General features: G+C 47.7%; 2 protein-coding genes and 2 non-coding genes across 5 annotated transcripts; all 4 read right to left on the bottom strand.

Moving 5' to 3' along the window:
• Positions 1-10,244: 10,244 nt before the first annotated feature.
• LOC126525316 (venom allergen 5-like) lies at positions 10,245-20,752 on the bottom strand. The gene is made up of 2 exons (XM_050173329.3): positions 19,904-20,752; positions 10,245-12,008 (listed from the first exon to the last, which is right to left on the bottom strand). Exon 2 carries the CDS (start codon positions 11,937-11,939, stop codon positions 10,677-10,679), a length of 1,263 nt encoding a protein of 420 aa, XP_050029286.2. The 5' UTR covers positions 11,940-12,008; positions 19,904-20,752; the 3' UTR covers positions 10,245-10,676.
• Positions 20,753-21,711: 959 nt separating this feature from the next.
• On the bottom strand, positions 21,712-46,613 carry LOC126525315 (CRISP/Allergen/PR-1-like). 2 transcript variants are annotated; one of them, XM_072286779.1, is made up of 4 exons: positions 46,432-46,613; positions 35,231-35,543; positions 34,280-34,530; positions 21,712-21,925 (listed from the first exon to the last, which is right to left on the bottom strand). In XM_072286779.1, exons 1-4 carry the CDS (start codon positions 46,597-46,599, stop codon positions 21,800-21,802), a joined length of 858 nt encoding a protein of 285 aa, XP_072142880.1. In that variant the 5' UTR covers positions 46,600-46,613; the 3' UTR covers positions 21,712-21,799. The 2 variants fall into 2 exon arrangements, with proteins under 2 accessions (XP_072142880.1, XP_054923438.1); XM_055067463.2 differs by lacking the exon at positions 46,432-46,613 and having other exon boundaries at positions 35,231-35,573.
• A 4,157-nt stretch (positions 46,614-50,770) lies between these two features.
• Positions 50,771-50,844, bottom strand: TRNAP-GGG (transfer RNA proline (anticodon GGG)). The gene has a single exon. It is a non-coding gene; the product is annotated as a tRNA-Pro (tRNA).
• Positions 50,845-54,309: 3,465 nt separating this feature from the next.
• Positions 54,310-54,384, bottom strand: TRNAS-GGA (transfer RNA serine (anticodon GGA)). Its single transcript has one exon. It is a non-coding gene; the product is annotated as a tRNA-Ser (tRNA).
• Positions 54,385-71,647: the final 17,263 nt, after the last annotated feature.

The following is a 71,647-nucleotide window of genomic DNA, read 5'->3' on the forward strand; positions in this document are numbered from 1 at the left end:
ATTTAGTCGGGACGTAGAACACGCCGCCAACAGAAATTTCGGAGACATAACCTAAGGGAAGCCTGGTTACCTAAAGGCCACCTGTTGAAGGAACGATTAATGGCAAGCGCCGGGTCGCTTCCGCATCATTAGGCGTATAAAGCTTCAGATGTCATGCCAGCCGTCGCCAATTTGTTATTGCGAAGACGCGGAATGTCTAGCTTAAAAGAAATAAAAACACGTACACACTTTACGTGTCGCTGCTCGAACGGAGCGGCCGTTTCGGCGCAGCTCGACGTTTGTCGGTTTCCTCGAGTTCACAACCAGAGCGTAACAGAGCACTGCTCTGCGAACAATTGGTGGTTTACCAGTGAAAGCGGAACAAGAGAATGGAGCTCGAAATACGCCCGTGGGATAGCTACTTCCGGTTATGACACGAATCGATCTGCGGACAACGACGAAAAAAATCACCAGTGTTGTATCCCTGAAGTGAATTTTAAAACAGTTTTTTGTATGCACTCGTATAGTTTTCGACAGGTGAGCTGATTGTCGATCGTCGTTATGAGCACAGTATTATAGAGAGCTCCCTTTCACTGTTTTAGTATAGGATGGTCTGATTTCTCGGTCTTTGGAGAGATTTGCGCAACCTATTTGCACATGAAGCAATGTCAGGGAGAGGTGTTGCCATTGTATAGCAAGATGGCTGATGCGCATTCTAGTAGGTCTTTGGTTGGTACCGCTGGTTCCCTGGTCAGTCATTGGTTCCGCAATGAACATTGCTTAATTATATAAATGTGATGGAGGCATGAGCTGTAAAGAAACGATATATGTAGTTTTTACAATTTGAACCTACGGGAAAGCGTAATGCTGCTTTGTATGGCCAATTTTACTTTATAAACTCCAGTGGCACTGCGTATACGTGCTGTCAAAAATTGTCCTATAATGTTTGAACGTTTCTGGCATCCGGTTTGGTGGAACCAGGTGCCGCTTGGGTTGCACCGCGGGCCGTGCTTCATTATCTTGCTCTTTCGATATGATCATCCTTTGGCATTAACGCGATAACGTTAAGGACCCCACGTCGCAGAATATCATTCCGAATCATCATTGTGAATAACGCACACCCAACCACGCAAGCCCTCCATGTTACTAATTGAATTTATCAAAGTAAAATGCGTCAGAAAAATCGCAATGTGCGATTTACACGCGACCTGGAGACGACAGGATCAGATTGCAATTTGAATACGCGATAAAACATTGTTCTGTTGTGCGAAAACTCAAACACAAACCCCTTTTCCAGCGTTTGTACCACTCATAAAGGGGCGCACCCGGTTGCTCACAACACCATACAGATGGCGCTCGCCTCCACGTATCCGCGGCGCACGCAAGAGGCCGCGTTTCTACCTGAAAACTCGCCTTCGTGCACAGCGTTCGTAGCCAGCGTTTCCCGGTAAAACATTACGGTTACGTAAGCTGCAGTGGCCGGGAAGCGTGAGAAGCTGTCCGGGATCTTTGAGTGCTATCGAGTTCCACTCTTAACGGTGAAGCTTCAGCGTCCTGAAAATTTTTCGATCACATGGTCGAAAAGGAAATGTAGTCGGTTGTAAGGATTAGGGGCTCTTAGAGATCGTGAGCTAAGTCACTAACGAGTACAAGCAGAAGCAGCGCTCTCTAATGACGTTTCTCGAATGCGCGGACCAGGTGGAGGGTGCAGCCACGATCGCAGCTCGATGGACACTAGTGTCTCCCGCTGCTGCGCCGACAAGCTGCCGGGTATCGGCGTCCGCCGAAGGCTTCCGAAGCCGGCGTTCGAGAGCGAGCATTCTCGGAAGCCGAGCGCCCGTGCCGTGTTCCGGGCGCCCGCCGCCATTATTCTTCCGCGTCGATCAGCTGTTCGCCGGGGCGAGACCGCGATTTCGGCGAACGCCTCTCGGCCCGGTCGCCATTCACTGCGGCGGCGGGCGTTCTTTGCCGCGTAGCTCGGACGGCGGAATGAACCGCTTATTAGTGCCTGTCGGGACAAGGGCGACCCGCGCCCGCCCGCCGCCGACGCGGGTTGTCGCGCGGCGCCGAAGCGCGGGTCGCGCGAGCGCATTGTAAAGAAATAGGACAGCGTCGCCCTTGAAGAAAAAAAAAATCTCGCGGCGGACCACGTTGCGAAACGACGATGAACAAAACGAACACGGACACGCACAACGATGCAGGACAAAGTGAAAGCGAGTCTAAGCTATACCGCTGCGAAAGCAGAAGCAAACGGAGTAAAGATAAAGTCGAGACAATGGCTCTCACGGTGAGCAAAACGGCCTGCAGAAGTCCTTCTGCGCGTTAGTTGTGCTTATTTTGTTTTTGCGCTGGTAATCGCGCAGAGCTGCGGTTTGTTCCGGCGGGGCTTCTAACTTCGAGCTCGGTAGATGGTCGTTTGTTGCTAGGTGGCGACGTCGGGCCGACGTGCACGCAAATACCGAGCAGAAGATGCATAACCTAGGAAGAACAAGCAATAGAGCAGTGCTACGTACATATAGCGCCTTGAATGATTGGATACACGTTTTATTTGCTTCGGAGAGGAATTTGGCCTAACACATAGAATGCGAAAGAGAAAAAAGTCTATCGGTAACACGTGTTCTTTAAAGACGACGCGTTGAGGCGAGTCATTTTGTCACATGAAATAACCGATCAATGGAGGTTATCGTTTTTAGTGTAACCTATCGTAACATTTCAGGTAATAAACCCTATTCGAAATCAGTAGGGACGCTGTAGCAGAACGAAGTCATTCAATAGGGGCATATTTCACCCACAGAATCAGTCAGCCACATTTTACACTATGCATATTCGTTCACTCGACCGGTCTTTGACGTAGATCTTGAGCGACTTATCTGTGTTTTTTTTTTCAGGTCGCATTCACACGAGTTCACACCTTTTGAGTAAAGTGGTAGCCGTTTTTCAAATGATAATAATAATAATAATAATAATAATAATAATAATAATAATAATAATAATAATAATAATAATAATAATAATAATAATAATAATAATAAAGGTCACGTCGTCGCAACGTTTCCATGTTCCACGGTCGCCGGAAAAAAGTGATGGACGTGCTTTGGTTATTGTCTGAAATAATGTAAATGCGTTGAAGATAGTCCTATTCAACAGAGTGCATTTAAAACGCACAGGATAATTAAGTGCCTAAATGATCCATGGTTGGTAATTCATGTCAGGCGTGAACACGTCATCGTCCTCACCTTCTTCCCTGGAGTCGCTGGGCGATCAATGCATCTAATTATGTGGATTTTGGGTATTTAGACATGTTTTTTTCGGCCTTGTATGTTTCACGCTGTTGAAATTTTTCACAACGTTGATATCGATGAGATTCCGTGTCACAGTGCGAAGTCGAACCTCATGAAATATAATTGCGAACGCCTCAGTTTAGACATCTTGTACCCACGGGTTGCGAACACATTCCAATTGAAGAATCCTGGTTAAGGTACATTGGCAGGCTAGTTCTTTTTTTAGTTCTTTCTTTAGTTCCTTTTTAGTTTTTTTAGTTCTGTTTCTTTCTACGTCCTCCTTCAGTCGCACTTGCACATTCTACAATGAAGAATCCTGCAGGGGCGGAATAGATTATCTTACGAAGCTTTTGCTTTTCAAGCATCATCATTGCTTTGAGCGGGGCAGCGCCTACGTTATAGCCGGAATCGGTTATTCACGGCAGCTGGATAATACGAAAGGAATAAGATCGAGGACAAGTAATGCTTACACTATACCGCCCTCGGACACGACGGTGTCACTGCTATAGCAGTAACCTAAATTGAGAAAACATGGAGAATTACTTTTAATCTTGGGCGTGTGATGCTGTAGGAAGGCTGAATGCGCCTGCCTAAGTAGTCTGTCCCTATTATCATGTTCTTTTCACCTACATTTGATTCTGGTTTGTGCACGTCGCGACCATGCAGCGTTTCGCTTCAGCCTCGGCTGAACCGCAGCAGGCGTCCGTGTTGATGCCTCAGAAATAAATAACAATACGTGAATACACACGAAAAAAGAATAAAAACGAACAAAAAGAGAAAAAACAAAGCAATGAACACGAACGCAAAAACCGAAGGATTTTGATGTGCTTTGAGATTAAATCCGAAGAGAACAAGCGCGAATTAACTGTAGGTCCATTAGCATGGAAGGATCGGATAGTTGGCTATCCATATTCAAGCAGGAATAGCGCTAAGGACAAATGTAATGTTTGACCACATAGAAAACGGCACAACGTGTCTTTTTCTATGTGGCCTCACTTTGTTCTTGCCCTTAGCGCTAAATTCCGGACTCAGTAACAACTAGAGGACCGATTTGCACGTTGCTTTATGTCAGTGTTTCGAATACGTCTTTACCGTTGGGGAGACGATATGCTGGATCGATCACATTTCATTCCCTTTACCCCTTTCCCCAACACAGAGTAGCCAAGTGGTCCTTACACTGGCTAACCTCCCTGTCTTTCCTTCCCTTTTATCTCTCTCTCTCTCTCTTAGAAAGCAGTTTTGCTTCGCCTGACGTAAAGTTCAGTGCGATGCCTTGCTGGAGCGAAACACATTCTGCCATGCAGTGCTTTGAAAGCAGCTGTCACGGGGGCACTGCCTCAGCTGGGAAGCTAGGCTTTCTTGCTTTGTTCTCGCTCACCATGGAAGTCACCATGGAAGCTCGGCTTAGGTGATTCATCCCTTACTTCACTCTGACGGCCTTGAGAAATAGCGCACGCACCATCGTGGATACAAGAAGGTATGTCTCTAAACAGTGTTCAGACTTTATTGTAAGGGTCGTCCAAACATTTGTCAGGGTTCTTGTACACGCTTTTCTTCAATTCAATCAACAATTCTATCTCGCTACAATGATTGACGCAGCCCATAACAGCGAGGGCTTAATGAGAACGAAGGCCAGTACGCAGCGGCGTAGTCGGTACAGCAGGCGGTTAGACGCAGGCATCATCAAACGAGCCCTAAATTTACGTAGGCGCACTGAACACCATACGAAGTGGCTTAAAGGACAAGTGACGCATGAAACGCGTGTAATAAACACTCAAAATTTGGCTCCCAGTGGTGCAACTCTAGTGGAGAGCAATCATGTTTTATTACTACATCTCTTGTGATCGGGCAAAATTACTTGTGCTCATTTCCCTGACCGATGTGTAGTGTTAGATACAGGCTGGTCAGAGCGTACTGTTCATACATGTATTTACAGCAGCAAGAAAGCTGCTGCGAATGAACACATAAACGCGCGGGCACTGCCTCAGCTGGGAAAAGTTTGTAGCAGCTGTCATCGATAAAACTGACAAAAGAGATGGCCCTTCAATTTGCCAGCGTCCTTGATAACGGCGGTGCGCCCTCATTTTTTTTTCGGACGTGGCCATGAAGCGACGGCGTCGTTAAGCCGGGACTCGGGCCCATGTCATCACTCTTGTCATCTGCCAACGTCCCCGTGCGAGCTCTGAAGAGACAGGCGCACTCCGCCCCTTTCTTCACATGACCTCACCCCGTACACAGAGGACGATACATAGTGCAATAAGGGTGCCGTAAAGTCGAGCTGCGACACTGTAGCAAACAGAAAAACAAATTTAGCCTACACGACAGGATCGGCGCCTTTAATTTCTTTCGGCGATCGTATTCTCGGCCAGCGTGTGTTGCCAGACAGTGGCGCGCTTAAGTGAACAAGTGTGCGTGCTCCATCGAGAGAACGCTTTCCCCTAATCCTCATTGCGGGCAAATGACGTGAGTAAAAGTTTGAAGCAGTCAACGGCGCGCAGTACTTGCTGAAACAGGGACCTTCATCTGTAAACCGACGAGCGCACGTTGACCAGGAAAGCAAGTCCGATCACAGGTCAGGGTGTCTGTCATTCAAGCTTCGACGACCGCACCAGCACCAGCCTGGCGTTCTTGAAGAATACATATGCGCTCCCTAACTGCACGGCAGCCGCCGTACTGGAGTGCTTTCTCTCACAGCCAAGAAGGAGGACAATATTATTTTGTGGATGCAGTATCGCTATACGGAAGCGCGTCTGTCAAAGCCAAACGAGGGCTTGAGGCAGTACTCTTCAGCTTTGGGCAGGTTATTAGAATTGCGCGCATGGTGCCAAAACAAGAGCCGATAAGGACGCCGACCCCGACACCGTTACTAACTTCGACTCCATGCTTGTGTATTGTTGAATAAGTAAACAGACCATCTACGTCTTACGTGTACAGATAATTCCCCCTCTTTTTACCATTAATAAAGCTAGCTTTTCCGTTAAGCAGTTTTCCGACCTAATTGTGGCGTAATCACTTTTGAAGTACGCGCGTATGAGCCCAGTTTGCGTTTCCTAGGATAAAGAAAGTGTGCATGTTATAATGAAACCATTTGCAAGAGAGGAACCTCAGCATGCGTAGCCTTCGCCTTCGTTTTTTTTATTTGTTTCTTCTTTCTCCTTTTATTCCATTTAACTTTTCCCCAGCACAGGGTAGTCAGCTGGTACTTACGCTGGCTAACCTCCCTGTGTTTCCTTTCCTTTTGTCTCTCTCTTTCATTTGGAACACGAATGGTGCCCTAATTAGTTGAGCAAATGTGCGATGAAGGGAAGCACAAAAATGATTTGTTGTGCCCGAAAATTCCCCTTAGACTCCGACAGGTACGCCTCTGGCCTCACGAGTTTCGGCACAGGTGGATTGCTGTGAAGGGACAGTCAAACGGAGAAACTTCGCTCCTTCCCTGGCCAATAATTAAGAGTGCGACATAATTTGGGTTCCCAATCTTGCTTCGCTTTACGTCTTCACGGCATTGCTTATCATCATGCAGCGAAGGCACGGTACAAAGCTACGCGTGAGGAGACACGGAGCGATTACTCGACGGCCGCGACACACTACTTTAGAGGAGCACTCACATGAAAGTCCTTTTTTTTTCGCGATAAGAAAACGTCGTAGACCTAGTATAAATACCTAAAAGTCTCAAGGCGCCCTTGGTAATTTACGCTAATCGCTTTCTACGCACCTCTTTCAGTTTACTTTCCCTGCAAGTGCAAGTGTCATGAGGCAAAATGTGGTCATGTGGGAGCAGAACGTCGTGACGTTTTGACACTCACTCAAGTTCGCTCAGTCGTCTGCGATGCTGCTAGTCGTTGTCCGACCCGATATAGCAGCGTAGTAGGTGAACGAGCGACCTCGCAGTCTCTTTCAATACACTACGCAGATTTCACTAATAACAGCCAGAATGCCAGGATGCCGTTCCAGAATGCCACACGTGGCGTTGTCTTAACGAGGAACTTCAATGCTGACGTTTCTCGGGAAAACAACGCGTCGTTTGTTCATGCGACGAGCACGCTCGAGTGTCGGTTTGCCAATGTCACCACGAGGCACAGTACGAGCTTTTATTCTCTTCCTCGCGCCGAACGTCAGCAGCTGCAAATTGCGCGATGGGGCACTCCTCGTTGTAGAAATAAGCAAGGAGGGCTATTGGAGGGCAGTGTCTTCATTGGTCCAGGTGAGGCACAGAGTTCTACTCGATGAAGAGGAAGAAGAGTTTTGAGTCAACTGCTGTTTGTGAATACGGAAGCTAGTAATGGCGCTCATTAGAGCTCTGCTTAAGAAGCTGCGCATGACTGAAGTTCGCGCGCACATACGTTGTCTCCAGACGGACAGCCTAGTCATTCTTAGAACTAACGGTATCTAGCAAAAAAAGGAAACCGTGTTAGTTTTCTCTTTTCTTTTGCGTTTGCAGGAGCATCGCATATAAGGTATATAGCCGTCATCGCCAAGCCTCATAAATACGAGCACATGGGTTCCCAATAAAAAGCACAGACAACCTACAGCCGTGACTGCCGTCAAGTAGGCAAGCCCAAGAAACAGGCAGAGAGTGAAGAAAATAAGGGCAGCAAGGTAACTAGACTTCGCCCGGTTTGTTATCCTGCATGTGGGAAGAAGGATAGGTTGGCAAAAGAAAGAAAGAGGGATAAAGAGAGACAGAAAACAGGAGTTAGATTAGTCGCGCGGACCAGAAAATGAGCAGGATTTCTTCAGCCGGGCGCTCAAATCTGTCGCCTTCAGGTACTGTAAAAGAGAGCTCGTGTGGTTTTCTGGCCCCACGAGCTGTGAGGCCAGACTCCAGGGCCCAAGAAAGCTGCGAGAATGATGTAGGGTGACAAGCACATTACTAGCTTTCGTTTGATGGTGGGACACTGACAACATGACAAATGCAAAAATAAAATGTAAATAAAACAAGTGGCGGTGAAGTATACACGTTAGTGGCGTCGCTTCTCCCTCCCCTTCCCCCTCGAGCACGTTTCCCGCTTACAATACCTGTGAGCCGAGCTCTCCATGATCAGCTGGCGACGACAGCGATTGTGTTCGCGCCCGTACAACGCCTGGAGCGTCAACAGAAAAGGCCGCGGTGACTGGGACTGCAAGAGCGTCGGGTGCGCTTTCCCGTTTTGTCACTAAGCGCCGTGGGCAAGTACGAGCCTTAATTGAAACAGCGGGTACACCAATGTTGCCTTTCGCACTGCTCTGGCGCGAATGAATTCATCCATGAATGAAGGCAAATCTCTGCGGTATGGTATTGAGAATGAAAACAAATAAACACTGAAAGTTACTGGCGCGAGCGCGAAATCAGTTTCGCTGCTTGCTTATAGTGCGCGTGTCGGCGGAAAATGCGCGTATTCGCGGCACCAGTGTCACACTGGCGGGCTCCGAACGTTTGTTTAAGTGTAGGAACACACTTCACTGGCCACAGTTTCTGCTCACGGACTGTTTGTAAAAATTCAAAGAAACAAAGCTAAAACTCAGTGCCCTTCCACTGTGTGAAGAAGGACGACCGGCGAAGCTGTCTATGTGGGCCCCTTAATGGTGAAATGCGCCTCCGCCGCGGGTCGGCCCGTCATTGCACTATCTTCGGGATCGGCTGACGTATGGGGAGTGCTTCACGCCTGCTTCACCTAAGCCGCGGGTGCGCCCGGCATTGCATTATCTGCGGGATCGGCCCACGTATGGGGAGATTTGTGTCTACACACGGACACGATCCTGGGGGAACTATCCCTTTACAGCTTCTCTGTAAGAAAGGACAGTCCGCTTGACGGGCTTCTTGTACCAAGAGCAATATAGCCCAGTGTTCGACGAAAACCCGTCTGATCCCTTGTTCCAACTGAAGCAAGGATCTTGTAACGATGTCTAAATGCCAGAATCAGTTGTTTATTTTACTTTATTTTGTTTTATTTGGCGAGTGTATATTTCTAGTTATCTTACGTTCTTTCCCATCCAGATGTGTTTTTGTCGAACACTGAACTAAGACAACCGGTTTTTCTAAACCATCAGGCGAGCTTTCCAGCAAGACAGGGTGCCAAAGAAAAAGCCGATAGCCCCTGCATAGACCAGCGGGTGCGTGAGCACTTGCTGTACTTGATCAGGTTGAGTATGTTGAATGCAATGTCGTGAAATTAAACAGAGGTCTAAAGTACTAGTAGCTGTAGTTGCCGTTCCGATGATGGTCCTGATTGGTTGAGCAAAGGTTTGTTGCGGGGAAGCGAAATTAAAAATTACGACATGCGTCCTTTAGTGTACGCGAAGCGTCTGAGCGACGAAAAGCAAGCAGCACTTAGTGAGTTGAATAGAGGAAACCCGAACCCACTGTCGCACTACCGAACCATAGGAACAGAAAAGTAAACGAAGGAGTACAGAGTGGTAAGCATGCGAACTCCACCTTCAGAGATTACGCAAGAAAGATCAATTGTGAGAAATGAAGTTTAACGAAAGAAAAGACAAAGTTGGCAGTGCATAAACAACGTAACTCTAACCTTGTTCCCAAGGCGTGATTGAACGTGCAGGTGAGCACAAATTAACGTAGAGGAGGAAGGAGAGCGCAAGGATGAAGTATTGTGGATTATTACGATGATCTAAACAGTTTTGGGTCGACGCAGAGCTGTGTGTCTTGAGAAAGTTTACTTGTTGAGAATATATATCATAGAAACAGTGCTCCCAGTTGCTACAGAGCGCGGAAATATGCAAGACTACTCGGAACTAATGCACGTGCATGTGATTTGCCATGACATGAAACGATATGTCTCGTGGCTGTGGGCGTCAGCCCGCATTAGGTTTAATTGCTTGCTTCGCCCTTCACTCGGCTATTTACCTTGGGTGTAGGGAGAAGATGTGTTACCATTAGCATTCATGGTACCGCTATGTCTCTTAAACAAACAGACAGACACAAGATAATTTGGTAGACATGGGTGTTGGGCTTCCCGCTTTCTTAAGTAATCAATGACAACCACATAATCGTAGATGCACGCTGGTGCGTGTGATTTATTGGTAAGAATAACCGTGAAGTAATCTTATGTTTGTGCTACGCGTATTGGACGGAGTATTGATGGGAAAACATATACCGTAAGAGCGCAAATTTAAGCGCTCACTTTTCTTTAGATTGCCGACAATTTGAACAGGAGAAACAACATAGAATTACGAAGTGTTTAAAAGCATAAATTTAAGTACCGTTCAAAATTGATAGCCGTGTGTTGCGAATTTGCATTCGTGCAGGCTTTCATGATGTCATATTCTGAATTTGTGCGTGCATAATGAACTGCAAAGCTTCTGAGGTTTGCAAGCAGTGGAACCACTTATATTTGCAGCGCCGTATGTGACCCCACGCATGCTTTATCGTCTGCCTTCATCAGTATCGCCCGCCCGTCCTCGGAACACAAGATGACGCTAGCGGTCGTATCCTCGAAATACCGTCACACTTACACGTTCAGGTCTGTTAATGTACACGTCGTGCACGTCATCGATCCCAAACCTCAGTTGTGCGAAATCACCGCCACTGTTGTCCAGGTGGTACTTCACCTCCCTCAGTATGTTGAAAGATTGTTCTCTCGTCTTCCAGAACCCGAGTGGCCATTTATGTGCCCAGCTATCGCTTTCGTAAGGAGGCTTCCACGTCACCATTTTGTTCGTCTGGATCGAATACACTGGAGGGCGTGTCAGCTTTCCAGCCCATGGTCGTTGTGCATCGTAATGACGCATCCACGCCCTGTTTCTCCTCGTTGCGCCTGAAGATACGCTATAAGGGTACCACGACCCGTTCCAGAACCGCCGTGTTCCAGAATGGGGTCTCCAAGTCCCTATTTTCGCTGTTGAACTCGGATACATCGCTGCGGGAACTGATGTGCCAGCCGAGGACCGCGCCGTTTGGTAGGCCGCCGTGAAGCTGCTGCCGGTGCAGAGCCCCGCCGGCCACTCGCACGCCATACCCCGCGGGCAATGGCTGCACGCTCTACCAGGCAGGTACACGGGCTTTCCCACGTGGTTGCCGGCGTCCGCGTAGTTGCACACGTAGAAGTTGGTAGCACCTCCACGCCCGCCGTGCTTCCTGAAACGGACTGCTCCACAGCCCACGAACTGGGTGCTCGCCCAGATGACCTGCGCGAAGTGTCCCACGGGTCCCACCGCGTTCTCGCTGAAGTGACTCAAACCCGACGGCGAGTAGCGGTGATTCTCCTTGAACCACGACCTGACGGCCCTCTCGATGTCGTTGCCGACCCAAGACGAGGAACCATTGGTAGCGCCGTTGCTCTTCCAATAGGCGGCCAGGTTCTGTCCCGTGCGCGGGAACTTCACCGTCGACCGGTGACGTCCGGCGTCGTGCCGAACGTTGCACTGCTTGGCGTGCGCCTCCGCGACTTCCGCCAGGCCGTCATCCCAGCGCAGTTTCCGCATGTCTGAGGCGGGAGGAAAGCGTGGTAGTCTACCGCGGGCAACCATGCTCCGGTACTTGTTGTGGACGTCGACGAATGACTTCTGCTCAGCCGGCGTCAATCCTGAAGACACGATGTCGCATTCGTAGTTGCGTGGAAGGCAAGCGGTGTGACCTTCTGTTTTCCTGTACTCTGGGAGGCACCGCTGGAGGGTCAGTCGAAACAAGCAGACGGACAGTGCAGAGCGGAGCAGCAGACCAACGCGTGGCCAGAACAGCATCGTGACCGGTCTTCTGAAGTCTTTGGCATCGAAGCGAGTGGGTGCGGGTGGACGCCTGGCCGTCTCCTTCTGGGGAAGCAAGGACAAACGAAAAGCGCATGTACACATCCAGGGGAAACACATGCCTGCCTCGGCAACACTTGTGTCAAAATTATATCAAGTTCTTGTTGGCTAATTAAGTGCAACAACTTTCCTGTTGCCTAGCCGTCCAGATTTTTGTCTGCCAGGAAGAGCCTCCTATATGACACCCTTTAAAGTGGGCGTAACGGCACACGCAGTCATTTATTAGCTTGACCTGGATATTAGACGTGCTACACGCCACCATTTACGGATTATCGAACGCATATCTAGATCCTTCCGTTAACAGCAGCATATGCTCAGCGTGCACAATTGCGAGATGATAAAGAGGAGAAAGAAGAAGCATTAAGGCTCAAATTGTAATAAACAGTGCAGGACACGCGACAGAAGGAAGCCACAGACAAAGCGCCTATTAGTTTAGTTACGTGTGCAAACGAGCCGTATGGTCAGTAATATTGTGCATTGTAGAGCATTGTGCTTGGACAGTTTCTGGGCGCTTTACCCCCCCCCCCCCCCCAACTAGGTATAACCTCTGCAAAATATGCGGTACATGACATTCATGTCTTATTCAACCTGCGTTGCCCCACCTTTCAGTACCTCAAGTAAGCCACTTGACAATGCCTCGGTCAGTGAGGTGCAACAGTGTCTGCTCAGCACTTGAAAAAGAAAGAAAGAAAGAAAGCAAGAAAGCAAGAAAGAAAGAAAGAAAGCAAGAAAGAAAGAAAGCAGGAAAGAAAGCAAGCAAGAAAGCAAGAAAACAAGCAAGCAAGCAAGCAAGCAAGCAAGCAAGCAAGCAAGCAGGAAAGCAAGCAAGCAAGCAAGCAAGCAAGCAAGCAGGAAATCAAGCAAGCAAGCAAGCAAGCAAGCAAGCAAGCAAGCAAGCAAGCAAGCAAGCAAGCAAGCAAGCAGGAAAGCAAGCAAGAAAACAAGAAAGCAAGAAAGAAAGCAAGAAAGCAAGAAAGCAAGTAAGAAATGATTGTGTTATCCAGAATGTACATACTCCCCTAAGAATCCAATATTGACAAACTCTATTTGGTAAGCTAAAAGAAACACTAAAGTTTATTATCGACAAATCATAAAGTGACTAATAACAAGGGTGTGTCTGTGTTATCGCAAAAGCACTACCATATAGGCGTCATTTCTGCTGATTATATGCTTCTTAAGAGTTGAAGAAAAGGAGTCAATTGCAAAATGACGAAAATACGATCTATGGATACCGGGTATTTCTACGAAGACTTTAAATACTACTTAAAGATAGCCATTTTGACAAAGAAGAGAGACGTGCCATCGCGGAGACACGCCATAAGTGACAGCGACCATGGGGTGACGGGTGATGCGTGGTAATCAATCGCTAACTATAAAAAAATCATTAATTCACTTTCTAACTTTTCTTTAGCGGGCTCATCGTAATTTGGAAGTTGGAGCGAACTCTCCGTACAAGCCAGATCAACTTTTGGATCGGGAAAAATGCGATTAACCACGGAACTGCGGTACGTCGAAATTCGACTATCATAGCGCGCGAAACCGAAATTGGGAGGCGGCAGCAAGCGCAAAGCCGCGCCCCTCGAGGTGACGTTCTGCTTACGTCATCCATCAGAGGGCAGCCAGCGCGCAGCGGGTCCCTGCTACTCGCAATCGGGAAGGAAGGAAAATACTCTAAAGTGTAAATAAATCCCTCTGCTATATCCACAAACCAGACCTGTACACGTTACATACAAGATAACTTATTACAATTACAAGTCATGCGAAAATGTAATTCATTACAGTAACGAATTAGTGATCCACGATAGTAACTGAGCAAGTATTCAAAAGTAATCAATTACATTTATGTATACTTTCCTCCAAACCTTTAGTGACATTGCAAAAATACACTAAATAGAAGGAGCTGGAACGGCTCTTTCAGATGTAGTAAGCTGCTGGGCCAGTTGGTTCGACATGTCTTGTAAACTGGAGCGCACCTTCAGCAGACCTCCGCATGATGCGTGCCTTCACAGATAACGGTTTTTCAACATTAAGTCCGCCATCGTCCCTCGTTTACGTGAGAGGAGATCAGGTGTGATAACGAAAACTTGCTCGATGCGAGCGCTGCAGGGAAGGGTGGTGTTGCCACGTGCGGACACGGGACGGGGAATGCAGTGAACAAATAGCGGGAACTACCCAATGACAATGGAAAAAGCGATGTCTAAACCCACTCAGCATAAGCGTTCGGGTGGGGTGGTGTCCCTGCCGCCTACAAACGCAAACCCAAAGTGAGATGAAAATGTGAAGCGGACAACAGAGGCCGCGCAACCTAAAAAACAAAAAAAGAACAAAAAGAAAATGCAGTCGTCTATCGTTAATTCGACCTCCGGTAATTCGACGTCTCGCTTAATTTTTGGGGCACTTGAAAGCCTCGGCGAGAAATTATACACTGCTATGAATGGAAAATTAATTTATTCAAACGCGAAAGCATGTCGATTCATTTAATTCGTTCCCCACTGCCTCCCAATCATACGTGCACCGGAACACCCAAGAAACTCAGCACACGGTGCTACTACTCCATGAAGATGTTTTATTTTCGTTTTTTTTTTGTTAACTACGCTCCTTTTACTCGTGAAGCCGTTCGTTTCTGCTTGTTTAATGGTCTAGTTTCATCCGTTTACCATGGTCCCGTATGAAAGTTACGCAGCGTTTTCCATCGAGGTAAACAAAGGAATTCTTTAAGATGTTAAGAAAGTCGTATTCAGCAGAAAAGAGATTAGTGTGAAATACGGCGTGTAAGAAAAGTACACTTGCAATGTCCAGAGCGAAAGAATAAATTGATTGAGTTTGCTGCTGTTCGTCAATGAGAGCGTTCGGATAATTCGTGCGCCTGAAGGATCAATTCGACCTCAAGGATTGAATTGACGGTATAAAGCTGCCTGTACAGAGCACCGGGTTTGCCTGTCTGAGCATGATCGTTCGCGAGGCTGTTGCTTCGCCAGATTGTAGGCGTTCTACTGTACTTCAGGCGAAATTCTTGCCCTCAAAGGTGCGTCACCCATTATAGATTGTCTCGCCAATAAAGTGAATGGTGCAGAGATGACAGGCACACGGCAGCGAGAAGGCTGAGAGAGACGACGAAGAAAAGGAACAAGTAAACAAGGCTTTCGCAGGGACGGCCTCTTGTCTCGTTCTCATCACTACAATGGCGCAGTCTAGAAAACGAATTTCTAGGACGGAAGTCACGCGCTCTCGTGTGTCCTCGGTGTTGCGGGTACCTCCAACCACGCTTCCTCGTCATGAATCCCACTACTCCAGCACCACCGCAAGTACTCACCGCAACATCTGTAGACGGTGACCAGGCCTCCTCGGCGGCTTCAGGGCAGCACTACACCGGTGATATTGCTTAAGCCACGCTGTCCTTCATGGTATCGCATTCCCTTCCGTTACCGTGTGCTCCGCGTTTCCACCTGACTCTGCGCTTCGGTCCTTCCTGCCTGGTATTCGCACCTTCTCCTGCCATGGATAGCGACTACTTCCAGCCACCAAGGGATGGCGGGTCCCGCTGCCGCGAGCAGGACGACTGTCGGCGGACGCCACCTCTGCGTTCTCAGTTCAACCAGCCAGCGGAGATCCCGCGCTGCGGCCTGTAGCACCCGTCTGCCGTGGAACTACTGACGTTTCGCGACTTACAGGCTCACGGGGCTCTTTAGGTGTGGTCTTCCTAAACGCAGCCTCCGCAGAAGTCGCCATCCCCGGCAGAGGCACGGGGACGTCAACGTGCATCCGCACCACGAACCATGCCGGCTCTCCAAAGATTTACGCAGAAATAAGGAGAAAACAGCTTAGCTAGAGAAATAGCGTCCTGGCTCGCAGACACTTCATCTTCGTCCTCTAGACCGGCCTCCAGAGCGTCATCGACGGCGATGACACCAGTGTCTACTCGCTCAGCAGTGAGGACTTCTCCGATGACGCCTTCGAGCTTGTGCGGAGCCGCAAGGCGAAACGGAGACACACCACCAGGGAATACATGTCTCCGAGCACGCCAACGGTAGGACCAACTCAGAATACCGCAGTCAGTACGATTCTGTTTGTACCAGAACTCACTACCGATAACCTGAGGCGAATCAACAGACAGTCTGTATCGGTGCAAATTGAACCGGTGGCGCCAAATCAGGTCACAGACGTTTGAGTGAACACACGGAAAAAATGTGCTGGCTATTGACGTCACACATGAGACTGCGCTGAGAAATTTGACTAAAGTTACTGAACTAGGTGGGGTCAAGCTCCGCTAGTACGTCCCCCTGAACAGTGGTTCCACTACTGATGTCATCTACGACGTGGACGTCTCCATCTTCAGCGCAGACTTGCCGATTTTAGTGAAGCCTGTCGTTGATGGCGTCGCCATAACCTATGTGTATCGCCTCGGCACATCCCGCTGTGTTAAAATAATTTTCAAGGGCGAGACTCTCCCTTCGCACGTAAAGGTGGGCCACTTTAGGCACCCTGTGCGACCATTCATCCCAAGGTCACTCCAATGCCGCAATCGTATGAGGCTGGGACACGCGAGCGCCGTATGCGAGAACACGAGAGTTTGTTCACGCTGCAGACTCTTGTGCAACCACGGTTCTCAAATGCACCAATTGCCTTGGGTCCCATGATCCTTCCTCGAAGGACTGTCCCAAAATGAAGAAGGAAAACGAGATCTTGAAACATATGGCGATAGACCATTCGTTTATCGGGAAGCTGTTGCGGCCGTTAGAAAGCGACGCTCCCGACGCCGTCGCACTTCAAAGTACGCTGATGCCTCTGTCAAGAGTACAGCCCATCCGACAGCACCTCCTCCTCTGCCCCCTAGGCCTGGCGCAATTCATTCTAAATCTTACAAGGTCATGGTGGTGAACAATATAATTTGGTCAACACTACTAAAAAAACAGCCAAAGCCAGAACCGCAAAAGTCGCAACCGAAAGCACAACCGAAGCCGGAGCCGATGCCACGGCCGATACCACGGCTGATGCCACAGCCGATGCCACAGCCAGAGCTGATGCCACAGCCGGAGCCGGAGCCACGTCAAGTGATACAGCTGCGCACCGCTGCAGAGTGCACAGCGCGGGTTCCTGACAAATTGCCCGAAGAAAACCAGCAAGTTATTATGATACTCCGGTCTCTCACGAATACTTTACGAATGCTCTCGAATAACCTGCACATTCTGCCAGCGCGAAGTACAATGCAGGTACTGGATGCTCTCAGTTCAGTGTTTGCAAGTCTTGAGTAAGCATCATGGCTCAGCCGCAGCATTCTATTCGCACTGAAAAGGCTGGGGTTTACCAAAACACTATACTGCCACGTACTGCAACGTACTGCTGACGCCCACCGACTCCTTGGTCTTCACTGGTGACTTCAACGTGCATCACCAGCTATGGGGAATCACCAAAGTTTGCTTCAGACAGCAGAATGACGGCAGCCTAACGTATCGGCGGAGCACTTGCTTGGACTTGACTGATTTCGAATCGCTCTGCTGCGCGCACACACAGTGTTCCCTCTATCCCGCTTTCTCTCTTTCTGTTCCCCTTTCCCTTCCCCCAGTGTAGGGTAGCAAACCGGACGCTCGTCTGGCAGACCTCCCTGCTTTTCCTCTCTTTGCTATCCCTCTCTTGGGTGTGGGCACTCAATACATTGCACATGGTGTAATCGCCATGTCTGGAGTGACGACAAAGGAGGGGTGATTACCTCAAAAGGACTTCCCGGAGCCAACAAAGCATGGGACGACTATGAAGGTCACGCCAACCGAACCTAGGTAGAATGGAGTGGAGCTTTAATAACAATTTCAGGCTGCACCGGCGACGCAATCTCTGTACCAGCCGCCATTTCAACACCTACCAGCGCACGCTGAAACAGCGCTATCGGCTGCACCCGACCCACAAACGCGCTGCAGACCACCGCTGGTACTTTGCCAGCGGAGCTGCTACGACGACAACCCAGCTAAGCTCGGGAGCAGTACCATCGCGCCGTTGCAGCTGCACCTGACAAGGTTTCGGCAGATGGGCTCGCAGCCTGCCCGCTGTAGACCCAGGATTTGGGCTGTAGAGAGAGAACTGGTTCTTGTGGGGAAAGGAGGAAAGGCTAGCACTATCTTCTGCAACCCATGCGGGAGCACGGCTCAGCGCCAACAGGGTGGGGGAGGTGGGAGTAAAGGAGAGAGAGGGTAGGAGGGACAAAGGTAGATGGTCGTCCTAGAAGCATCAGAGCAGCCCGGCCGGGAGGGCCCAGTGGCTTCGACCGGTTATCGGACCCTGCGTCGGTATTCGACACTGCACCGTCTTCGCTACCAGAGCCCGAGACCCCTTCTGAACCACAGCAGTCGGTGACGCGGCCATCGCGTTCATCATCGCTTGTGTACATGGATTTATTCGGGTGACGGCAACTGGTCAATAAACCTACACATGCTACCTGAAGGCATCGATATATCCCTATTCGAGACCCTCGTAATGTAATGAACAAGAAGAAAGGAAACCGAGGGGTCCGATTTTTATTAATCGTACAATAAGAAGCTAACAAACAAATACAACAAGGACAACATAGAGGGATTACTTGTACTTACTAAGTGAATTAAAGAAATTGTAAACTCATGGAAATGAAAGTGGACCCCCCCCCCCCCCCCAAAAAAAAAAGAATAAACAGCGGGCCGCATGTAAGATACGAACCCGTGTCTTCGAATTAGGCGTGCGATGCTCCTGCCAAATGAGCTACCGCGGCGCCGTTTCCCCATCCACTTTTTATGGTTCAGAACAACATTCATTTGGGCTAGATGGTGCATACTTGAACTTCGGCTCCTCGGAAACAAGCACAGCTCTGCGCCCACGTCGTCAGCGAGGGTTCGAGGAGCAGCTGCACCAACAAGCACGGCAAGCAGTTTGTAAAGGGCTGCACCGGTGTGGTATATGAAATACCCTTGAACTGCGGGAAAACCTATGCGGGCCAAGCGGGTAGATGCGTGAATGAACTTGCAGCTGAACATGTGCGGTCGCTGAAAGGAGGGGCGCGTCTTTCGGAACATTGCGCAACTTGCACTGCGTGTGATCGGGCGGCACAACATTCGCCACGGAAACAATGCCTGTACTGCAAGAAGTGTGAACCACAGTTCCGAGGGATAAAGATTCTTGGCAAAAGCAGAGATACAAAGGTACGTAAGGTTTTGGAGGCATTCCATATAAAGAAGGGAGGAAAAAACTGTGTTATTGATATTTCCGTGACCCTCTTTGAAAGCGAAATGTCATATCTTGAACAGTTTGGCAGATGATGCATATTGGTCCTTGTGCACATGTCTGTGATTTTCCTCATATTTGCTGATATTTCGGTGAATAAAGCTAGATGAAGTTGGCGCTTGTCCTGTGTCGTTCTCCCTCTCGTGATCGTTTTAGTTGGCCGCTTTTCCTTCCTAGTTCAACTTTTTAGGGTATTCTTGTTTTAATACTAGAGGTAACCATGGGAACGTTAGCCAAATAGATAACGTAGTCGTGGCGCTGGCGGCAGAAAGAATATGCCACATCCGCCTCCTACATTTGTGACTGTGGTGGCGCTGGATTAATAGAAAAATCAGGCCCCTCGGTTTCCTTTCTTCTCGTTCATGTATATATATATGGAGTGCAAGTGTGCAATAAAAACCTAAGCCCACGCTGTAACTTAAACAAGTGAGGCTCTCTACAACCCTGTCTAATAATATAGCGAGTCTATCTAGGGATTTGTACTTCGACGAAGCAGAGGTGCATATTTTACATTCAACGTGAAAACGGCTGGGAACCCACCTGATTTACGGCGTCGTGATTAGAAATACATCGCCACGTAAAGGGGAAAATTACGAAGCAACATCATATAGTGAGTTTTAAAGATATTGTTTTAAAATTTGTGGCTTTCAAGCACTAACCTGCAGATACGCTCCGGGGTCCAACGCCGCGAAAGAGCCCGATTTCGCCTCCGTCTAGCAAAAGAAACCATCAAATGCCTGCGAGCCGTCACCACGCTCGACATTACGATGGTTGGGGCGTGTTGTCAAGCCTGGAACTAGCTCGTTATCTTGCCCTTATTATTGTTTTTTTTTCTTGTCCTCGCGTATATACGCCACTTCGGCTCCTTCCTGAGTAGTTCCGGGGTGCGTTTAATACACGTTGACGTCGCAAGATGCAAGCGGGAAGAGAAATAATGACGGCACGCAAACAAGGGAAGCTTGATTATGCCCACCGAGCCTTCGAACACAAAAAAAAAGAAAAGAAAAAGAAAACCCTTAAACAAGGAATCAAAACAGGGCTATCCTAACACCTGCCATGAGAGCCCGTACACCCTACGCCGCCCTCTCGTAGTAGTCAGCATTGCCGCGATACCGCTCTCTTTCCAGGCATCGTGTGCGCGCTGTGTCTCATTTATAGCTCGGAAGGCCCCAAAACGAGGAGCTCTAAACGTACAACTGCAACTGAGGAGTCGGAAGGTTCTGCTTCGCGTACGACTTCGGCGTAGAGTGCGCGGCGTTCGGGTGGTCCAGGTTTTTTGCCGAACCATACCCCCCTAACCCGCCTGTCCAGTTATTCTTCGAATATCAGCGGCGTATACTCGAGCATCAAACGCGCAACCGTTGCAGCTGTTTCTTTGAAGCAGTCCCGCGCGCGTCGCGTTTGTTTCGCTATCCCCGCGGGCGTGTACGGCAACCACACAGGACGTGTAAAGCATGATTTGCGCGCTAACGCCATCGCTTCGACATGCCGCGAGCTGTGAGCTGATCGTGTCACATTGTTCTCCCATTAGGCGCAGTTTGTCGCGCGCTATTGTTTCCCGTAAGCGCCAAGGAAATCCCGTGCGGGGCTCGTTAATGTCATCAGCAATTAGCAAAAGCGACAGCAGGGTAATCACGGCAGGTGCTGTAAGCAAATGCATAAAACACGCGAAAGCGCGTCGCCTCTGTTCCATGGGCGTTTCCCCTTGCGTACCGCGGACACTCATTCCCACATATACTCAACAGAACAGTTGAACAACACGGGTTCACGTGACAGTTATCTGTTCAATGTAAACCCTGGTAATACTTCAAGCGCAGAGTGGGAAATGCTGCATACGTGTCTTCTATGTCTAAAATTTCACGCTCTGAAAGATTTGTGCCACACGTGCTGACATATGTGCCCTGGCTGTATCACGTATACGCTACACGTAATCGACGTGTTTTCGAGCGTTCTCTTGTGTGCCGTCCGTGTTTTAATAACCAAGAGCTTTCCTAGTGTCATCGCGTTCTCTGTGTGCTCTCTGGGTTTCCGTGGAGAAAACGGGTCATTAAGCTTTTCCGCCGAAGCTGACCACCCATGATGCCCCAAGCTTTCGCAATTGATCGCACAGGGGTGGGCCTCGTGCAATATGCGAGAAATCGTAATGCCCAACTAATCGTGCAGCAGCATGCACGTACAGTGATAGCTGTTACCTCCTTTGCCGTAACATAAGCTGCGTGCGCACAGCCCAGACCACGACAACCGCACTGCTTAGGAGGCTGTAGATAACACGCTTGCCCTGTGCGCGCCGGATGTTCTTGCTAGAGACACAGCTCATGACTGGACCATTTCGATGCACCGTCAACCGGCCACTTTCTGCAAGTCTTCCTTCAGGTCCGTAGCCGAGATACTCTGCGTGTCCGGCCGTGAAGGCCATTGTGGCTTTTTTGAGGGAAAGTGAACTGCATGGATATGTGATAAGTTCTTCCAGATTTTTTATTAATGCGTTCCAAATTCTTTCTTATCATTGTTATCGTCACTTCTTGGTTTCCTGTTGTTCCTCTTCACCGTTAGCCCTACGCTGACTGGCAGGCTAGGACACAGTAGGTCAGGCCGACATCTCCAACTTTTCCTGGTAATAAATATGTTTCACTCCCTTCTGTTGGCTCCAATTGGTCTGTGGTGTGTAACGTGGGCAATATCTGTCGAGGCAGGTAAAAAGGAAAAAAGACAGAAAGAGAGAGAGATAAATATCAGTAGACTACGGCGATTCTTTCCGGCTCAGAAACCATCTAGCGCCACAGCGGCTACTATACACCGCTGCTCCGGCTCATCTTCCGCAACTTCTGCACGAAACTCGTTATCTCCCGTACACACTATACTCCAACTGTATGAAACGACGGCAAGTCGATGGCGGCATAATGACGGCACGACAACGGCAATGATGGCACAGTAACGTCGACGGCTTGATGACGATACTTCTTTTCCTTACGAGCATTTAAAATAGCGAAGAGTCATATCTGCATGATGAACGTAGAAGAAAATAACGGGTGCGCGACACGCTGGCTAAACTGTGTGAGCGTATACATTGCTGATATCTATACGTCAACCTTCCGCAAAATGTATCTATGTTCTACTCGTTTGCGCTCACTTATCGTAATTAGAGATTTTAAAATTTATACCTGTAGGGCATTTCTGAAGCCCACCAGATTCATGGTCAATCTCCCTGAGTATTGCCCGAGTCCACTACCTTTAAGACAAGAATAATAATAATGATCATAATAATAATCACTGAATATCTGAATCACGGGAGGAGAACCTCGGTGCTGCAAGAACGTGCTGAACTCAAGTAAAATGAGTTCTTAGGCGAGTTGCTCACTTATTGCAGGCATAACAGCAGCACCAAAAAAAAACACACAAGAGAAAGGAACACTGCCAGGCACAATATCCGTGTCTGTCAGTGTTCCTTTCTTTTGTGTGTGTTGTTTGTCGCTGCTGTTATGCCTGCAAAGTGCTGAACTCACTTCTCCAATTTCTCGGCGAAGACGAGCTAATGGTGCAATATTCTCTGACACCCCAAGCCCCGTAATCCTACACCCTTTTATCCCTTTTACGCCATTAAGAACTCCGCACGGCCTGCCTTTTCCCCACACCTGCATGCCCTCCCGAACTCTTTGTAAAGTGTACGAATTCTGTCCCGTTGTAGAATTTTACGAATGTGTCATCAAGGTGTACTAAAAATATGGAACTATAACCTAAAGCTATGCGCATCATGTGTGCGTGTTTCTTTTTTTTTTCCTTTTTTTTGTCGTTTTCCTCTCTGTTATCTTTCTAACCCCTATCCCCCATCCCCAGTGCAGGGTAGCAAACCGGAGACTCATATCTGGTTAACCTCCCTGCCTTTCCTATTCATTCTCTCTATCTCTTCTGTTCCATGTCTTTCTTAGCCCTCCGCCATTGGTCAAACATTATTGGGGTCCCGCGCACTTCGTCTTTATGCAACTAGAGGTCAAGAAAGCCGCGAAGACTCCCAATCTCAAGGTGACGTCTGCACAGTCAAAATAAAAAAAAAGCACAGTGTTTACGAATCTACGCCATTGTCACCAGCAGCCTTCCGCGAAAGGAGAAGATGTTACCGGGCCACAGTACGCTTGTCACGCTTGTCACAAATCCGCGGAAACTGACAACGTCAGAGTAATGTATACGCATTGAAGATGCATTAATAGGGCGAGCAAAAATGAACTTTATTTAAGAGCACCCGGAGAGTTGGTCCCGTTCGAAAGGAACAGAAGAAGATGGTCGCCCGCTGATCGCTCCGGCGCTGTGTGCTCGGAGCTATTGGCGAGAATTGACCTATTGGCATATAATATTTTTTTTTAGCGTGGTAGTGTAACGTTGCCGAGCTATTTCGGCTCGTATACGAGGTCGCTCTGCGAACTCTTCTTCGTTGCAGATCCGTTTTAGCGGTATTTATAACCTTCCAGTTGCGTGCCACCGCGATTTCCGTACAGCCACCGCAAGCTAAGCAAGGGGAAGCGGACCAATCGAAGACGCCGGAACTACTTTCCTTATTTGGTTGTCTACTTTCACTGCGCTTGCTTGGCCCCACCGAAACACTCTCCTCTTTCGAGCACTCCACACCTCTCGTCAGCCAATTAAATAAGAAAAAAAGAACTGCCTCGGTATGGACGCCCTGAAAAAATATAATAAATAACGTGCTTTAAACGAGGGGAGTGTTTGATTGGACACTTGGAACAACCTTGTGGGTGACCGCTCCTGCTTGCATCAGCGGTCACGTGAATTTGACGTCAGGAAATTGGAATAAAATAAGAATGGAATAACTACGTTTTGCCCCCATTTATTCTGCTCGCGACATTGATTTTAGGAATGAACGAATTCTGGGGTTTTACGTGCCATAACCAGGATTCCATTATGAGGCACGCCGTTAGTGGGGGACTCCGGATTAATTATGACCATCAGAGGATCTTTAACGTGCCCACAATGTGCGGGACACGGGCCTTCTTGCATTTCGTCCCCACCTAAATGCGGCCGCCGCAGCCGGTATTTGATCTCGCGACCTTGAGTTTAGAAGTGTAACACCATAGCCGCTAAGCTGCCGCGGCGGGTAATTATTTTAAGATGTTAAAGGATGCGGTGGCACAAGATTGCAACATGTGAATAAAAATAATGTGATGATACCTATGTCGTCCTTGTTGCCTCCGAAAATGGACGCCCCCCGCCGCCAAATTTAGGAGTATATGTTTTCTGCAAACTTTCCTGAAAGTGGCGGAATCGGCAACCGCAATGTCGCTGAGTAAATATTATCTAAATAGAATGCATTACTTTTCAGTATCTGCTGTTCCTAGTTTTCCGCTAAATAAAGAACGTGTATGCATCCTAGAGCAGGCGTGTGCTCAAGGTAAAGTTAGGACATGCGTGCTACACGCCCTCCCTGTCATGGCGTTCCCAGGGTGGCGGGTAGCTTTTTTTTTTCTGACGAACTCGTTTCTTAGCGGCGACGTCAGCGGCCCTATGATGATGGCGATTTAGTGGCAGCCCCTTTGAAACGGGGCGCTGACCAATGGTCATCTAGCCTGCTTGAGATAATCAGGTATGCTATACAAGTTTTTCAGTCTGGCATTTTGTCTATTTCTCCCAAACCTTTCTTCTGTTCCAAAAAACTTCTATATCTACTTTGTACAGTTACGTATGCCTGTAACGGATCGGGTCCTGTCGATCTCTTCCTTGCTTTTTTCCCACCAATACTCTAAACGTCTCTTGCTTATCTCGACTGATGACCGGTTAATGCTTCCGTCCCCTTCAGATCACAGCGCTTCTGAAAGGTGTACATTACGTACAGGTCTCGCTGCGCGAATACCTTCGTATTCCTTTAAGATGTACTGAGTTGGCTTTTGATCTGCGCTGCAGCATGCGCATGCCTCCTCCTGTTGCGAATAATTGCTGAGGTATAATTTTCAGCTTAGACAAACGGCTCGAGCCTCAAAGAACAAGGCACTGCCCTTTGTACTATCGCACAGATGTTACCTTCTTATTCCTTTCTTCCCATTCTGGTAATATCCATGTTGTCTTTTTCCCCATTCTTTGCATCCAATTTACTGTACCTCTCACTTTCTTTTTGATGACTCCCGGTTGGGTATTTACGCTTCAAATTACGCTGCATTTGGGGCCCTGTAACGTAAAACTAATAAAATATGTTTTTATTCCAATCTCCTGAAGTCAGATTTGCGCAACCGCCGACGCAAGCATCCGGCGGTCACCCACAGGGTTGTCTCAACAGACCAATCAAACGCTCTCCTCGTTCATAGGTCACTTTTGTTTGATTGAAAAACGAATAAGATTGCCTGCACTGAGCGGCTTGTCTTATCTAATTGGCTCACACGAGGCGGGGAGCACGCTCAAGTGGAGAGGGATTCGATGGGGCCGAGCCACTGCACTGAAAATTGATAACCGGATGAAGAGGGTGGTGCCGGCGTCTGTACGCGTTCCCTTACTTAGCTTACGGTGGTTCGTCGACAATCGCGGTGGCGTGCAACGGAAGCTTAAGAATTACGCTAAAACAGATCCTCAGCAAAGATGAGTTGGCATAACGAGGTCGTAAACGTGCCGAAAGTGCTCTAAAATGCTACACGGCCACGCAAAAAGTTTTATTACACGCAAATAAACCCAGGCTCTCCGACAGGTGCGAGTAGCCAGTGCCTGAGCGATCGGCGGCACTCGTCTTTTATTCCTTTCGGAACGGGGCAGCCTGCGGCTATTCAGAAGAGAATTCAGTTTTCTTCGGCATATTAATGCTTCTTTAACGCGTACACGTCAATTTGACGCGGTGAGTTCTCGCGGCTTTGTGACGTCGCGTGACAGACAGGTGAAGTGGGTGCAGCCCGAAAACTTCTGATCAATGGCCGAGGGTTATTGGCGAAAAGGCGTCGAATCAGAAACAACTATTTTTCTTTTGTTCGGTCAAATCATGCATAATCAGTGTGCACACGTCATATCAAATGGTGAGCTATCGCGGTTTTCGTGACTTCGCGTGACAGACAGGCGAAGTGGGCGTGGCCCCAAAAAAGTTTTTCACCAATCGCGTAGGGCTGATCGCAGAATCGGAATAGAAAAATTTGGAATAGTGTGATGTTATCGCGCCCTGGTTGCCAACTTTCTTGATCTCTTCCTCGGTTCTGCGTCCGCGCTTTTCAGGCGCAGATATTTGTGCACTTTAGCTGCCCATTTATTTTCATCCATGCTCCCAAGCCTTCCTTCAAAAGCAATTTTGCTGTGCGCTTCTCTGACATAAAAAAAAAAGGTCATGCCCATGTCACCCTGCACTGCCTCATTTGTGGTTTTAGCTTGGGTTCTCGAATTCTACCGATCTACATTCATCTGGCACTAGTGACATCTAGTGGAGGCACCACCCGCCCGAGATCAGAGAGTTTGGACGAATAGGCACCGCGAGTATAGGTTGACGCCCCAACCCTGTGTCGCCCATTTGTTGAAGTGCACATTGTATGCGTGAATTCCGGTGAGTACATTCCTTTCTCCTCGCCTCGCTTCAACCAAGGGCTTCGCCGATGGGCGTCTATTCCCCATGAATTACAACTGAAACACTGCAGAATTTGTTTGGGGCTGGTGTGGTTGCCGCCAGAACTATATATAATACGAGGACACCATGGAGCCAACGGCTGCCAAATTTACTGGTACATCCTGTCCCACAAGCACAAATTGAAACTGTAACAGGAAGAAAGCCGATCAGAACACGTGTTATGAGTAAATTACATGAGCTCGATGCACAGCTAGTTTCTAACCGTGGGCCAGTTACAAATGAGTAATTTAAAGCCTCAATGAAGCCAATGGTACGTTTGTAGTGCAGGCGAAGCTTGAAGCACGACAAAGCATTCAAGTGATTTTCACCTTGTTCGTACTCGAATTTATGCTTATAGGCTCTGATAATGCATCGCATCTGGAGCCGTGGTGCCTCGTTTTCCGCCTAGACACACACTCCGCGGCCTCTTTGATGTCGGATTCCTCCTTTGATGATTCTTCCTTTGATGTCGGATGATGTCGGATTCCTGCGTCGATTCGGCCATAGCGCTGGTGACTAAATGCGCGTCGAAGCTCGCGTTGTTGTGCGCAGTCAGAAGTCGCCGTCACACTTACTGTGCTGTTCGACGATAAGTGCTGTTTCCGTGACGGTATCCACCTGGCCGATCACTCCAGCTGTTCTGTTTGTGCTTAAGAAATACAGGGTATTTAAGCTAACTTGTGTCAAACCTTAGCGACATCAAGTACAGGCTACGCAAATTTCAGCAACGCAGGAAAACAAGAACAAAAACAGAACCGTGCTCGTTACACAGTGTTGTAATGTCGCTTACAGTCTATAGGTTCAGCCTGAAAGTAATGATAAGGCATGTAAGTGCCCACTGCTGCTATATTTTTGTTCAGGAATTGTGAGCTACCTAGACTTACATTGTCGCTTCGAACTCCTCACCGGAACAACGGCACATTCGTTACCACTTGTGCTTCAAGCTTAATTGGTTCTGCCAACAATCGTGAAGGGCACGAAAAAAGTCAGCGCCATGTCGTTTTGACACAAACACGTTAGGCCTGTCAACGTTACTCGCTTGGTCGCACAGAATTGACAGCACCTTGGCGACCGTTAAGAAGGGAGGATGCCGAAGGCCGTTCCCATGTCCGCCTCTTCAGGATCTTCGCTTGACTAGGTAATTGTTCAACCCATCAAGGGAGGCGCCACGTCAGCGAGTACGAAATAACCTGTGCCGCTGGAAAACAAAGCTTTCTTCTTTGCTTCGGTGAAAGTGAGGTCACTTTCTAAACACCTTTGTGACTACACTGGGCTTGTGGAAACCTGTTACCTCCTGGCCAACTATCTGCTTATACGCGAAAAAAAGAACAATACTTAATTTAGATTTCTTGCTTGAATTCTTGGTATCACTGAGATATTGCATGTCTGCACTGCCGAATATGGTTTGTTTTGAGAAGAGAATTGAAAAAAAAGAAGAAAAATTTTCTGGTCCGCGATAAACAAAAATGCTTCGTCGTCAAACAACGCAGATTCAACCGTATTAAATGATTTGCGTAATTGGTATGCAGTACCACACAAGCACGCAGAGTTAGGCGGTGGCCAGCACGTACGCAAGGTGGATCATTTGTAAAAATGCACAGCATCGCGAAGCCTTGGATCCTTGTTTTGCGGTAACAAAGTATCTAAGTAAAATGTCAGTTGGCTTAGGGATACCCTTAAAAGGAAAAAAGCGTACCATAAGTACGCTCTACAAATACCAGCCAAATGGGCCGAAATTCGATGAATAACAAATAAACTTGCAAAGAGGAAGGACCGCGAGCTGGTACGCTCGCACGCACGCGCGCACGCACAAATTGTGGGCCTTACGTTAACAGAGAAAGGGAATAAGCGTTTATTAGTGCTCCGATTATTCGGGCGTCGCAGTGCTTCCAACTGCAGAAACATTTCCCTAGCTCTGGGGATGTTAAGCCTTGTAAGAAAATATGAATGAAATATGAAAATATATATGAAATATGAAATGAAAATAATATGAAAATGAAAATGAATATGAAATTATCTGGCAACTTTTCGCACTATAGGATATTGAAACGGGGAAACTGCTCACGTGACGGCGTGTTTTCATTTCAGTCGCTTCAAACTAGCTTCGCATTAGCATGCGAAGTATGACTTGACCGTGCAGCAGCGCAGTAGTACATCTCGCCAAGTAAATGGCAGGGTGTGGATGCTCCGTTTCATTTGATGACGTGCTGCTACTTTGCATCTTTGCGGTTCAGATCTCTAGCTCTGCTGTCGACGTCTGCGCGTTCTGAATGAAATATTTATCTGTAAATGGACGAACTAAACCAATGCGGGAGCATTCCACAAAGCAGCATGGGCACATCTGTGCGTAAGCAGACGCATAAACCTAATACCAAGCACGACAATGCGGTCGTGGCGCTGAACAGCCCACTATGTACGCGTAAACTAAAATTTACCGCCAACCGCCCATAGCCAGAGCAAAGTTGGACAGAGTCCTAGCGGTGATGTGTTTGGACAAATTTTCCTTTGGAAGAAAGATAAATATTAGATGAGTATTTTTGTGCGTTGCTGCAAATTAAGTATAAGTGAGTCTAGGTGGTGGTGCCACCTCAGTACATGGCAAGAAAAAAAAAGAAGGATGCGCTATTCACATCTTTTACATTGTTGTCGTGAAGTGGCGCACTGTTTTGACACTGTTACATTCCGTAAGGGAGGTCTGGCGTAAATTTTACTTGCAATTCGAATAAGGTTCCGTGTAATCTTGGCAATGCTGTATGCATGTTGCTGTATGCGCCAGGTGCAAAGCAATTTTCAAAGTATAGACGCGCTAACGCCGTCTGTCGATGGCTTCAAGCAAGAGGTCGTGATTTCAGGTTGAGTCCGGTAACTTCATTAATTAAAATTTTGAGACAATCTTAGAAATAACTTAAACAATATCATTTGCACAAGACTAACAATAATAATTGCTGAAATAATATTCACGAGCTGAAGGACCACACCACATTTCACACAAATCTGGGAAAATCTACGGAAATTTACCACTCGAGTTCGGGGAAAATTGGCTTCAGAGTCTGGCCGCACTGAGGCCTCGACTCCATGGTCTTCGTCGTCAAGTATTTCTTTGACTACGATGGCCAAGAATTTCTGACCTCTTGTCTCGACAGACCGTTGGGGTGCGATCCATCCTTCCCAAGAGTTTAATTGGAGGATCGGTGTGGACATCTTGTTTATGGCTTTCGCATTTGTGTATTGTGCGGCTGAAAATTCCCAGAAAGTTAGAGGAAGACGTCGATATACGGAATAAAAGATGAACGGGCTTAGCTCACCTTCTATGTTGGAGAACAATATACTAAAGCAGCGCGCACGCACGTAATGTGCAAAAAGCAGACAGCCGGCGAGTCTATTGGAAATACAGGATGGGCGACAAAGGAAGGGAACGCAGTCGAGAAATTTAAAGGATTTGGTGGTGGAGGAGGGGGAGAGTCAGCTGATGGAAGGCATAGTTAAATGGAGATCCCCGAGAAAGAGAGAGAAAGAGAGAGAGAGAAAGAGAGAGAAAAGCTTTATTTGGTTCTTTCAAGGATTTAGCGTCTCGAAGTCCCCGTCGTCTTCTTGGGCGCCGGCGACTTGGAGCCTCTTCCGGCAAGGGTGCGCCCCTATTCCAGGGCTCCACTGAGCCTAGCTACCTCACTAGCGTGCTGCACTAAGGCCCTTTGGGCTATGAGCTCGCAGCTGGTAAGCCGACTCTCCCATTGCTCCGCACTCGGGTTATTTATTGGTGGAATGATTGATTGTGTTTATATTCCCATGTGATATGATAGAGTGTGGGTGTGGCCCCGCAACATGGGCAGGTGCCTCTGTATTGTGTTGGGTACATTTTGTTTAGGATGTATAAATTTGGGAAGGAGTTTGTCTGCAATCTGCGCCAACTCGTTCCTTCCTCCTTCGTTAGAGCTTTGTGCGGTGGGGGATATTTGGCTCTCGTCCCTCTGTGTAAGTTTCAGATTTCTGTCTGTCCTCCTTCACAAGCGTCTGGGTGATATTCCGGGGCGTGCAACTGCTCTGCTAGGAACGTGGTCTCTCGAGCTAGGCTGTCTGCCCTTTCGTTACCCTCTATGCTTGCGTGGGCCGGAATCCAGATTAACTTGTGCGTAACGTTCCTCTCGGCGATGTAGGCTCCGCCAAGAATTCTGAGGGCGGCTTTGCTAATCCTGCCCCTCGTGTAATTTCTGCACGCTTCCTTCGAGTCTGTTAAGATGTTTAGAGGCCTGCCTGTCCTACATCCTTCTACTGCCGCCAGCGCCACGGCGATTTCTTCGGCCTCCGCTGTGCCGGCTGCCTTTGCCGTCGCACATGTGATCAGATTCCCGTCGCCGTCCACCACCACCGCCGTGGCCGTGCGCTTCCCTTCTCGCGGGTACGTGGCAGCATCCGTGCATACCTAGTCGTCTAGTCGCGCTAGTGTCTTTTCCACGTATTCGGCTCTCACCTGCCTTCTGCTCTCGTGGATGTTGGGCTCCATGTTCTTAGGTACTGGCCTAACGCTTATTGTTTTTCTTAGGCAGTCGGGCACGTCTGCGTATGTATCTACGTGTCCGCTCGTGTCCCGTTCCAGCCTAGTCAGGAGCACTCTCCCTGCAGGGGTGCTTTCGCCCTGCTGCGACATTGGTAATGATGGTACTCGCGCTGATGATGATGATGTATTAACAGATTCAGTTCGGCACGAGTTCACAGACGTCTGCTTCTGGCATGCGCGGAGGAAAACTGTGCTCTCCATCTTAGCGAACTTGTTTCGTTACAAGAACGCGACTGCACAGGACGCCAGTTCAGTGAAGCGCTATTATTCGCGGAACGAACGGCGCTGCGAGCCGCCTCGATGATGTTCTATCACTAGGCGCCCTCCGCAGTGGCAACTACACACTAAAGAAGGCTGCACCCTTAAGAGTGTTTTCTCGTGTATATAACTCACCCTCTTACACCCATAGTAAGCTGACTAATGCACCGGTTTTAAAGGGTGTTTTTTTTTCCTTCTTTTTTTTTTGGAATGGCGCTTTTTTCTAAACGTACGCTTCACCGAAATGCACATTAAGTTTTATTTTTACAGCAATATATTTTATTCTATCATTGTCCTAGAGCGTCAACCGAAGCAATAGTGTCACTTTCCCGAGCGGTTTACAAAAAAAAAAAAACAAAAAAAAAACAAGGCAAGGAAAAGAACGTCGAACACCGAGCAACGTAGATTCACAAGACCAACTTTGGGCCGTCCAACTAGCCAATCGCCGGATTCCAAATAAAGTTATCCCATCACACAGACACCTAGATTCAAACTGTGGGCCTTATAATCACGTCGGAAGTGTTACTTCCTTTTGTATTGTTTTTTTTCTTTTTGTTCCCCTAGACAAAACCTTTAAAATGTATTCGTAGGTGATACTTTCCCATCATTCTTCCGACGCAACAACCCTTAGTAACACAGCACCTAAGGGTGCAGTAGCGCCTCTAGCTGCTCCGATAGGCTGATACCACTTTCCTCGACGCAATTCAGTTCATCTATCAATCAGCGCTAAGGCGGAACAATTTAGGCGACGCTAGCAGAGAGTTTGAAAGGCCGGAGAGAGAGGAGAGAAGAAAGTAGTTGTGTCTTTCCATTTTACGACTGGGGTGCGCCGCTTCACCTCTCTTATCGGTATCAGATTACTCCGCATGCTCCTGCGAATGTTTATTCCACCCGATACTGCATGTAACAGCGCAAGACATGTGGCGCATAATATTGCGCCGGCCCCAAAGTTACGTCAGAAGGAACATGCGCCTGCAGAACCATGTTTGGCCTATGCGGCAAGATTCGCTGACGATTGTCAGCTGATCTATAAAACAGCACTGGCCTGAAGCAACTTAACTGAAGCCAGTGGCAAATAGAGAAAGACAGGGTAAGAAATAAAAGAATGGTGTTCTGCTAAGAATGCACCGATTTTCAAAATTTTTCAGAGAAGGTAAGGATGGAAGAAGAGAGTTTCGACATCCAGTTCATCCTCGCGGGTGGAATTTTTGTCAGTGAGCAGGAAAGTCGGTCGTTATTCTTGGTGCTTGCAATATACCAGTGAAAATGGTGCCGAGTATGCACATAAGAGAACGGAACTTTACTATAGCCGTCTGCAGCCTGTTTCAAATGATATCGCTGCTACAAATAAATACCACACAAAACGACTTTTATTTACGCGCATATTTAAAAAGCAGGAAGAGCTTCATAAGAAGCATTCTGCCATCAGAAACGGTCTTATAACATCAGTTCGCGAAAGAAATAGGTGTTCTACCGCAATACGCGGCGCAACAGTGACCACTTGCATGGGCAATGTTTACAGCCGCGCCGCGGTCACTGGGCTCGTGTTTTGAGTGACCGCTACGCAGCCCTCTCACGACAGCAGTGTCGCGTGGACCAGCGCCACCAGCACGGACGAAGACATCGCCAACGTCAAGGTCTGGCGGGACGAAACGGTGACGTCGCCCCGACCAATCTTTGGGCCTTGGGGAGCTCCCTTGTCCTCGACCGCCTTTTCGGTGGTCAGCTGGTCGGCGCGACACAAGCCCAGCTCGGCGACGCAGGTCGTGTACTTGGGGCAGGACGAGCACGTGGGACCCGGCGCGTAGACGGCGGTGCCCGGATGGTTGCCCGGCTCGTCGTAGTTGCAGGCGTACAGGTTCCGCGTGGCACCGTCGCTGGACTCGACCAGCGCGAAACCGCAGCCGACGTACTGACTCCGGGACCAGACGAGCTGAACCGACGAGGACAGCCACCGTAAGTATTTACTGGCGACGTGCCACGCCAGTCTCTAAAGCGTCATTACTAAAGAAATACGTACAGCGCCTTATACTCCTCCGTCTACAGACAGTAGTCTCCGACGAACTCTTCCAAATTCATGTCGCCTTGGACGGCTGGTGCGGGGTGTTTCATGTGGTGTTCTTTATAGTATACCGAGCCTTCGCTCACGATAATACTGACGTAAGGGGTGTCTGTGGTGTATAATCCAGGCGTCTAGCTCAATCTAATATTATCTTTAGTGTCCCTCGAAACAATAACTCCAGCTGACCCGTGACCACGACGACAGCATGACACCTTGAATATGAAAAGCTTTAACACTGTATTTCTCCCGCTTTCGAACTGGACAGTTCGCGGAAATCGCTAGGTTGATTCCGCTTCCCTTAAAATGCCACGTGATGTTCACATATCAATAGTAACTGTACACGAAACTGATGCTGTAAAAAATTCATGATATCACCACTGGAGATGGTGCTGGAATTTCAAGGTGTCACCACATTCTATATCTGCGTTTTCTGGCTCATCGAGATTCGCTCGAGCGAAGAATGCGGCGTTTTTGCTATTACAGAAATGTATGCTTTACTAACGCGGCCTCGTTTCCCATATTCCTCTCCAACGCCCCATTGATGAAACACTAAACCTGCCCGTTTAAACAAGGGCGCTCACTCCCACCTGGGTGAAATGTTCGCAGGAGGTTTCGTCGCGGCCACTGGCGTTCCTGTATGACTCAATGACGCCTTTGGGGCAGCCGGCGTGTTCGCTAAACCAGGCCGCGACGCAGGCCTCGAATCCCGTGTCGTTGGCGGTGTCCGGCAGCGTCTGGAGGCACAGGTTCTGGCCCTGCTCGATGAAGTCACGTGCCTGCACGACCTCACTCTGCGGCGCGCACTGTTCCACGTACGACTGCGCCACTTCCGCCAGGTCTGCGCACGTGTCATGGCCACCAGTAGGCATTAGTCCGGGTGATTCTCTCAACGTCGGCACTAACAGCATCTTCGAGCGATAGACATTTCTCGCACAAGTTTAGCTTTGGGATGCAAAACCTCCATTTGGAAATTATTAAGGCAATTGGTTGGTCGGTCGGAGTGATCCCCAAAGGTCACCGTTAAATCTACATCCCTTCATTTATAGCGTAAATAGTTACAGGCAGATGAGCGTGATAATGTTGCCACGCTGAGTTGGATGCCCCAACATGCTGGTTAAGCGCGGGACATTTTACGCGAAGCTCATAGTAGCGTTTTTAATACCCTTGGTCACGTCTCTAGTTGTGTATAGTGCAGCAAACTAATGATTAATTAATGAGTTACAGTTCAAATTATTTTTACTGAAATAACAGTACAATACCCTTTTTTTTTCCTAGGAACGTGCTCCCTATGGTAAGAAATAAATCCAAACAAATTTTTTTATGATGTGGAAATTTGTTCGGGCTTCTTTGGGGTAAACACACCGGGACATTTACAATACGGACAATGCAGCGACAGTCAGGTAACGCGCGGTGAGACTTTCAGTTAGAGCACATAGGACACGCCGACAGTTAATGCAAATCACGCTCGGCGACCAGCGAGGCCAACACCATACAACAACACCTCACTGTGAGGCGCGTATGCGCACGGCATCGCTCACCCTGGTCCCACGTGGTCTCGCACATGTCCGCCGCGGGTTGGAAGCCGTGCAGTTCTCCCTTGGCGACGAGGCTGCGGTACTCGTTGTGCGCCCTGACCACGTCCGCCTGCTGGCCGCCGTCGAAGCCCCGCGCGCGCACGGAGCACGGCACCACGAACTCGGCCGGAGGACGCAGCCAGCTGACCGCCGCCAGATCGGCCCGTCCGGCGGCGGCTCGTCTCGCGGCGCCGGTGTGGGGCTTCTGGGCGGCCGCGACCAGCAGGAGGAGCAGCCCCTGTTCTCGAAGGCAGCGTCCCATGGCGTCCTCTTGTTCCTGCTCGCGAGAACGGCGCGTGCACGTGTGCGGTGGCGATGGCGCTGGTGCTTTCTATCTAATTTGGAGGGCACGAGCCTCTTGCAGCTCGGGGGGCCCAGCTTCGATGCAACCTATTCGAACACATGTGAAAGGCTACGATGCGTCGATGAGACAATCCCTCGATTTATTTGAATGAAATTAGTTGCATTTGATATATATATATATATATATATATATATATATATATATTATAGTGACTGTTCTGAAGACAAGCATCGCCTGGTGAGCAGGGCCAAGCTATCAGCTCAGGCCCACGGAATCCTGGACTAGGGACGCCGCCCACCTCGGACGATTTTACCGTCGGCTCATTTCAACTAATAAAGTTTATTCCTCCTCCTCCTGTAGGAGTAGAATGCAAGATTTAAATTGCACGAACTACTGACCACAGAGAGAGAGCATGATACAACTACTCTCTGTGGTTGTTAGTTGGCGCAGTTAAAGTTTTTTTTTTAATGCACCAACTCACCCAACAACACGCTCTTCTAAATTAGAAGGCTGGACTTGACTGCTGCAGCCGCGTTATTCCATTAGGAGAAGCATGTTGTCAGGATTGGGGGCTCAATCCCATCGCTCGTAATCAGTTGTCAAGATTGGAGTCGGGCATGAATTAGAAGGTAGCTGGCCCATGCCGTCGTCCAACTTACCCACGCTGAGTACGTTGTTGAAGGGAAGGACTGCTTCTCGTCTAGAACGAGGAATATGGGTTTATTTACAGAATCTACATCAGGATGTTGCAGTTCATCAGTCTAGCATGACTGCAAGAGAAAGTGCAATGAGCAGCCGCACAACAGCGGTTTATAAACACTCGGTCCTCCCTCGATCCCAAGGTGAGGGAAACGTTCAACCCGGAGACGAGCCGCCTCTTCGCGAGGGATTATACACACACACACACACCCGCACAGGTTCACGGTGCCCCCCCCCCCCCCCTACGGCAGAGGGCCTTCGCAGAACTCGGAGCTGACCCCCTCAGCGCGGCCGCCGTGGTGTCCTTTGTCTTGCTTCTTGAACGGCGCGTGGGAAGGGGTCTCCGGAGACGTTCCCACGGCAACTCCCCCGCTCATAGCAGATCAGATCCACGGTGGCGGGTTCAGGCACACAGCCTGCTTCGTCAAACTCGGCTCCAGCGGCGGAGAGTCGAGGACGCGCGTATTGTTCTCTACAAACAGTCGACTTAGTGACGCCGTGGCTAGAGGTTTGCGGGGGCGTTCCAAGAAAAGTTTGCCGCCGCTGTCGCAACTGGCTGGCAAAACTTGCACGTTGCCACCTCGGCAGGCCATTCCTAACAGCTAAAATTTCCATGTCAGCGGGCCGTTTTTAACAGCGCCTCCATGGCCCGGAAAATCTCGACTGTCCAGCACTGTCAACCGTTGGGCAGGAAGAGAACGGCTGGTGGCCAGGGGGTGATGCCTTGGCTGGCAGCGACCACTTGTGTAATGATATGCCCGCTCCAAAACGTCCAACAAGGACAGGCAACTGCAAAACGAGCCTCACAACACGGCTCTGCGCCGAGATGACGTACCTTGGATCTCACTTTAGAGCCGCTAGGCTTCAAAGAAAACATAAGTGCAGAAACAAAAAAATTCTGCATTTCGCTATGCCAATTTCTGAAGCAATCTTGTGCTGACAAATTCAGTAATCATGAAGGGAATCCTGCTAAATGAGAGGGGATCCTCTTGGCTTAACAAAATTAACAATAGTAACCCTAAAATTTAGGCGGGACCTTTAAACGCAGAATTCAAATTAGCCTGCTCAAACCATCCGCATTGCTATGCAACTTTCCCTTTTTATATCTAACGGAGAAGTTGTACTCTTGGAGAGTGAGGCTCCATCGGAGCAAGCGGCCATTCTTGTGTGACATTTGACTGAGCCATGTCAGAGGACAGGGGTCGGTCTCGAAGATGAACTTCGCTCCGTACAAGTAACACGACAAGTTCTGGGCGGCCCAAACTAAACAACATAGAGGATAGGATGCTCCTCGTTATCGTCGCCGACCTGACTAAGTACCACGCCCATACCTCTGTCGCTTGCGTCGCATTGAACTATGAATTCCTTTGTGTAGTCTGGCGTACGAAGCACAGGACGAGAAACCAACAGCGTTTTCAAACTTTGGAAAGCGTTCTCTTTGTCCTTATCCGAGTGTAGGCTACTTGGTGCTCCCTTTCGGAGGGCGTCCGTTAATGGACTTGCCATTTGCGAGTAATTCGGAAGGTACCGTTGATAGTATCCCACAAGTCCCCAAAATGAATGAAGGTCTGTTTTCGTGCGCGGCTGAGAATTCTCCAATCGTAGCTATTTTCAGCTCGGCCGGCCGTCTCGCGCCCTGGCCAACAACATGGCCCAGATAAGTAACCTGCGAACAACCAAATCTACACTTTTCCGCTTTCATCGTTAAGCCGGCTTCCCTCAACCGTGAGAACACCTGTTTGAGTTGCGATACGTGTTGTTCCCAGCTGTCCGAAAGAATTGCTACGTCACCAAGATATGGCAAGGCGAACTCCTGCATGTCTTTTCGGACAATATTCATTAACTTGGAGAAGCTAAACAGCGCGTTCTTCAGCCCGAAGCTGAGTGTGAGAGGGCTAAAAGTGCCTACAGGTGAGATAAATGCGGCATAGAGGCTGGCACTTTCTGAAAGGGGAACTTGCCGGTACCCCCGCACGACATCTATAGTTGAAATGTGTTTAGCAGCGCTAACTTTTTCAATTCGTTCCTCAATGTTGGGTATCGGGTACAGCTGATCTCTGGTGATGGCATTTAACTTCCTGTAGTCAACACACGGACGAGGGTCCTTGTTAGGGGTTTCTACCAGTATTAGCGGTGACGTGTAGTCACTCTCAGCGGGCTCAATAACTTTCAACTCTAGCATGCGCTGTATCTCTGCCTCCATAATCTCTCTCTGTCTCGGCGACACCCTGTACGGCTTTGATCTTACGGGTTCGGTCGATGTCAGCTCTATTTCATGCGTTATTAGTTCGGTTCTACCCGGCCGATCGCTGAATCTGTCGAGATATTCCCCTAACACCCCTTTTAGCTCATTTTGCTGCTCGGGTCTAAGAGCGTGCGCGTTTACCGAACGTTTTACTACTTCTTCTAGGCTGATTTCAGAGTTGGAGGTTGCCCTATACTCCTTAAAGGGACACTAAAGGTTACCAGAAACTCAAGTTAAAGTGGTAGAGCAGTGTTCTAGAACGTCTAAGGCGTCAATTTAATCGCAAACAGAGCTTTAGTAACCGAGAAATTGAGGTAAATGCATGACACGATTTGAGACCCCCCAGCGACATTCCGGTACTAGCCCGATGACGAAAGGACTCCTCATAATTTGTGTTACTAATGCTCAACTACTCGTATTAAAAATATCATTTCATTCGATTATAAGACGGAAAAAAATGCTACTTGTCTACGTCTATTCGACTCTAAGAAAAAATAACATTTTGACGTTACCCTTCAGTAATATGGGTGTTCGAAAGGTTTCGTTTTCGCTCGACTCTGCGCGCTCGACTCTGCGCCGCGCACGCTTTGGAGTTTCAGTACTTTCGTTATCGCGTCGTGCTGTGAGGGTTCTGCTGGCTCGCGACACTTTCATTTGGAACAAGCAGCGAGAATGCCACGTCCATGTGATGTCGTGGGAAGCCCTCGTTGCTTTCCCGCTCCCGAGAGCCGGTGTCGAGGCCGCCGTCGTAGTACGCAACGACGCCGGCAGTGCGAGCCCTCAGCAGCAGGTCGCGCTCGTCGGTGCTCAAATCGCTGAAGTTGAGCCCACCATCGCGAGCCAATCTGTCGGTGTCAGGGTCCATTGCGACGAGCGTCGAAGTTTGCGCCATAGAATGAAGTACCAGCTTATGGGCGTCTTGCGCTGGAGTTTGAGGTATAGTAGCGGCGCCTGGTGGCGGTGCGGGAAACGACATCTGGGTCGCGCCAGCTTGGGTCGTATTGAGCCCTGGCTGTGGCGAAGCACGTTTCTAGGCCGAGCTTTGCGTCGATTCGCACTTTTTTATGCCCTGTTGCGAGTGCGAGAAGGCTCGTCACTTCTCACAGATCACGCCGACCACGCTGCGAGCTCGCCGCAGCCTATAGTTTAACGAAAACGGACTCTCCGTGTGCCGTGGGACGTAATTCGTTTCTCCTTCCGCTAGCCACCATACTCCCGCTTTCGCTCTGCTGTCGGCTCTGTCTTGGCTCTGTTTCTGGCCGCGCGTTTGCATTTTGCGCAGAAAAGCCGTAGCGCCGTCTGCGGACGCCGTTCTACTCACCGTTGGCGCAACGTCACTATGAGACCATGATGTCAGTACTCCTCGATCGGAGGGCGGGCGATTTGAACTGCGCTAGCGGTACGCGGACGCTTCAGAACGCATTTTCTCTTAAAATAAGTCTTTCCTTGGCACGAAACAAGCGTTTCGAGGTTTCTGTGATGGTATTTCAACAGTCCACGTTGACTTAATAGTAACCTTTAGTGTCCCTTTAAACTTGGTACTAGTGCCATCCTGCTCTTCGATGGTATAGTTAATGACTCCGCTCCACTCTATATACGACTTCATCGAATTGCAGTGATATATCCTCACCTCCTCCCTGCGACCGGGCATTTTCAGAGCATAGTTAGCATCTGAAAGTTTGTGCACCACTTTAACGGGCCCGTCCCAGTGAACTTCAAGCTTGTTCTTTCTTGAAGGTTTGAGGATCATTACCTGGTCTCCGGCGTTAAACGTACGAAGCCTCGCATTCTTGTCGTAATAGAATTTGGCGTTCTTTTGAGCTACTCCCATGTTCTTTCCGACTAATTCTTGGGTTGCGCTTAGCCGTTCCAGCAGATTTAGCACGTATTCAACCACTGTAGGACTCTCTCCTCTTTCCTCCCACATCTCTCTTAACATTCTTAGTGGAGAACGGAGTGTCCTCCCATACACTAGTTCTGCTGCGGGGAACCCTGTCGCTTCATGTGGAACCGTTCGCAATGCAAACAAAATTGCCGGCAGACAGTTCTCCCAGTCCTCCTTGTGCTCGTAACAGAGCGCACACAAAGCTCGCTTAAGCATTGAATGCCACCTCTCTACACTGTTTGACTGAGGGTGATAGACGGAACTGTGTATCAACTTTACCCCGCACTTTTGCAAGAATGTGGAAGTCAGCGCGCTTGTGAATACTGACCCTTGATCCGCCTGAATTTCGGCTGGAAACCCAACTCATGCAAATACTGTAGGTTCACGTCTTCCCCCCCCCCCCCCCCCCCGAGGGCAGAGGGCCTTCGCAGAACTCGGAGCTGACCCCCTCAGCGCGGCCGCCGTGGTGTCCATTGTCTTGCTTCTGGAACGGCGCGTGGGAAGGGGCCTCCGTAGACGTTCCCGCGGAAGCTGCCCCGCTCATAGCAGATGAGGTCCGCGGTGGCGGGTTCAGGCACGAAGCCTTTTCATCAAACTCGGCTCCAGCGACGGAGAGACGAGGACGCGCGTATTGTTCTCCACAAACAGTCGACTTAGTGACGCCGTGGCTAGAGGTTTGCGGTGGCGTTCCAAGAAAAGTTTCCCACGGCTGTCGCAACTGGCTGGCAAAACTTGCACGTTGCCACCTCGGCAGGCCATTCCTAACAGCTAAAGCTTTTATTCCCTTTACCCCTTTCCCCAGCACAGGGTAGCCAGCCGGTATTTACACTGGCTAACCTCCCTGTCTTTCCTTCCCTTTTGTCTCTCTCTCTCTCTCTTTCCATGTCAGCGGGCCATTCTTAACAATATACACCTAACTCCAGTACCGCTACACTATACCCGTCGTTAAGGCCCCATTCAAGCTTCCGCCGTGCAAAGTGTTTTCACACACACGTACGCACTCGCCTTCCGCCGGTCACCTGCTGACGTGCGGCATGCGCCGTTGAGCTGATACGGGAAAAACCGGGCTAGCTGATACAGCGTACGGTGTTATCTTCAAAACGCGAGAGGCCAATTATTCCGCGAAGTGCTCGTCCCTCGCTTGCAAGTCCACGCAAACAAACAACCTTTTGCGCTAAACACGCCGAATATATATAAACGGAAAAGAATAACAGAAGATGTACGTGCGACAGAAGTGGCTCCAGTAATCACGTCAACGTATATTAGATCTGCGCGACATAAGTTATGTTCACCGTTTGTCGTAAGCAACGAGTGTGCAATGAAAAGAGAAGTACGTATACTCGCACTCTCATTGTATGCAGTTACAAATACGCGCATGTGATATATCAGATCGCATACCGTTTGAAAACATTTTGCCGTGTTCGAAAATGGACCAAACATACACACGCTCGCGAAGCGCATACAGAGACGTCTGCGGCTTAAGAGGAAGCTTTAGCTCGGGTGCTCCTGTCTAAATACATGTAAACGGAGAATTCGTTTTTCTCGGCAACCACAGCACCAAATTTGACGGGGTTTGTTGCATTTAAAAGAAAAACTTAAAATCTAGTGACTGTTGGTTTCGAATTTTCGATTTAGGTTGTCAATTTTTTATTAAAAATTGGCAAAAATCGCGAATTTTCAGAAAACAAAACTATCAAGTTTACAACTCTGTAACTCAGCAAGAATAGGTGATATCGCAATTCTGTGAATTGTACCTAATAGCACATCTAAAGCGGACAAATTTGACATCTTATACATGAATCTCAAAAAATTTATTACTATGTAATTACAACTTTTGCAGAACCCTCGTAAACAACGTAACAAACTCACGTAAGATGTAAAATGACATATGAAATTTGTCCGCTCTGAATGATCTAATGGATGCCGTTTACAGAACCGCGATATCTGTTCTTGATGCAGAGCTATTAGTTTGTAAACTTCGTGCTTCTATCTTTTTCAAACTTCTGAAATTTTGTAAATCTCTTTAACAAAATTCAAGCCCTAAATCGAAATTCCGCTTTCAACAGTCACTAGAATTTATCTTTTTCTCTCAAATGCAACAAATTTAATTAAAATCGGTCCAGGGGTTATCTCAGAAAAACGTTTTCGCGTTTTTACATGTATTTGAATAGGCCGCGTCGGAGTTGGGCCCGAGCTAAAGCTTCCTCTTAAAAAGAAGGAACAATGTTCTTTCGACGAGAGGCATTACTGCCGCTCGCAATACGCCTATGAGACGCGCGTTTATAATCGCGGCAGTAAATGACACGGAGCATTGTGTTGTAAGGCGAACTTGCGAGACGCCGTCCGCTCGGCAACGCGCAATTAACAGAAGAAGGCTGGGTGTAAGTTTCAGTTTCGTAGAAGTGCGCATTTTGCAGCTGCCGTCCGGATGGACCTTTAGGGGAGCAATAGTCTGTCCGCGTGCTCTCGTCGATTCATGGCAGCGCGCAGAGGTCCAGTGGCCGCTGGACGTCGAAGGCAACTGTTGGACTTTCTTGGCCCGATAGCTCTGACAACGACTGCCGCTTAGCACGACTCAGCCTCTCCTAACGCAGGCGCTAGCAGACACCACACGAGTGCGCCGACGTCAAGATGGCGGAGGCACCCATCGTTGTCGGCCGTTGCACAAAGTCTTATGAATATGCTCTGTGGATCTGTCGATCAATGTAACGCGGGTTGCTGGCTCGCAAAGCGGCGAACTGGCAGATTTTATTCGCCACCCTCTTGGTAGAAATAGTCGGAAATAACATCATTATTTTATTTATCCATGACTGACTGATGGCTCCGTTATTTCTATGATTGATCGAGTGGTTAATTTATTTGATTGGATTATCATCCCCAATCCACACTTGGCTACGATAAAATGTCATAGTGTCAGGTTCCGGGTTTATCAGACGAAGTGTTGTTCGCCCTTCATCATGCCCCGATGTCGTAGTAAAAGAAACCATTCAGAAATCATGCAGTCATGTTAAAATTAGGACATTGTTCGAACCGGCGATATCGTGATCAGCGAGAGAACGTTCAAGCCACGAGTTGCCGCTGGGCCATGCCATGCAATTTTTTTTTTTACCTCCAGGCCCCTGGAAGAGCATCCCCGTTCGATAACGGAGACGGCTGTTTAAGAAGGCGCTCGGACATCGGCCGCCGAGCAACGCTCTTGCACGTCTCCCAGTCGAAAGTGTGTTCGTGAAGCGCAGATTAACACCGTCCTCTCGACGGCGCGTACCAATTCCTTCTTGATAGCGCAGGCATACATTACTTCCCGCGTATTTCGGCTCTGTATCACCACTGCGAGAGCTTTCAGGCTCGCTAATAGCGCCCTCATAATGAGCGCACTTAGCCGCTGAGAGTCCACCTAATTAGCGTGGCCGGCCGGATGAGAGCCAGAGAGAGAGTGGCTCGTTAGACGAACGAAGTGAATAAGCCAAAAATTAGAAGCACAGAAGGACGCAGAAGAGGAGGATATAGGCTTTCTGTTTTCTTTTTCTTTTTTGTGTGTGCGCGTGTGTGTGTCTTAACGTAGAGACTGCAGTACAGAGAAGCTTAGCTTGGGGAGTGAGTCGAAAGCAGCACTGCGCAATTAGAGATTGAACCCTGGATATCACTGCGCACAACTAGCAAAAAGCGAGAGAAGGGCGGGGGCGGGGCTGGAGGCTTTATTGACTAAGCTTCCGCGACCGCCATCGCGTTTACGTACGCCCCGGGGGTCTTATCTTTATTCCGTGCTTTGTAGTGGATATCATTCGCAAGCTGTAGCCGACGTATAAAGGAAAGCAATAGAACGCCGTGCGAAAGGAAAGATAACAAAACCGTTGGAATGGAGAGAGAGAGAGTACCTTCTTTTACTTTTTTTAACCGGGAATGGAAGCCGAGATGCGCTGTTGCCTGGCTTCTAAAAGGCTGGGTCCGCGAGCGCCGAACGACCACAACGATGGCCCTTGTTACGCAGGGTCGGTCGCGTTAGAGTAGACGGAGGGCTTACAGCTTGGTTAGTACCCTCGCCCATGCGCTGGAACAGAGGAAAGCTGTTAGCGGTCGTCTCGAGCGGACTAGAGCGTTTTTGCTCGTAACTAAAGCTACACTGCTGTCATTGACTTTCAGCGGCGACCGAAAGAAAAATAAGAAAACAAAAGGCGACTAGCTAGAGGCTCGCTTCTGAAGCTTCAGAGCCACCAGAGGGAAGTAGTAGAAAGAATAGCTTGAATTAGGCGGTTTTCGCAAACTTTGGCTCGCCGTGGGTAAGCCTACTGCGCGCGTTTCATCTATACGAAAAGAGTGAAATTTGGATTATTCCTGCCGCTTTTCTCCCAAGGGAGTGAGTAGCGCTCTGCGTTGCGTGTAGGTACGTTGGCTTTTATAGCGCGCTCAACTTCAGGTGGCTGTGGCTATTGCTATCGCTGTTCTCGATCGGCCATAGGTTAGGTGAAGTGTCCCTCGAGAGTTCACGGCCTAACGCTGCCCTCTTTTATAGCATCCAAGTTTGTAAAACTTGTTCTTTAGGGCGAGTTGGCTCGGGTGCCTCCATTGCGTAGTCACAGAGAAACGGATGCAAAGGCACGTGGACGCGTGTTTCTTCACGCCCATTGTTCTATGAAACAAGGCAAATTGCTTGCTCGAGAGAGAGTGAGAGAAAGACTATAACGAGAGCTTGCGAAGCTAGCCTAGCCGAACTGCCAGCAGAACGAATCACATTAGTAGGAGGAGAGTTTAAAAGACGGAAGAAATAGTAATGCGAAGAGAACGAGAAACATAAGGCAAGAGAAGTCGAATACGAAATGTACTAAATACGCTCATCGACGCTCGCACGCGCGCGTACAGACACAAGTATACGTCGTCAGGAATTAAGAGGTTAACGAATAGAATAAACACTACGACACTATAGAAGAATAACGCATGGTTCACGAAAAAAAAAAGAAAGGAACTCAAAGGCGGTTTTGTTACGCGCCAGGCAGCCCCAGCGCTCCCAGGAGATCTGAAAACAATCTAATTCAAGACCCGCACCGCGATTGGGGATTAAAGAGCTCCTTAAGTCCGTCCTCGAAGTGGAATGCGAGCAAATACTACTTATGCAAGCAAACGCTCTCTAACATATGTTTATTACAGTGGAATTTGAGTCACCTATCGCATAATTTTTGATGAAAAGTGATCAGTGAAAGAGAAATCCAGCTACCTGTAGTACTGAGGCTTAGGGTAGCTCGTACAAAATAGACGCACATGAGCGACAGAGACGTGGTCGTGAAGACGCAAGCGGTGGTGTCCTCGCCTTTATCTCGCCTTAGCACCTCTACTGACATTGAGGTCGATCCGATTCAAGCGGGCACGATCAAGCCTATTAAAGCTGCCTGACATGCAGAACTCACAATAGGAGATATTCAGAATGAGTAGTGTTCTGGCAACACTCGTCACGCCCGTACTCAATGGCGTATCTGCGAGGCGGCTCTGTGTTCAGAGGCTCAGCGATCGTCGCCATGCGGCTACTCGGGCTTCCAAATGCGACAGTCGCCTTCAGTGTCGTGCGAACACCAGACTGCAGTGCCACGAATAAGCGGAGTTTGTCCGTGCATCCGACATCTTTGTGGACAGCCTATCTCTAAAGCATTATATGGTAAAATTCACGACATTGGTCTTTATTAAGTGAACGAATATGAGGGCCAGCGAATAATTCACTCGAAACGTAAAATTCCTTTTACTTTGCGAGACTAGGTAGCAACAAACAAAATGCGCAGTGGATCTCTCTGGTTTCTTTATCTTTATTAGCTGCGAAAGATGAGAAAACTGGCGACTGTTACAAAACGTTTAACAAAAGAGCTGACGGGTACAAAAATTTAGTTAATGAATGCAATAAGGACTATAGATAGATCTACAAAAGGGTATTTAAACAAGTCCTTATACAAAGTAGAAAAATACAAAAGAGTTAAGAAACAAAAGGCACACAAGATGCTAGCGTTAAATTCGCCTTCAGTATGAAAACCGAGCATCTATTCTGTACTCACGCTCAAACCTGCGCTCGTTCGTTGGGCTGTTTCATGTGGGATCAGGTACAAGAATGTCTGGTGATTTTCGAGTGGTTGCAGTGAAGCGTGCGCAATCGACCGATATGTGAAAAAGAAATTACGTTCAATAAAACGTTTTCGTCCTCTAAGGTTTTTCAAACCAGGCATGGCGGAACAGCAACAATATCCTTCTGGCGGTTGTCGTGCCACCGCTAGCTATTAATCATGCAGCCACGGCGTTTAGTTTTATGACGTCATACATTGTGCTGATTCTGGCTGCAGACAGGCTTTTAGTTTTGCCGCCATGTATAGAAGGCGCTGAGAGTTATAGCTAATGGAATAATACTAGGAAGGTGAAAGCCTTAAGTGACTCATACAACCGTCGGCCTTGAGAAAAAAACGCGTCAGGAAGTCCAATGGGACAAAAAACTATAATCATCAGCAATACTTATCGCCCCCCAAAAGCAAGTAAAAAATGCAATGGCTCATCCCTTTATAATCTCTAAGCAACGCGAAGCGTACAGCGCATACATTCATTGGAATCACGCATACAACGTACAGAAACGCGGAGTCTACTCGAGTGGTTAAAAAAAGGAAACACGTGACCTTCTCAAACATGCAATGGATCATACCCCATGAGGCTGAGGCTACAAGCGCCGAGCAAAGTGAAGCGAACAGTACGTACATGCAGTGAAATCGCCCATACAACACACAGAGCAGCACACGTTTCAATCCCCTGCTGAGAAAATGCAGCATAAAGTTGAAAAGAAACATCGTTGGTGCGAGTCTGTCCCCGCCATACGGGCGCGCGAAGCCGCGGCTAAGCGTCGGAAACGAACCGAAGAAGGCTAACTGCGAAAGCAGCAATTCGACAATGCGAAATGGCGCATTACCAAGTCTGCAGCAGGCTTTCTCTTTCACGTGTTACAGGAGTGTAACATGCTGCCCAGCTTTCTATAAAAGAGAGTGCAGAATCTGCCGAAGTCTCGGAGAAAGCGTAGCCAGATCATCCAACACGGAAACACGTTGGCCATGATCGAACGGAGGCGGATGTACCAATAACAGGCAGAGCGTAACGTCCCTAAGATGCGGGAGCTGCTGCCGTCAGATTCAATGCAGGCAAGGAAACCAAGAATAGAGAAATAATTGGCAAACTATAACGGCGCAATTTGCGGTACTAACCGCCAAATTTCTGAAGTTACTTGGCAAATATTGTCGTTGAAAGCAATGAGCTGAGAAGAACAAGAGGAGTGTCAAAGTAGCCGCCTGCTCTTCTTGCCTGTACATTGCGCCTTTGTTAACAAACAAGTAAATTTTTTCCATAGCCTTATGCTAACAAAGGTGTATTGAGTCGTGTCGGAGCACTTTATCGACTCCACGAGAGAAACATAGCGCCGTCCCTCTGTGTGAAAAAGAGAGCGCTTTCAGTGTAGCAGTCATCAGTGATTCATGTGACCGATACGTTGTTTAAAAACGCACCTTCACATCAGTGCGTGAGAACAGAGGTTTAGAGCCACATGGTTACAAAAGGGTCGCTCCGGAATCACCGCGCAGTGTCATTGAAGCGCAGTGAGCATTCAAGCACAGCTTCAGTCGAGGCGTAGCGCTGCCATCCACCATTTTGAATCGTGATGGACTGTCGGACGGAGGAATTTTATAGAATACGATGGGATTAGGGCGTGTTCCCATTCATTCCGACAAGGAAAGGAGGCATCTATAGCTCTGGCGACCAGGAAGACAGCTTTCTTCTTTTTGGCGCGCTCGATATAGAAACCCTCATAAAGCTTCTTTGTTACATGGCCTCAGCTTTTTGGCCCAAGGGTAAGCACAACACTTATTGCGCATAATATTTTCGTGTGCGATAGCGTCATAAATCGACTGTAGCCACCTTGTTGGTATCCGTTCCGGCAAAAAATACGGGCCGACCGCGAAGATAGTACAGTTTGAAATATGTGGACCGATCCCGAAGGTAGTGCAAGCTAGCACAGCGTTTCAAAGTGCTAGCTGACACGAGGAAAGAAAGCAAGGAACTGGCACGGGACGCATGCTCCCGACGTTTCACAGCGCAACTTTGGCAAGAGAGAATCGTGCGTGAGATCGTGGCCTAAATGTAAGAACATCGGGTTGCTGTGCTAGACGACGAAAGTTCGGTTCCGTTATCGATGATGCATTTCTTTATAGCATTATAGGTGAACTCCGCCCACTTGGATATAAACGAAAACGCAAGTAGTGTTGAGCGTATGCGAGCGGCGTCACAGTGAGTCCGAAATCGGAAGTTTAGAAGAGATATGGAAACCTCAATTTGATAAACGAGGGTCCAAGGACGCGCGCAGCTGTCGGGCCGTCGCAATCTAATTATGCTGTCGCACACTTCGAGAGTTCGCGGTGCTAAGTTCTGCCGCAGTGTCGTTTTCTTCTGAATTGTCGTGCTTTGTACCGAGTAGCGTAACCAAATTCAATACCGTCTCGACGCCAAGGGAAATCGCACTCCGACGAATGCGGTTGACACTTTCCCGACCCGGAGGCGTTTACCGTGCTCAGAGCTAAACGGCGAAGAAACCGGCGACGCCCTCAGGGTGCTTAGTATTATTTTTTTCAAAGGCGCTCGCATCGGTCGTACCGCATGCAGCGGGGGAGAAGGATTTGCGAAAATATTGCGCATCGAGTCAAGCTCCTTCACATGCCTTATCTGCAAACTGCGGGTTCTGAGATTCCATATCGTAAGGCGCACGAAAAAACGCAGTGTACGTATAGCGTTGTTGTGTATGCGTGCGTGAAACGAGCTACCTTATGCTTCTACCGTTCTTAGCCGGCGGCGTTCAATATGGGGGATTCAGCGTAGCCGGCGACCCGGAACGCCCCCTCGCGCTTGTCGCTTAAGCGCCAAATGCGTCACGCCCGCGGTGATTTCCAAGATTGTTGAATACTGCTTGGTGTTTTGCCTTTCTGTCACATTTTTGAGCGCGCACACATCTCGGTGCGATTGATTATTTCGTTATGCAGGTTCCTGCTCGAAAAGAGGAGGTATTTCTCGCTTCCTGGAAAAATACTTGCGCCGACAGACAGCTGGGACACAAGTGCTGTCGCCACAGGAGATATGCAAAACCTGCAAGTGGGATTCTCTACATACCCAAGTAATCAGTACGGTGAACCTCGAGCTAAAATCGCAATTAAGGTGTTAAGATGCGTACTGCTGGCGTCATTCATGCCTCCCTAAGGTCTTCGCACCCTCCAAGCCATCGAAACTCACGTTTTAGCCTAAAGGGGCCCTGAAACAATTTTTTAACGCAGTAAGAAAACGTTGTCGACCTGCTCACCCCTTCACTGGCACGATGCGAAAGACTTGGCCAAATTTTTTTTGCTTTATTTCATTTTCATAATGCTCTAATACATACAAAATGAAATATGAAAATGTTTCTTCAAGAACTAAGTAAAATGCAGTGGGTGAACAATATTGTTGAGCTGCCAGTTAAAGGTAAATATATGACCCAAGACTGATGTTTGGTACTTGCTCACGAAAGCCAGCAGCGCACTGTTTTTGGAGCTATACTAACAATAAATGGGAACAATAAAAGTTGTACTCTTCAAACCCACAAACACATTGAACTGTGAACATTTAAATCCAGGAGCGTGATGAAGAAGCAAAGAAGCATTACTTTCCAGCCGTAGCTAAGCAACCTACTACAATTCCTTCAGCATATTATTTAGATACATCTTTAGGAATTTTTATTTTGATAATTTAGTTTTGTTGAATGGTACCCCGTTTTTGTCACATATGTGTACTTGTCCCGTTTGTCGCACTCCGTGCACAGCCATCAGTAACGTCAGTAACGTCACTTGCCATCAGTAACAAGGGTCAATATATGAAACTTTGTGTTCAGATTCTTCGAAGAAGTGGGAGCTTCGTCAGTGTATATTTATTAGGCGATGGAGCACATCCGCCAACAGTCAGCCTAAGGACATTTCGATTGCCTACTGCCTGCTTTGACAGTTTAGGAACTACACTGGGATCAGTTGCACCATCGCCACTAGAATGGCGCTCTAAGTCGCTAGGGCAGAATATAATTTTGGTGATGCGCCTCTCTGTACTCTCGATATGCTGCAGAACATTCTGACGGCAATATGCATGTCTGCTGCCCGAGGTATATTTTTTTTTTATTTCGCATAAAATTATGATTCTAAATATGCCTTTTTCCTGTAATAGCTGTGCAGAAACCCGCAAAGTGGAGAGAAGTTATTAATAAAGGGAAAATTAGACACCCACCCAATCATAGCAATTGCTCCAATAGAAACCCATACGGGTTCCTGGAAGAAAAGCCTCACAGTTGAAGAAAAATTCGTCCTGGTCCGGGACTCGAACCCGGGACCACCGCCTTCCCGGGGCAGCCGCTCTACCATCTGAGCTAACCAGGAGGCTAGCAGATGGCAGGGCGAAGTCGTCAACAACTCGAAGCAAAAGCAAGAGTATGACGCACTAGTTTTGCGGACACCCGCAAAGTGGAGAGAAGTAATTAATAAAGGGAAAATCAGACGTCCCGCTAATCGTAGCAATTGCTACAATGGAAACCCACGCGGGTTCCTTCTAGCGATTTCTTTTAGCTTTCTGCCCGGTGTATATCATGCTGATGCGATACTCAATAAATAATTTTTGGCAGGAATCCATACAGGCCATAGAAGGCAGTCCGTCTGGCTCACAGCCCGAAAAGCATGCTTCAACCCTTATGTGGCAGCTCAACAATTTTGTTGAGTGTTATCATGGACACCTAAGTATAGCTAATAGCAAGCACAGTTTGACAAGGCCAATATGTGTTCTTGAGACGCACTTCTATGCAAATCAAAAATAGAGATTGCTTAAACAAAGGAACCATTTTTTGCAGTGGTCCGAATATGACCACCACGTGCGCCAAGAAGTGAGAGACGAAGCTCGCCAGTTCTGTGATCAAAACATGTGCTGGTGCTCAGAGTCGGCACATTTGTGAGGCGCACTGTTAAGCCGGCAACAAGATAAAGGTGAATATAGAGGCGAAGACTAATACTTGGATATCTACTGTTCTTGCAGGCCTTTTTGTTACGTTAAATTTAAAGGGTTAACGACGTTCCTGTGAACACGCGAGCCAAATAGTATTGCACTGCATGCAGCAGGGACTGTACAATCTCCTGTCAAAAGCAATGAACAATCGGCTGCTCTCGCTTCCTTAATGTCGTCACGTAGCCTCATGGCAATAAGCTGAAACGACAACAGCTAATGGAGGACTTTGTGATCGCGAGAACACTTTTAGTAATATAACTATTGCTCATATGAGTTAAATAAATGAAAAAGCATATACATCTGCCATTTCAAAAAGACAGAAAGATCATATCAGCTTCGCACTGCCGGTTTGAAAACGACAGTTGCGCATTGCTGCTTCTGCTGCACGTGGCCTCCGAGATGAAAAGCGCAGCGTATATACCGTGGCCGCCACGTGGTGCCGCCACGAGCCGTCTCACGTCTAACCTTTGGGCGGATGGATGGATGGATGGATGGATGGATGGATGTTATGAGCGTCCCCTTTGGAACGGGGCGATGGGTTGCGCCACCAAGCTCTTGCTATTATACTGCCTAATGTCCTACCTAGGCTAAAAAAAAGAAAAAGAAAAGCGCATGATGAATTCTCATAACCAAATTTTGTGAACTACTGTGAACTTTGTTTTCGTACGTCTCAGTTTTTTTTTTTTTCGTTTCCCTACTTTTCTTCCACCAATCTTCCAATCGCCTCTAATTAATCTCTATTTCAGACATGTTTACTTAGCGGGCATTGCTACATGGCGCCCCCTTGCAGTTTCTCTCGGGTAACTTCTAGCGGGCTACTGGAAATGAACGGAGAGAAAGCCACTGATTGGTCTGATAACTATACGTCTAACTTTGCTTGTGCTTGAAGGATTCGATTTTTTTTTGCACCAGGAGATTCGTTACGAGACGTAATTTAAAGGTGATTCCATTCTATGATTAGTCAGAAAAGTGTTTCAGGGCCCCTATAAAGAGTGCTGCCAGATAGAACACCGCCATATTGTCAGAGCAAGTCACATGTGTGGGAAAGCATGCTTACGGAATTTTGCACATGGGCAGCAAGCTCGCTGAATGCCGGCCTTGGCGCCTGTATTCTGGTGGAGGTGAGAGAGAAAGAAATACGAAAGAAAGGAGAAAGTCAGGGAGGTTAGCCAGAACTGAAAATCCGGTTTGGTGCTTTACACAGGGGGAAAGGAGAAGGTAAGGGGGACTAGAAAGATATGAAAGTAATGAAAGAGAGACGCGATCACAGCTGGTCACAATCACTGCTCGCAACCCCATCACAGTATCACGTAATAAACTAGAAGAAAGGGGGTAACCGAGGGGCCCGATTTTTATTAGTCATATCATAAGAAGCCAACGAACATTGACACCGAGGACAACACAGGTGAATTACTGCGCTTAGTAAATGAAATAAAGAAACGATAAATTAATGGAAATGAAAGTGGATTAAAAAACAACAGCAAGTGGGGAAGGATCCCACAACCTTCGCAATTTCCTCTTTGTTCTCCTTGGTGCCAGTGTTTGTTCGCTTCTTATCACAGGATCACGTGTAACACATGAAACACCAATTCAAGCTACATTCGCTTGTACAGGTCTGTGGCTCTTAAAAGCTGTACCAATGCCTTCGTTGCTGTCTGCTGCAATGAGGTCGGCATTCCAAAATAGTTTGCTCTGATAATGGTTTTTTATGAAAGCGAGATAGTGTCTCTACACTGTAGCGAGGAGCCAGACCGACCGTGTTGAAGGGTCTGCTTGCCACCACAATCAATGCACGTAACGTTGTTGGCTATTCCAATGCGAAAAGCAGAAGACTTTGTAGAGACCGCTACTTGCCATCACCGATTAAGCAGGGTGATCTTGCTTCGGCAGAGTCCATTTGGGATGATAAGGCTTAGTGAGGAGTCCAGGTGGTGCAGCCAATTATTTGGGAACTTGGGGCATTTCACATGCAGAACGTGATGTCTCGTGCAAGCGCTCGAAGTCTTCTAGCGGCATCTAACTTTGTTTACGGTATAGATTCCACTTTGCTGCCTTGAAGAGCTGACCGAGCAGTATTATCAGTGCGCTCATTGCTTATGGCGTCACAGTGATATCAAAGTCTCTGAAGTGTGACATGGTACCCTTTCTCGGCCATGGTATGAATGAGATCTCTTATCATGAACACAGGTTGTTTCTGTGGTCCGCGCCACTGGGGCGACTGCAGCGCTGCCTTAAAGTCACTAAATATCGACGAGATGAAGTGAGGCACAAAGACCTGCAAGTTCCGCAGCCGTCGATGTCGTCGGGTAAAACGACTCGAAAGTAAAGGTTGTGGCCCTTGCTGGGAAAACCATGCAGGACGGCTGAGCCATCCGTATATATACTACGCGGTCGTGGAGTACCTCTCGCGCAAAATGAGCAGAAGTAATTGTTCTAGATCTGGATACGACATCTCACACTTCCTTTTTCTCGTTCCTGATATGGTGAGGCCGTTTAGGGCGAAATGCAAAAAAAAAAAAAAAAAAAAAAAACTCCGGGTAATATGTTTTGAGATCGTCTTAAACAACCTAAATTAAATAGAATTATTGGGCTTTACGTGCCAGAACCACGATCTGATTATCTGATAATGAGGCACGCCGTAGTCAGAAAGGGGGTGGAGGGGGTCAAAATTATTCCGGACTCCCGACTTGTATACGGTGTGTCTGACGTAGTAGTTCTGCGGAAACCCGCAAGGTGGAGAGAAGTAATGAATAAAGGGAAAAACGGACATCCACCCGTTCGTAGCAATTGCTACAAAGGAAACCCATACGGGTTCCTCGAAAGAAAAGCCTCCGAGTTGAAGAAAAATTCGTCCTGGTCCGGGACTCGAACCCGGGACCACCGCCTTTCCGGGGCAGCCGCTCTACCATCTGAGCTAACCAGGCGGCTAGCAGATGGCAGGGCGAAGTCGAATTTGTCGACAACACGAAGCAAAGGCAAGAGTTTGACGTAGTAGTTCTGCGGAAACCCGCAAGGTGGAGAGAAGTAAAGAATAAAGGGAAAAAACGGACATCCACCCGTTCGTAGCAATTGCTACAAAGGAAACCCATACGGGTTCCTCGAAAGAAAAGCCTCCGAGTTGAAGAAAAATTCGTTCTGGTCCGGGACTCGAACCCGGGACCACCGCCTTTCCGGGGCAGCCGCTCTACCATCTGAGCTAACCAGGCGACTAGCAGATGGCAGGGCGAAGTCGAATTTGTCGACAACACGAAGCAAAGGCAAGAGTTTGACGTAGTAGTTCTGCGGAAACCCGCAAGGTGGAGAGAAGTAATGAATAAAGGGAAAAACGGACATCCACTCGTTCGTAGCAATTGCTACAAAGGAAACCCATACGGGTTCCTCGAAAGAAAAGCCTCCGAGTTGAAGAAAAATTCGTCCTGGTCCGGGACTCGAACCCGGGTGTGTCTCATTCCGTGGTTTGTTTTGGTACCTGAAATCATCACTTATTTTAGTTTTATTTAGGAGTGGTGAAGTGAGCGAACGAAGCTTGTGTTCATGCCGAAGGACACATGATCGACGATAACAAGAAAGCAAGTACTTTAAAAAAATATAAACCTTCAGAATTGAGGAGCCGCATCGAGGACCCGATATGCAATCCCCGCAGCGGGGCAAACGTGGGCGGAACAGCACGATATCGTGACACAGTGTTCCGAAACGCACAGCTCTTCGTTGTTGTTGTTCTTTTTCGCACAGACGTGCCATGAGGTAGACCGCGAATCAGGCGCTCTAATTTAGTGCAGAACCAATTGCCAGTGGCATCAACTGAACAGTACGAAAGCGGGGCGACTGGAGCACGACTGTAAATCTTTGGGCCGATCAGAAGGAGCGACGCTCAGACATGACGACCCGGAGACTCTGGGGCTGAACACACTCAAAGGGCTGCTAAAGAGAAACGCTGAGGGTGTGTTCAAACTATCGCAGACAGTCTAGGTAGAGAGTTATGGAACCAACCAAGAGAGCTTCGAGCCCAAGTAAGGGAACGCGTCTGGAACCGCCCGGACGACGCATGAAGGACGCCTCCACGACTTGACACAGCTCGCAGCGACAAGAAAAAGAAAAGAAAAGCGCACATTATCTCTGCATTTTAACTATTTGCGTCCCCGAATCTATGAAAAACGCAATATAATTTACACTAAGCGCGTCGGAAAGCGCGACTACGTTTCCTTGTGTGCAGACGAACTTCGCGTCGCGTTTCCAACCTTCCTGCTCAGTCGCCACCTTGTTTGGACAGCAACACAGGCTGCATCGTTTCCAACTTCGGTGCTTTCGTAGCGAAGCAGTCTTCAATGATGGCTTTGTCAATACTAAAACGAGATTTACGATGACCGCTGTCCATTTAGCTGTCCACTATGCCGTCTACGGCAAATACTGGAACGGAGCCTAAATTAGTTGGCCTTGGTGCTTTCAAAGCTATACTTTCCTACATTTCACGGAAGGGGCTTGAATATTAAGAGAAAATGAAGGTTCAAGTTCTAGTGACTTCATTTCGCGTCGGGAGCTTTGTACCGGTGTCTTGGCGTGACGTTACAGATGGAAAAGTATTTCTACTCGCATGGGCTGTTGTACAAGCGGAAAAGTTTTCGATACTTGCTAATTCCATTCTTTGACTACTACAGCATACAGCGGAGTATATCTTTACGCATAAAAATTGGTTAGGTCTGATGCAGACGCAGTCAAAATCCATGACGTCACGCCGAGCTGTGCGGGAAGAACAGGGTGGCGTCACGCGCGTCTATCGTTTTAGCACCTCATCATGCCCATCAAGCTTTCTCTCACGGCAAGAGTGGCTTTGTTGGTATTGAATGAGGCTAATTTGCCCGACTATTTCTTCTCTTTTGGGTCCACTTAGTCTGTGGAAGTCCAGAACAATCGTCACTCCCCGTGTGGTTGACGCACAGTTTTGCGGATTTCGTGAAATCAGACCATGCAGTTGACCTATACCGGAATGCGTCATGACTTGGCACCGGCTCCTATAGCACCATCCGCCATGGGCCGATGAGCGCAGTAGGCTTCCGCGATGATCTGCGCTGTAGGAGAATGTATCAATCGCAGCATGAAAGCATCACTGCACTTTTAGGGAAACAAATATGTGCATGTCAGTGAGCCAGTGAGAGAATCAGGGCAGTGGTGTGTTCGAATTTGCTGCTAGGAGGTTTTCGGAGGAACCACCGAAGTTTCAGAATCGAGCTCCCAAGCAATAAGTGGCCTTTCTGGTCGAGACCCCATTGTTCTGCCCCTTTAGCTCTGGCGAGTACGTCAACTGCAGTGCCTACCTGTATTAAAATTTCTGGGAAATAGGTTGCATGTAAGTCTTCGTTATCTTCAAGTATGAAACGGCTCCAGGGTTCAATCTCAAATTGAAAGATGCAGCGATGACGGGAAGCGCTGACTTGAAACGGTAGAGTTTTGCGCTCCTGGTTATACACAAGGGGTGATCATCTTTAATGTTTCCGGAATGTTTACTATTACCTGTCGCAGATACCATAATCTTAATCCTTGAGCTGGATTATTCAGAGAGGCGTACATTACTTCCACAAGAACTCGAAACACACATTCAACCAATGAATAAAAAATCACTATTTAACTTCTTAATTACTTCACGGCACATGTTGCAATTTACGAATTGAAGCTGGTGAGACTGCAAGGTGTATCCACTTGGAATAACTTTCCAGAATGACACTAGTTGACTGACTAACTGATTGTCTGATTTTCCGATTTTCGTACTATGAATGTCAATAATAATTAAATAATTTTAGCTCTCAGTTGCAAACCCGAAGCAAATAGTAATACCTCGAGTGCCCCTCAAGCGAATTCTGTCCCGCAAGCTGAAAATTCAGTATGGCTCAAGAACGAAGACAAAGAAAGGGACGCGCTGACATGAGCACATAGATACGTGCCAGTGTATCACTAGGATCTACATGCACTTCTAACACGTTATTTTTTATTAGCGAGAACTTGTTAAATATGACAAAAATATGATCACATCATTATCAATAGGCCAGTCGCTTTCAAAGAAAGCAAAAGTGTCTTCACAGCTTTGTGAATGCAAAGAGAGTACAAGAGAACTCCAACGGCCTGTAATGAAGTTTGGGATTTCGCGTACGCAAAGCACCTGGGTGCGCAATTTCTAAAATTCCCCAATGCTTCGCTCCGCATATGTGCTTCAAGGAGAAGGATGAAAGAAAGGATGAAGGCAAGGGTGCTAACCAGAAGAAGGCCTATTTGGCTACCCTACCCTGAGGGAAGGGAAAATAGTAATAGAACGAAGATAGAGAGAAAGAGAGGGAAGAGAAGATGATGTCGAACGCGCACATGCTCTCGGACGGTGCCTCACAGTCAAATGCGTTCCCACAGGTCAACCGCCCTAAAGAAGCCCAAACGTGCCTTCACTGCCTCGTGGTCTGATGAGCGATGGGTAAAGTACTCGAGGAATATAGCGGCTGCAGCGAACAGTGGTCGATGGCCCAGTCGTCGCAATCCGTGGGAGTCTTCCTCTTTGTGGTGAAAATCGAGGAAAGTGGCACACCAAATGTTCGACGTTGCCTTCGTTTTCCACTGCTGCAAATATAAATAAAAGCTACCTTGCAGCTTTGTGCAGAACGTAATGCGAACGCTATGGTCTTCTGGATGCTACGCTCGAGCAGCTTTCTCTGCGTGATGAGTTCTATTGATTTCGCAATGGCAGGCGACCAAGTGTCCATGGAAGTGAATAGGGGATAACGTCTCTTGAAGCACAATACATGTATTCCCATTTTCAAATTCCGACGTACTGTATCGATGTACATGATTGAGTTACTCTGCTCCGAGGAAGCGACGATACATCCTCGTCCGTTAAAGCATGCATGAACCGATTCCAATGGTTGTGCAATCGAGGCAAATGCTTTTTCTTACTGAAATAGGCATCAAGAAAAGTGTCATTTATTTTCATTGCGTATTCGTTCGCGTCAATATCCGTTGACCTCGTGTGGGGCACAACATGGACATCACTCTTGGCGCGTCCGTTTAGTCTCATGCAGGTGGGCAATATATATAATCAAAACTACGGTAACGCGGTGCTGCCACTGATTAAATATGGAGATTAACGGAGTACACTTCATGCAGCCTGGGTTGCATCGTGGACATTGCGCAGAGTGAAACGGACGCACTGACGCAGTCCACAAGGTTGATCGGAAATACATTCCAATTGGAAAGAAATGATGCGACTGCCGCATGAGCATATGCTTCCCTGTCTGTTCGTGCGGCGTGGTTTCCCTAGGGCAATGAAGCGCTTGCATTTGAGAGCAAGTCCGGCTTCTCAGGGATTTTCCAGTGATGGTATTAGTTTCAGCTGAGATAAGCGCCGTCATTAAGGACTACAGTACGTATCCCCCGTTTTGCGCGGTGAGATCAAACGCACTCTTTGATGAATAAACAGTTAGCCTCGAGAGAGTGTCTTGTTCATCAAGCCATCATAGTTGGGAAAAGCCCTTGGCACTCCGTAAGTCCTCCAAGTCTTCTGTAAGTTACAGTTGTTTTCAATGTAAATGCGTCGGCAAATCTGTGGGATATATTAAAGAAATGAGTCACGATTCTTCTCTTACAAGCGTCTCTACGACCATAGACAGTGGGATATACGCTATATTAAGGTGAAAATCCTATGTCCGGCGTTATGGCACCAAACTTCATAGGGAGTCGAACCCTCGACTTTTGGTGGGAGTCAAACCCACTAGCTGTGGTACTACTAAAGGCGAATTTAAGACCCACGACCTTTAGTGTGAGTCGCACCCACGACATTTGGTGCTAATTAGGGCGAATTCAATTAAGACCGACAACCTTTGGTGGGAGTCATATCCACGACCTTTGGTGTTAATTAGGGCGCATTAGGACTTCAATTTCTTTATAAGAAAGCGTGAAACTGAGGCCAAGAATCGTCAGCACGACCTGTGGTGTTAACCCACGACTTTTGGTGGAAGTCGAACGCACTTGTAGATATGGGCGAAGTGGCTATATCTCCAGGTTGGAGTCCAGTTGATAATGCAAGGTCGAGAGTCGAACCCACGACCTCAGATACGAGTCTAGCCCTCGACCTTTGGTGGGAGTCGAACCCACGACTTTTGGTGTCGATTAGGGCGAAGTTTCTTAAGGCACTCGAACCGGTCGAACCACCAGCCATAGGTTGGAGTCGAACCCACGACCTGTAGGGTTAATTAAGGTAAAGTTAAATAAGGCACAGTTAATTAAGATAGATTTACTAAGGCACTCGTACCTAAGACCTTTGTGGGAGTAGACCCCACTTGCAGATGTGGGTGAACCAGCCCCATCTCCAAGTTGGATTCCGATCGACATCGTGAAGGTCGAGAATCGAACCCACTACTTTGGTGGCAGTCGAACGCTCGACCTCTGGTGGGAGTCGAACTCATGATCATTGTTGTTAATTACGGCGGAGTTGATTAGGACAATCGAACCCACGACCCAACATGGAGATATGGGCGAACCGGCCATATCTCGAAGTTGGATTCGAATTGACATCTTCAAGGTCACGAGTAGAATCCACGACCTTTGGTGGGAGAAAACAACTAATAGGAGGTAACAATGCATTAGGATGAAAATATCAGGTAATGTATTGACTGTCTCATGAGCGGCCAGACTTTTGCCTTCATGCTCTTCAGCGTATGCTAAGGTGACTGTCAACTTTCCGCATCGGTGTGGTGCTGTTCTTGGAAGCTCATTTCTTGATACACTGACTCAGACCACGTGCTTCGGCCAAATGACTGAAATAACGTACGAAATTGTATGCGCAATTCTCATAGAAGGTTTTAGATTTTGCGCTCGCAAATGCGGCTTTAAATACCCAAAGGAACCTTTGCACACCGAAAGCGCGACACCCTGCTTGCGTATTTTTTCGCAGCTATGGGGTTCTTTTGTGCATATTTTCGCGTTCTTCCGTACGTCTTTACGTGCGTCCTGTCGTCCGGGTCCCCTAACATTGGGTACTCAACGTCCGACGACGCTGGGTGCACAAAAATTAAAACTCCCTAATGCGTATTCTACCCCGTTGTCCGTCGCTGTCGTTCACGTACACATACTCAAACTTTACCACCCCTTCACGTGTTGCTGCTCCTTGCGGGCGCAGGGATGGGGCTTCTGCTACCAGGAGTCATGCTGCGTGACACTCAACTATGATGATAACAGTCACATACATACATACATACACACACACATACACACACACATACACACACATACATACATACATACATACATACATACATACATACATACATACATACATACATACATACATACATACATACATACATACATACATACATACATACATACATACATACATACATACATACATACATACATACATACATACATAAGCGTAAAACAATTGACAGTCACAATTTCACTTTAAGGGGGTCAACATACAAAACCACAAGAACATTTGAAGACAACCCAATTCCCAGCCATCTACAGACGGTAGCCGGCACTCGCATGCCCTCGCACTCCTTGAACAACCTCATACTGTCAGCCGTTGCACGCTAGCGTTTCATTGCCTTTAGCCACGACTCGTTCATCTACGATCCCTCGCGGCCACGCGACCTGGTGTCGACCGGCAGGTGTGGAGAAGCATCGAAAACAGCAAGCTTCTCCCTCCTTCGTCACGTTTGCATCATACTCTGTAGCACTGCGCGTCAGTTCACTGAACGTTTGACCAGTGCTGCTTAGGGCGGGAGTTGAGGGCACTTGCGTGTTTCAGGGCGTCCGACGTAACGACGCATTCGAAAGCGACAGGTCAGAAGGTCGGGTGCGCTAGATGGTGTGCTTCACTGCACCCGCCGAAAGGACAAAAAAAAAAAAAGTAGGAGAAAAAGAAAAGTGGGAAAGCGGAAGACCCGAAGGAGCCAAGTCAGGGGTGCTAGCGAAACGGAAGAATGTTAGATGGTTGGGCGGGGTGGGAAGAGAGCGGGGGGGGGGGGGGGGGGGGGGGCGCCGATCGGAGCTACGAGGTAAAGCTGCTATACTACGAGGTGCCGCCGGAAAGAAAAAAAAAAAAACGACCGAAAACGAGGTACTATGCGCACTCGGGAGCTGGGCGATTGAGATGGAGACGTCGGAGGGGGCGTCGCGTCGCGCCTTCCCGCGCCACGTTCCGGCAAATCGACGCTGGGTCGATTTCCGGAACTGCAGCGGCGATTCCGGCCGACGCAGAGCGAGCGACTCGCACGCGCTCCGGAAACGTCGAGAGATCCAAAAGATCGACACGCGCAGGTTGGGAGCGCTCTTCGCCTTTCGCCCACCTTTCTCGGCACCCCCAACCCCATTTTTTTTTTATTGCACGTGGGCCTGTTACAGGGCGGTGTTCTGCGATGTCGTTTTCTTTGTCTTTTTCTTCTTTTTTTTTTCTTCTATGGCGTTCTTTTTCGGTCCTTCGGTTTCTTCGTTTTGGTAGGGGACCGTATAAACGGAACCAACTTAACGGCCTCTAAGGAATCAGATTTGACGTAAGGCGACCGTCAGCACCTTCGAGAGTTAAGCGTCTCGGGAAACGCTTTGCCCCGAGGTCGGAGCATTAAGCTGTCCATTTGGAAGTGCCTGCCGCACGGGAGGTACGTACGCAATGATTCACATTTGATGCCATCGCGCGCGTTTAGTTAAAAGGAAGAGAGAGAGAGAGAGAGAACTAAGGCGGTACAAACTCGCAGTAAACGGTATTTCATTTGTTTATAGGGCTGGGCGATGCATCGATTAACCTTACGCATAATTAACTAGGGCTTCATTCACGGTAATGCTAATCGGCTGTTGTCAAGAAAAAAAAAAAATAAAGCAGGCGGACTAGTGCACCGACGTTGCTCAATAGCCAGAAATGGAAAGATGGATTGAGCTACGGTGTTCCGATCAGACGGGGTCTGTGAGTAAATGTGTCTCCTTCTCCTCCTCAGGACAAAAACCTCCCATTCACGTTGCACTTCGAGCCAACCTCTTCCCCTTCAGCTAGATCTGCGATTTATTTATTTATGTCGTTATTATTTTTTTTTTTGCCTCTTAGGCTCTAGTTATGTGGCATTACATGAGGAGGTGTGAGTTTTGATATGCTTGACGTGGTCCTCTCAGGGAAAGTGTCGTTCACGTGCAACTGCCAATTCATAGCATGGTTTCATCTGTCTTCAAAGTTTGTGTATTTTATTCATCTGCTTTGATTTATTTACCTCAGCAGTGCGTAAAGCAAGATATCCTATTATTGGAATAATTAATCAGTTAAATGGTATTTATTTATTTATTTATTTTATCCATTTACTTGTATTCATACTTTCAAGGCCATGCAGCAAGAAGTGGTCTAATAGAAGAAGAAAACTATAGAACCATAACACGCAAGATTTAACAGTTTGCGCGCTAAACAGCTATATTGAAACTCTTCTAATGCAGTCTGTCACAAAAGTCGCGTTATTTCTTCAATTCTCCGCCCCCGTATCCTATGTATACACGCCTATTAAGCATCGCTTCTTTAAGAGTGGGCCGCAAGCCTACGTCTCGCACAGTTTCGCAAACGGTGGAGAACGTGACCTTGGGTACATCCAGAGCACGTTGAGCTATGTGTGTTCGTGACTGCTGTAAAGTGTGCGATTAATTTGTTCGCTGGAGAAGGTGACCGCTGGTAGGGTCGAAATCATGGTGGCTACACACCCGGGCTACGTGAGGCTGGGTGCATCCGTGGCTGTTGTTTTGCGTGTTATTAAATTGCTTGCCAGTGAAGGTGACCGCTAGCAGAGTCTAAACCACGGTGGAAGCAAGCCCGGCCTACGTGAAACCGCCTTCGTCCGCAGCTATTGTTTTGTGTGTGATCAAATTTGACAGCCGGTGAAGGTGACCGCCAGTGGAGCCCGAACTACGGCGAGAACCAGTGTGCGCGTGTGTGATCCATGTCTAGACGACAAGAGGTGAACGCCGGCGCCTCGAGAGGTTTCTAAAAACGCGCCGACCCGACACTTCACCAGTCTGCTCCGGGGACGATAGGCGAACGCCGAGCAACTCCCGGGCAAATAAGCTGCCGACATCACGCCCCGACACCAAACACCGCCAGCCGCCGTGGAAGCCAGCCGCCGACGTCGAGGCGCCGACTTCGAGGGTGACTTACGGGCCACATCGGTTGGGACGGACTACCGGCGCGCCCGCTGGACTTATGTCGCTTTTGATTCTGTGGACTGTGGACTCTAAAAATTAGCTTTCTCGATTACTGTTTAGGAATCTAGTTGGAACTGATGTTCATTGTTCATGTTGCTATTGCACATAGTAATTGTTTAACTTGTTTACACCTGTTATTTGGAATTGTCACTTTACTGTTTCCGTCTAACATATTCATATCGATTACTTAATAACGCCAGTTTCTTTTGTTGCTGAGCAATCACATTAAATTACTGCCTTTTCTTGATTTCATCAAGCCTTTGTCTCGTTCACGACGGTAATTGGCGAAAGCCAAGCACCAGACTCCACCCCTTTGTGCCACTACTCAGGAGGAGCTAACGCATCGACGCTGAGTCTTGACACAGTCTAATATACTTTGTGCCCTAATTTTATATACTATGTGTTTTAATTTACGCTAACATATTCTAATGACGTGTTCTAAATACTATAATGGGTGCAAGTGAGGCACAAAGGTGGTCCAAGTCCGTACACATACGGGAAGGAAAAAATGGAATAGAAATGCACGTTTGTACAAGACGACACAGCGACTTTGTGTACTTTATCAGTCCCGGGCGAAAGGTGTAAGAAGAAGGTGCAAGTAGTCGTCGTTTTAGCACCGGGTTGTAGTTATAGATGTTGCCCGAAAGGCAAAAACGACAGTGCTTCCGACGTGATGAAAGATCTGGTAAGTTAAGTGTTTGCCTCAAGAATGTAACACTGGTGTGACGGGAATGATTAGATAGAATACAGCGGGCTGCTCGGCATTGAAGTGGCTTCAAGTACAAGGGGTTAGTTATGCTTGAGAAGGATCCTAGAAAACATAAGCATATCGTAACGTTCAGCGAGCAAGTGCGGATACTTCTCGATTTAACAATGTGCGAGTTTAGAGCAAATTGAAGACGTCCGTTCCATTTAACTACCAAGCGCAACTAGGAAGTGATCCCATTTGGTGTGCTTTGGGTATCTTTCTTTAGTGAAACAATCACACTGTTGAAACCAGGGGCGCTATAACGTAATGTTATTCCAAAGATTTCTATTTCAATTTTGCACTCATCTCTCCGCGATGGGTCAAAAACGTTTTTGGACCACCCCCAATTCGCCTGTCTGTCACGCGACGTCACGGAAACCGCGATAGCTCCCCATCTGATATGGCGTGTAAACACTGATTATGCATGATTTGACTGAACAAAAGAAAAATAGTCATTTCTGATTCGACGGCTTCTCGCCATTAGCCCTCGGCTATTGGTCAAAAGTTTTCGGGCTGCACCCACTTCATCTGTCTGTCACTCGACGTCACAAAACCAGAAAAACTCACCGCGTCAAAGTGACGTGTACGCGTTAAAGATGCATTAATATGCCGAACAAAACTGAATTTTCTTCTGAATAGCCGCAGGCTGCCCCGTTCCGAAGGGAATAAAAGATGGCTTTCGCCGATCGCTCAGGCACTGGCTACTTGCACCTGCCGGAGAGCATGGGTTTACTTGTGTATAGTAAAACCTTTCGTAAAGCACTGTCGGCACGTTTACGACCTCGTTCTTCCAACTCTTCTTTGCTGAGGATCCGTTTTAGCGTCATTCTTAAGCTTCCGCTGCATGCCACCGCGATTTCCGACCGGCCACCGCAAGCTAAGTAAGGGAAAGCGGACCAATCGCAGACGCCGGCACAACCCTCTTCATCCGGTTATCAATTTTCAGTGCACTGGCTCGGCCCCATCGAATCCCTATCCACTGGAGCGTACTCCTCGCTTCTTGCCAGCCAATTAGATAAGACAAGCCGCTCAGTGTAGGCGTTTTTCAAGCAAACAAAAGTGACCCCCTGTGAACGAGGAGAGCGTTTGATTGGTCTGTTCAGACAACCCTGCAGGTGACCGCCCGATGCCTGCGTCGGCGGTTACGCAAATTTGACGTCAGGAGATTGGAATAAAAACATATTAGAATAGTTTTACGTTATAGCGCCCCGGGCCATGAAACAGTATGTAAAGCGGTGAATCTGCATTCCTGCCTGCCAAAGTGGCGTGCGTGAAATTTTCCGCCGCATGATTTTCAGTGTAACAAATCTTGATGCGTCGAGCAGTATGCCATTAACAATGGAAAGTTCTTCGACGGGAAGCTTGAAGTCACTTTATATTGTTTCTTTGACAATCTTGCAATGAGTGTTATTGAGTTATTCGCCACGAGAGGTTTCTTTTTTCGGATGATTTTTTCTCTTGGCTGAAATGAGCGTGTAGCTCAGGGGCTGCGCTTCGTGGACTTCCCCTTCGTCCACGGAAGCAACCTGGTCTTCGCCTTGGTAAGCAGCCAATCGTCATAGCATGTCAGCCAGCACGGGGAGCCTACTCTTAATGTACTGTCGAACAAAATTAGAGTTGGGCTAAACACTGAAATAAAACAAAGTGTAAGCATGAAAAACGCAAAAGTGTGCAACGTGAAATTATAGGCCACAGTATAGTCGTTTACCGACTGAATGCTATAGATAACGTCACAATGCGGAGGCTTCACCAAGGAGCGTAGTATCGGCTGCTGGCTATCGCAAGCTAGGGAACATGCACCCGAAGCGCAGCGGAGATTAGTGAGCAGGGTACATACGTTAGCGGGGCCGCATCAAAGAACGACCTGACATTACTGTCGGAAGTGCTTTCAGTCGCAGTTTTATGCCAATAGCTTTTATTTTTTTCTACCCACAAAAACTCCGAATGATAGACATACATATATACAGATAGAAATGGTTCGTTAGCTTCTTCAGATAAAAGGTTGAGGGGAACGAAATAAGATGGGTCGCGGTTACACGCAACGCTGCAGTCGGTGGGCTTCAGCCCATGATCCATACGGACCTGGCTGCTTGCCGTGCCTGCCACTCCGGCTGAATGTTGTTCGCGTGGGTCCGAGCTGGACAGCACTAACTCCCACTGTTCAGGGGTGGGGTGGGGAAGGGGGCGTTTCGGACATGCCCAAGCGATGCGACACAGGGATGCAGGGGCGTCGCAGTTGGCGAAGGAGGTAGAAAGAGTGCGCTCGAAGCAGCGGTGCCAAAATTGGATAAATTCGGAATCCTGATGCTGTCACGCCGGTGAAGCTCGCACGTGTTCTGGCATAGTCGATTCTGTTTACATTGCCATACATTCGCAGTTAAGAGCAGTGATCCCATCGGCTGTTGTATAAGCTTCGTTAAGGACGTTGCCGATAGCGTCCGCACAAACCAGCGTGCTGCTTTCTAATGCAGAGAGTAGGTTTTGCAGCCTTCGATAAAAATTTAGTGGTAATGGATGTCGAGTATGGAGCGGAAGAGCGTGCTTATGAGAGCGTGGTTATTTTCGGTAAGATGGAAATTTCGGCTAGTTCTTTGTGCACTGTGGAGACCCAGCCCGAACTTAAGATCTAACCTTTGGAACTTGAATCGGCTAACAAAAACTCGCTGATCAGGGCTTATTTATGCGTACCGTTACGTAGTCCATTCGAAGGTAAGTGCAATAGGCACCGCTATGCTGTTTTGCCCAGCAAACGAGGTCGTTCCCTTATGAATTTACTGATTTTAAGATTTTTGTGCTATGGAACTCCATGATAATTAATTTTAGCTCTCAGTTACAAACCTGACGCAAATATTTGTATTTCGACTACACCCGAAGAAAATTTTATCCTGCAAGCTGAAACTTCAGTGTGGTTCAAGGATGAAGACAAAAAAAAAAAAAAAAGGCACGAGCTGACACGAGCACACAGGTACGTGCCACTGTATCACTAGGATCGACACCTAACAAGTGATCCTTTATTCGTGAGGGCTTGTGAAATATGAAAAAAAAACACTACGAGCATATCGTTATAAATAATTTATGCTTTCTTTTTGCTGCAGAATATACGGAGATCGAGTAGCCGAGGTGCTGTGTACCGAAGTTTATCCGCAGGAACAACTGTATAACAGAACAAAAGAGCCATGCGCTTGTACGTTACTATAATTCTGCATGGTTCAGTGAACGAGAAAAATAATGGAATTCGAGGAGCTCGATTTCTCGTTAGTCACAACCACGCGAAGTGGCAGAAAATGAAGCCGGAGATACTATCGGGAAATTAATTGTTATGTTTAATTGAAATTTAGATATAACAAAATCACGGGAAACGAAAGTGGAGGGAACCGAACTGACATCTTTCGCACTGCCCGTGCGGTGCTTTGTCGATTAAGCTTCCGCCGTGTCATCCTTACGATCTCTTTGTTGCGTATTTTTGTATGTGTTATAACATCAGCCTTGGAATTGTAACGAAAAATAACCAATATCTTCGGACGAACACACACACTGACCTAGGCTACAGCGTAACAGATCCGTTCAAGCGTTAAAATTTACGCATTTATTGTTTTTCTATCTGCTAAATACAATAAATAGATATCCCGATGTACGTTTATGCTGAATTTTTCAAGTTGAATTCGTACCAATTAACTTAGCTTAGCTTACTTCTAATCGTTCCTCGAGGAAAACAGCCGATGGCACATCTTTATGTTCTGATGACGCTGATCGATGTGTGGCCCGAATGGGCCTCGCTCTTCCAAGAGAGCTTTCGTCGCGTGTATACGCGTACCTCGGTAAATTGATTGATCGGCGGGTTTTGACGTCACAGAACATGTGCGGAGAAACAGCTGGGACTAATGGAGACAAAAAACACGAGCGCGAAAGTACGCATGCCAACGGGCCAACGTTATAGCACACTGTGGACAGAACAACACACAAGCTTTGAGAGACGTCGCGTGCGGACAGCTCTAGAGCACTTCTAACTAGCCGGGGTCCCTTAACATGCACCAGTCGCTCCAAATCATGAACGTCTCTCTTTCTTCTTTTGTTTTTTTTGCGTTGCGCCTTTGTTGTGAGGCAGCCGACGCGGCCAGAAATTGAAATTGAATGGCAGGGCTGAACGTCCCTAAGCTGCAAAGTGCTGCGATGACATAGTGTGAGTCTCTGGATTAATTGTGACCAATCTGTGTTCTCGTAAAGGGCACACCGGAAGCACGATTAGCATGGTTCACGAGGCCTTTCTTTGCATTAACTTCTCCCTCCCCCCCCCCCCTCCTTCCCCTCCCTGTCATGATCAATGCGGCCACGGCCGCGGCCGGATACAAAACCTTGCTATACCCCGTGCCCGGCAATTAATGCACCATAGTCAGTTAGAGCAGATGGACTTTTTCTAATAAAATATGTACGCTCACAACGTCACAAAGAAGATGAATCACTGTTTATCAACTTCACTAATCTTGTAAAATAACTCCTTCGTATACCAATCTTGCTCACAGGTGGGTTGTGTTTTGTTCTCTTTCGTATGCTGCTAAAATAGTTGTCCAAATGTGTGTTAATTATCTATAATTGCAATCGCGTTTATTTATTATATCGTTTAGCTGTTACACAGTCGATACACATAGCACAAGTTGCATGTTTTTTAGAGCCCCTACTAGACTCTGGCTGTTGATCGAAACTAGGAATGGGCGAACGTTTGAAGTTTCGAATCTAACAATACGCAGTAAATATTCATATTCCTACTCAAAAATGAACTATTCGGTATTTTCAAATATTCAAAACGGACCAAATATATCGCAGCAACTGGCCGTTAACACCTTCTCACTGTTCTCTGTCTGCTAAACAAAGTATCGACAGTTGATTAATTTCCAACTTAGGCTTAACGGGCAAACTTTGATGTTTGTGAAAGAGCATAAATCTCTTGGAGTTATTCTTGACCGCCAACTTACATGGGCTTCACACATCCGCGCAATTGAAAAACAGACCAATGCAGTAATAAACGTACTTCGGCGACTCGCAGGCACAACGTAGGGGGGATCAGTCTCTTCGCTATAGTACAAGTTCATAACGCACTCATAAAACAAAAAATTGCGCACTCGGCACCTATTCTCCATGGTTTATCGCAAACTTCTGAGGAACGTCTTCAACGTTTACTAGCAAGGGGGCTGCGAGTGTGTCTTGGGGTTCCGCAGGCTACCTCGAGTTTTTTTAGTAATTGCTGAAGCTCGTCACCCCCCCTTTCCAGTCATACGAACAGTTGAAACATGCCGACATATTTATGGCATCTTAACCCAACACGAGAAGCATCCATTAAACCTCGCGCTCACCGAAAGAAACAAAAGCAAAATTCACGATGTTGTTCGAGAACATAAAGTATTATTACCAAGATTTGAATTATGCAAAGTGGATGTTAGTTACCCTCCCTGGATGTTAACATACCCTAAAATAGAGTTATCGGTGGACGGGATTATATCTAAGAGAGACATGTTCATAGTAGCCGCACAGCAACTGGCACTCTTCCAAATTTACTCATTATACCCCCAGTACATCCACGTTTATACAGGTGGTTCGTGTCATAAAAATTCCTCGACTTCAGCATTCGTCATTCCACATTTAGCGCTAGAGCAAACATTTAAATTATCCTGGGAGACATCTTCCACCATGGCAGAACTATTCGCTATCCTGTGTGCTTTGGGTTTCATACCATTAGAAAAAACATTCGCAAAAATGGGTTATCTTTAGCGATTCGCAAGCCGCTCTCACATTACTACAGAGCAATAAGAAAAATTCTTTGAACACTCCGATATTGTATGAGACACTCAAAGAGCTTACAAAAGCAAGCGCAATGAACCACGTACTTGCATTTCAGTGGATTCCTGGGCACTGCAATATTCCTGGTAATACTGCAGCGGACGCAGCTGCGAATCGAGCGCACAATAACGCAGAGACAACCAATCTTCCCCTATTGCGTAGTGAAGTCCGTCTGATCCTGAGACAGATTGCGTGTCGCCTCAGCAAAACTACCTGGTTTGACCGGCAAACTAAAAACTAGGAGTTATACTCTATAGACCCATGTATAAACTTATCAATGCCGGAAACTCTAAGAGACAACAGAAAATTTGAAACCTTGGTACACCGGCTGCGTCTTGGTACTGCATTTACGAAACACTTCTTGTACTGGATAAAACGTGTCACTAGTCCGCAGTGTTCTTGTGGTCTTCCAGACGAAGATGTGCATCATCTTCTTCTCGAGTGCTCGAAATACGATACACAAAGAACGGTACTGCAAGCTAATTTGTTTATATTAGACAGAAGACCATTCACTCTAAAAAAGATACATGGCCCATGGCCAACTGCGGGCCTTCAAAAAAGAGCGCTTCTTGCTCTGAAAAAGTTTTTAGAGGACACCAACGTTTTGGGAAAATATTAAGTATTGGATGATCCGAATACGCTAAATGAGTTACATAAACGTTGTTCGTGGTTAATAGTTGGTTTATGTGGTGATCGCAACTTTTACGCAATATGTATAATTCTGTCGTGTACTTGGAGTGTATTACAAGTGTTGTGTGTTTTGGCTGTTCAAAACATCGGACTTTATATATGCGTACGTGGACTGAACTAATGCACATAACTTAGCGACTCATCTACTGTTGGACTGTATATTCGTGGTTCATAGTTGGTTTATGTGGTGATCGCAACCTTTACGCAATATGTATAACTCTGTCGTGTACTTGGAGTGTATTACAAGTGTTGTGTGTTTTGGCTGTTCAAAACATCGGACTTTATATATGCGTACGTGGACTGAACTAATGCACATAACTTTGCGACTCATCTACTGTTGGACTGTATATTCGTGGTTCATAGTTGGTTTATGTGGTGATCGCAACCTTTACGCAATATGTATAATTCTGTCGTGTACTTGGAGTGTATTACAAGTGTTGTGTGTTTTGGCTGTTCAAAACATCGGACTTTATATATACGTACGTGGACTGAACTAATGCACATAACTTTGCGACTCATCTACTGTTGGACTGTATATTCGTGGTTCATAGTTGGTTTATGTGGTGATCGCAACCTTTACGGAATATGTATAATTCTGTCGTGTACTTGGAGTGTATTACAAGTGTTGTGTGTTTTGGCTGTTCAAAACATCGGACTTTATATATGCGTACGTGGACTGAACTAATGCACATAACTTTGCGACTCATCTA

This window comes from Dermacentor andersoni, chromosome 3 (genome assembly GCF_023375885.2).
Source record: "Dermacentor andersoni chromosome 3, qqDerAnde1_hic_scaffold, whole genome shotgun sequence".
Classification (NCBI taxonomy): Eukaryota; Metazoa; Arthropoda; class Arachnida; order Ixodida; family Ixodidae; genus Dermacentor; species Dermacentor andersoni.

What these genes read in the sequence shown, in the direction of transcription:
- LOC126525316 (XM_050173329.3), bottom strand. Translation starts at nt 11,939, where the DNA reads ATGCTGTTCTGGCCACGCGTTGGTCTGCTGCTCCGCTCTGCACTGTCC.
- LOC126525315 (XM_072286779.1), bottom strand. Translation starts at nt 46,599, where the DNA reads ATGCCTGGTTTGAAAAACCTTAGAGGACGAAAACGTTTTATTGAACGT. An exon ending in GAACGAGCGCAGGTTTGAGC is followed by an intron (nt 35,544 to 46,431) that starts GTGAGTACAGAA and finishes TCTCGCGAGCAG; the next exon opens with GAACAAGAGGACGCCATGGG. An exon ending in CCTGCGAACATTTCACCCAG is followed by an intron (nt 21,926 to 34,279) that starts GTGGGAGTGAGC and finishes CTGCCTCGACAG; the next exon opens with ATATTGCCCACGTTACACAC.